Source organism: Taudactylus pleione, unplaced genomic scaffold (assembly GCF_031769625.1).
Source record: "Taudactylus pleione unplaced genomic scaffold, aTauple2 ptg000006l, whole genome shotgun sequence".
Lineage (NCBI taxonomy): Eukaryota > Metazoa > Chordata > Amphibia > Anura > Myobatrachidae > Taudactylus > Taudactylus pleione.
In genome coordinates, this window is record NW_028284409.1 from 20,281,566 (window position 1) to 20,353,654 (window position 72,089).

Consider the following 72,089-nt stretch of genomic DNA (forward strand, 5'->3'; position numbering starts at 1 on the left):
GGACACATCTGTATAGCAGTAGTCTTGTAATTAAATAGCCACACTTATTATGTGGAATGATTTGAAAATTACTATTCACAATATTCCCCATCCGACCTAATGAAACTCAAGCAATATTTTAAATAAAGGTAAAAAGCACAGTAGTGCAAGCTGGGAGAGACTTATCAAACTAAGGACCTCAGTCAGAGTCTCTCGCTAGATGCGATCGCTCGCCCCCAGCGTATGCAAATTTGTCAAAGTGACGCCACGGGAACCGATCGCTCGCCAAGGCATAAGCACGCCCACCATGTCTTAGCGAGCGGCCAGCGTACGCCCAATCGCACAGGCAGAGCCGCCCACCAGCACACGTCATCTCCAGGAAGTGTATTAAAACATTGGTACATCGAGAACAATCGGAAGCGATCGCAGCGGTTGTGGTTGCCTTACCCTACCGCAAGCACTGTAAAAAAATCAGGCATGTGACGTGTACTTTGACGCTGCGTGTTAATTATGCACGCCTCTAAAACGGCGTTGAAACACTCAGGAACGCCTGCGTTCGCACCTCCACTCCCCCGTTATTAGTGTCCTGCCCCTGTTACCAGCCACAAACGGCCTCTCCTGTCACACATTTCACTGGGCTGTCTTTGCTGGGCGAACGAGCAGCCTGCGGTCGCACAGAGTAGTTCGTGCACGCAAACCATTGGGCCGCTTGCGAGCGCACAGTGCTAGCGAGAGACTCTGAATGAGGTCCTATATGCACAACTGTAATTGTAGTTACTGTAAATGTGCTTCTACGGCGCAGTAAAACAAAGGGAGTGAATTTGTTTGCAAACAAATATTTTTTTGATCTGTAACTAGAGTTATGTGACACTCCTGAACATTTTTAATTAATCAGCTATAAAAATGGTTTGAATAAATACCTTTTTATGTGTACTATGTAAGAATGTAGGAAAGTAAGATATGAAACATGTCAGAGGTTGGGGAAACATTTAATAATCACTGTAAGAATGTAATATACAGTTCGGTTCTGGAAAAGAACGCAGGGATGTTGCTTCATATACTGCTACATATACATGCCATTAATGAGATAGTCTGACTCTTCTGAAGCTAATAAATGAGCTTTCTTCATCTTCTGTTTCACAAACTGGAGACGGCAAACTATCATCAAAAGCAGCAGCGCAGTGATTGCCAAACCAAGGGCAAGTGGCAAGACAGCTCCTGTAACCAAACACAAAGAGCATTGCGTTAGATATACACAGGTACACATATAGGAACTTATAGCTCTAGAATTCAGACCTAAAAAAAATATATTTTAATTACATTTTTAGCTCAAAATTTATTTTACAACACAGATTTTATTTTACATAATACTTATTATATTAATGCCAGGGTTGCCGATATTCTGGCTGCCCCTTCCGGGAAGGAGCAGCCAGTTTGGCATAACAAGGGGCGTGGCCAGCACAAGGATGCAGGGCCGGACAGATTACCGGTATTTGTGGGTGGAGCGGAGGGGCATGGCCACACAGTCATGTCATTTTGCCCCCGCTACACAATGCCAAGATTACCAAGGGGAGGGGTTGGCGGCCGCCGGGAGGCTTGCCTACCTTTCCGGGGGGCCATGAGCGTCCCGATTTTTGGGAGGCTCCCGGATGAATCGGGAGGGCAGGCAAGTATGATTAAGGCTATGAAAATTAAAATAATTTTGGTATCTTAATATCATTGCATTTTGTTAGTAACCCGATTCTTAAATTACTTGGTGGCAGGCACAGTTGATTTTATTAAATCTTTCCTGCACTTCTTTACTGGCTGAACAGTAAAACAAAGCAAACACTTAACTAAGGTATATATTAGGCATGTAGAATAGTAGTGTGGTCTATCGCAATACATTTTCCCAGTTTCCATAGCAATATATTAATAATTAAAGTGAACATGTCTATGACGGTAAGACTATTTAATTTCGGATATCACTGCCTTTGAAGTTATTTCAAATATCATGCATTGATATGTCAACATTTTTTTTGCAGTTGTCCTCATACGCAACAATCGCACCAAACAGCCCTTTGCTGTGCGCCAAGTCCCATGTGACAATCTAGCGTCTTTGTCGCTAGATTGTGCATTTTAGTTGTAATCTGAAGCGACAAAACCACTTAATTAGACTACACTGATTAATTTGATATGCAACACTAGTATATCTGTGTGCGAATGAGTCTGAATCTGTATACACAGTGCTACGATGCAGTGGACACGGCTTTTTCATGCTTTTTCAATTCTGTTGTGCTTGATCTGTAACCTTGTACACATTTAAAACTATTTCCTGTGCGGTTAAAGTCGCAGCCTGGTGTCTCTGGTACAGACTGAGTGGTGTTTCGCTGCATTTGCAATGCGAATAAGACAAATTTAAAGAAAAGTCACTGTGCTACACTGGTTGGCGCAGCTCGCTCGCGCTACATGGCGTAGTGAAGCTTGGTGTATGAGGATGCATCTGTAACTTCTGTCTGCCATTAGTGATATGAAAACATCCACATAAATTCATGTGCAAAAAACTAAATATAATTTGTAGTGGAATCTTAAAACTAAAGATTTGTTTCTTAAATAATAATACTGGCCTTTGCCGTGTCTGGCGATAATGTCACATCACACTATCAGGTGAAAGTAATGGTTCAAAAACAGAAGCATTTAACAACATGTTTCAACAGTAATGGTTATCGATTTACATACTGAGCAACAGCAATTACTGCCAAGCTAAACAACTGTGCACAAATAACATTGTCAACCATGACATCTAGAAGAATAGGAACCCAGACTTTGGTGTCTCTGATTTCAGGGATGTAACTATCACTATACAGATGTGTCCACATAAACCATCCTCCAATCGCCACGGACTTTGCGACTTAGCCGTGACAAAACACAAATCCTTAATACCTTGGGCCTAATTCATTACCGATTGCAACTGCGATTCTGCACGCAATTGGCTGATTGTTGCGTTCTGCGCAAACGTATGCATCGCAGGGTGCGTGAGCTATTTACCCACTGCAATCTCAGTGACTACGCCGACCCTTCACAGAGTGATTGACAGGAAGTGCCATTTGTGGGAGGTGACAGGGGGATTGAGCCAGTGCATTTGAACGCCGTTGCATTGGCGTGCATAAATTATCCACTGCGATGCCATACGCAGTTTGAATACTCACAGCGTGCGATGAAGTTAGCAATTCCTGAGTAATGTCAGATCTTGTGCAAGTGTGCGTGAGGCTTCGATTGTACTCTAGGTTACCGATGGTTTTGCAGTCTTGCTAAACATTACGGATGTGTGTAAGGTAAAGTAGACATCCTTATGTTATGCTGCGATGGCATAGCGATAGCAATGGATTAGCATACTATCGCAATGAGACTGCATGCGTAATCGCTATTGCAATCGCAGTTGCGATCCGTAATGAATCAGGCCCCTTGTACACTATAAGTGAGTTAAAATGCAAAAGTAAGGAAAAAGGACACAATCCAGCATAAAAAAGGCAAAAGACAGGTCCGATACAAGCGACCCGTGCCATGTATTGTTATGCTTTATCTAAGCCTTTATACAAATTCTGTTGCTACAGAAATACTAGTCCTATGTATTTAGTAGACTATAAGCAAAGTTGGACACAAAGTTGTTAAAAACGTAGCAAAAACTAAGGGCATTTAGTATGTGTAAAAAGGCAACAACTGGTTCCAAAACAAGTGCCTGTGCCATGCACCATTATGCTTAATCTGCGACTTGACTCTAATTCCTTTGTGACAGAAAAGCTAATCTTAAGTACCTAGTATACCATATGCAAACTTAGATGCAAATTGAGGAAAAAGTGCCAAACTTAAGGACAAAGGCCCTGATTCAGCAGTGATCGCTAATGCTGTGTAAACATCGTTACCATCGACGCACATCAAGCACTAATGCAGCATTTACACTAGGTCAGTGCACGTCTCTTCGTACGCAGTGGGCTCTCAAGCTGCGTATGCAACGCCCGTGAAACGGCATTCAAACGGACAGGCAGGCCTGCTTTTTTCCAAACACTCCCCCTATCACCACCCTCAAACGCTCATAGCCTGTCACTCACTTTACGATGAATTCCTGTGTGTACGTAATCGCAGTGCGAACGCAATGCAGTGTGACTTATACGCATGCGCAATGGCAAACAATCTCTCAATCTGCGTACGTGGTTGCAATTGAGATCGCTGCTAAATCAGGCCCAAAGTGCACAGCACTGGAATTGTGCCAGGCATCTCGCTTCATATGGTGCAAACAGAATAGGTGTATGAGGACACATCTTTTATAGTAACTTAAGTTCTAAGGGTAAAATCTGATGTGGAAAGATATATGGGTCTTGAGGATACTGACTGATATGCCACCGATTAACAGCTAACAGGATTACTTCAACCTAAAATACTAGCAGCCATATACAAATGCTACTTATAACATTCACAAGTATATATGTAAAAGTGCAAAAGCATTATCATTCCGTTTATATTTGTTGTTACTGCAAGATAAGTTTATTTATTAACCGTTTCTTATATAGCGCAGCATATTCCGTTGCGCTTTACAATTTGAAACACTAATAGAACATAACTGGGTTGTAAGAGACAGACAGGACCCTGCTCGCAGGCTTACAATCTATAGGGAAATAGGTGTTAATACACAAAGATAGGGGCTACATATTGCTAATTGGTCCAGCCAGATTGCAGATGTTCTTGGTGAGCTGTATTATCCAGTCACACTGGAAAGTTGGCCTAGGGTTAGGGAGGATGGGAAATTGAAGAAAGAGAAAATGTGATATGTGTATACTATAAGAAGGGAGTTAGATAGGGTTCTCTGTTATCAGCCATTTTACCTTCCCCTGCAGGTTTTGGTTTCAAAACAGCTAAAATCACATAATTTGGGCCTCTTTTTGTTCCTACAGTATTATTAACCTTAATAACAACTTCAGGCATTTCCAGTCAGTTTAAACCACTTCACAATATTGTTTTCACTACTTTTCAGCAATATAGTCCAAAGGCTGCAGCAAGCGGATTGGCTAAAGTAAGCGGGAGAGCAGCGTCACAACTGCACGCCAATTTAAAAAATTATAGAATATCTATGAAGCATTACCACACAGCAGTGGCAGACAGGATGGCAGTTTAATAAACTATAAAAATGTCAGTCAGCAATGCCCCAAACAGCGCATAATGCAAAGAAAAGAGGTGTAAGATGGAATTGTCCTTGGGCCCTCCCACCCACTCTTATGTTGGATATTAAAAATGACATGCAGAGTTTAACAAACCAAGCACTTTAGCGACAAGGACTGACACTTTTGTGGCTGAAGTGATTGGTTTGTTTGGGCCCCCACAAAACAATATTTTGGAAGGACTGCCTCCAATTATTAAGGAGGAGGTTGATGATGAGGGTGTTGGTGGTGGAGATTGCATGTGCTGGTCAAAACTGCTAGTAGCTAACACTGGACTGCTTGTTATTAATTTAGAAATTATTATAATTTTGTTAAATAAATTGCATGAACTTGCTGCAAATGACGTATCAGGGAAGAGGTGCCTAGAGGGTTAACGTCCCTACCGCTACTAACTTGGCTTCACAAATGGTACAGATGCCTTCACAACTGTTGTCAGGATGTGGGTTAAAGTAATTCCACACCCAAGACGTGGTTTTTCTGGTCTTATACCCAGGCACGACAATTGCTTTCTTTTTATCACAAGCAAGAACTGCTGCCACTGGTGGCTGATTTACACAAACAACATCCTCATCATCGTATAGCCTCATTAGCATCAGGTAGGACACAAATATCCCCCTCATCCTCCTTTTGCGCTTTCTCCTTCTGTTATTTTACCATCTAATACTAGCACAGCGTTCATGGCGTCAGTGACCCGCTGTGCAACTGGGTGACAGCTGTCATACTTGCTTCCTCTATCAAAGGATTGTTTAACAGTCAATTGTTTTTTTAAACTACTACTAGTAGTAGTCTTCTTGGTCCCTTTCTGGGATGAAGTTCCCCCCTAGCAGTAGCAACAGGCGTAGCACTCAATGATCCTTCTGAGGAACCACGGATAGGAGAGGAGTCAGTCATGCTTATGAAATTGGATGCAGGACTACTTCCGATCACGAATAAGGATGTTGATGATGATGCAGGTGCTGGTGGTGGAGGTTGTAGGCACTTGGATCCAGATAGAAAGGAGCAGCTAGGTGACACTTGACTGCCCGGGCTATCAGCCGGGCTTGGGGTGCCCTGGAGAGGGGGACCCATTTATTGGGGGGGTCCCCAGCTCCCCAGGGATCCCCCGGCCTGGGCTGACTAGTGGTCAGGGGCGATGCTTCGGCTGAGGGGCCCGGTGAAAGGGCTCCCCTGGCTGTGGTGTCACCCCCCCCCCCCTGCTAGAAAGAGTCCGGTGCTGGTTCTGGTAAATACAGGGGGACCCTACGCATTTTTTCCCCCTGTATTTCCAGAACCAGGGCTGGCTCAGAGCCCAGTGCTGGTTGCGCTGAATACGGGGGACCCTTACGTCACTTGTCCCCCGTATTTTGGCAACCAGGACTGGTTCTGAAAAGCCTGGTGCTGGTTGTGCTTCATACGGGGGAACCCTACGTCATTTGTCCCCTGTATTTAGCACAACCAGTACTGGCTTTCCAAAGCCTGGAGCTGGTTCTTGTTTTTGAGGAGGGGGCCACGCCATTTTATTTATTTATTTTTTTTAACACAGGTTTTTTTTATTTAAACAGAAGCACAGACTGGTCTCACTGACCCGTCCCTGCTTCTGTGTTTATTTAAATACAGGTATCACAGATCATTCAGATCTGAGCCTGAATCAGTCTGCTGCTACCTTCCCCTGGGCCCTGCCACTTGCACCACCGTCGCCGCTAACACCTATGGGTTCCAGCCGCAGCTAACGCCTGCTATCCCCCAGGTCCGGCCGCAGTTTACGGCTGCTTCCTTTCCCCCGAGCCCACCACCACTACCACCCACATTGACCTGCCATCTTGGTGCACCCAAGTGAAGCCACAGTGAGTACACCTGATGGAGGCTCCTACTGAGGCTGCGCATCAAGTTGAAACTTCCTATCTATATAATTAGCAATTTGAGAGGTAATAATTTAAAAACTATAACTTTCTCAATTACTTAAACCCCAAAAGCACCTTCCCTGGAACAATAGCTGCCTAATAAAACAAACCCAAAGTGTAAATTTGCCCCCTACCCTGAGTTATGCCTTCCCAAAAATCCCCCATAGAGGACAGCAGAAAAGTGGTCCTAATTGAGTGTCAGAAAATACTGACAGTTGGAAATTTACATTATTCTCAAGTCCTCATTTTTTTATGTTTTTGCCCTGAAATTTGGCATGCAGCACCGAGCGACAGTTCTACCAGCCCATGCCAAATTTCAGCACTGTACCTTCAATAGCTTTTGAGGTGGAGCCCCTTAAACACCATGCCCCCTCAGGATTTCTCTATGGGAAAATTCATTTTTTTTTCGAGAGGACCCCTACGTCGCTCGTCCCCTGTATTTTGGCAACCAAGACTGGCTCTGATTAGTCTGGTGCTGATTGTGCTTAATACAGGGAACCCCTACGTCATTTGTCCCCTGTGTTTAGCACAACCAGCACTGGGGCTCCAAAGACCGATGCTGGTTGTGCTGTAGAGGCACGTAATTTTTTTTTTTTATATTACACATTCAATTTTCTTAAAACAATACATGGATGGATCTCACTGATACGTCCATGCATCTGTGTATTATTGATTTGATTTTCTCAGATGCATGCCCAGCACCAGTGAGTCCCTCTGTCGCCCGCTGATTTTTCTGTGCACGCCCGTTGCTGTCACTGCTCCGCATTTCCACTGCTGTCACTGCCCCACACACTTGCAGCCTGCCCCTGCAGCCGTCTCTCCCTCTGCACCCTTAAAACACCTCCACCCGTGTTAGTGTACCTATTTGTTGTCCTTCTGTCCTGCAGGTGGCCCGGTTTGCTCGTCAAAACCCTGATGGTTAATAAATTATAAAAAAGCAATACAATTCCATAGACAAAAAACCTTACGGTTTTACATGTCCCATTAAGGTTTTTTAGACATGATCTGAAATTTCACAAAACCTACTGAATTTGTGCCACTCAAACTAAAGAAAAGCAATTAAATTACGATCATTAAGGCTGACGCCTTAATGGACGTGTTCCTTGCGCAATACAGATATGGTATGCCATCACACCCTGTGGTTAACTGCAGATTCAGCATTCTCACAGAATGAGATTGCTGTCACTCACAAAATGGTGGAGCTGCTAATTCACAGAATTGTGTGCTCATTGGAATACACACATGCAGTCTATGCAACTGAGGTTTGAGCAGTTATGTGGCTCCCACAACCCACTCAGTGCCCACAATCTTCCCATTTGATCACCATAACAATCTCACTGGCTTCCAACATCCTTCTCACTCCATACATTTATCTCATTTAGAATACACGTTCAGCTCCCTTATTTTTAAACCTATCATACTCTGTCATAGTGTGCAACCGCTGATGTGGAGGTGTGCACTTGTGTTGTGGAGGAGCTTCTATTTACACACTGTATTTTATATATATATATATATATATATATATAATACACACACACGGCGGGTAAAATAAGTATTGAACACATCAACATTTTTCTCAGTAAATATATTTGTAATGTGGAAATTGTAATGTAATTTTCACCAAATGTCAGCAACAACCCATGCAATCCAAACATGCACAGAAATGAAAACATAGATGTCCATAAATTAAGTTATGTGTAATAATGTGAAATGACACAGGGATAAAGTATTGAACATGCTTACTGAAATGTATTTAATACTTTGTACAAAAGCCTTTGTTGGTAATGACAACTTCAAGATGCTCCTGTATGGAGAAACTAGTCGCATGCATTGCTCAGGTGTGATTTTGGCCCATTTTTCCACACAAAAAGTCTTCAAATCTTGAAGGTTCCATGGGCCTCTTCTATGAACTCCATAGAAATTGGATTCAAGTCAGGTGATTGGCTGGGCCATTCTAGAAGCTTTATTTTCTTTCTCTGAAACCAATTGAGAGGGTACTTGACTGTGTGTTTGGGATAATTGTCTTGCTGAAATGTCCACCCTCGTTTCATTTTCAGCATCCTGGTAGATGGCAGCCATATGAAGTATGCCAGTACCGTATGCTGAAAAACAGCCCCACACCATGATGTTCCCACCTCCAAACTTCACTGTTGGTATGAAGTTTTTGGGGTGATGTGCAGTGCCATTTCTCCTCCGAACATGGTGTGTATTATGGCATCCAAAGAGTTAAATTTTGGTCTCATCTGACCAGACTATATTCTCCAAGGATTTACAGGCTTGTCCAAATGCTGTGCAGCAAACTTTAAACAAGCTTCAAAATGCTTTTTCTTCAGCAATGGAGTCCTGCGTGGTGAGCATGCATACAGGCCATGGCGGTTGAGAGCATTACTTGTTTTTTCTTTGAAACAATTGTACCTGCTATTTCCAGGTCTTTCTGAAGCTCTCCACAAGTGGTCCTTGACTCTTGGACAACTCTTCTGATAATTCTTTTCACTCATCTGTCAGAAATCTTAAGAGGAGCACCTGGTCGTGGCTGGTTTATGGTGAAATGATGATCTTTCCACTTCCGGATTATGGCCCCAACAGTGCTCACTGGAACATTCAGAAGTTTAGAAATCCTTCTGTAACCAATGCCATCAGTATGTTTTGCAACAATAAGGTTGCAAAGTTCTTGAGAGAGCTCTTTGCTTTTACCCATCATGAGATGTTTCTTGTGTGACACCTTGATAATAAGACACCTTTTATAGGCCATCAATTGGGACTGAACCAGTTTACATTAATTTGTAATGACAAGGGGTAGGGTTGCTTTCTAATTACTGATAGATTTCAGCTGGTGTCTTGGCTTTCCATGCCTATTTCCACCTCTCTTTCTTCATGTGTTCAATACATTTTCCCTGTGTTATGCCACATTATTACACGTAACTTAATTTATGGACATCTATTGTTTGATTTCTTTACATGTGTGGATTGCATTGGTTGTTGCTGACATTTGTTGAAAATTTCATTACAATAGCCCCTTACAAGAATATTTACTGAGAAACGCTACTAGACCTGGAGCCGGACCTGCTTATTACAGTATAGTATAGTTATTTTCCTTACAGAGTCTTTCAATTTTAAAGTAATGTATATATTATATGCCTCCATTATTACTTATGTGAGTGTGATATATTAATCAATATACTTTCACGCACATTAGATTGGACCTCTTCTGATCACCTTAGTCACTACATGGCTCTGTCCAATGCATTGCTGATGAGAGCCAGATGCGGGTTATTGACGAGACCCTTCAAACCAGAATTCATAATTCACTTAGAACCTCTTTGTCTGCTCTATCCTGCTACAGAGAGACTTAAGCATCATCAAAAGTAACCATCAGAGATCCCAGCTATACTTAAGAACCCTGAGTAATGCAATCCAAGGAGAGGGACTGTATTATACGGAAGGGAGGAGATTTACTAAAAATGTATTTAAGGTGGAGAACTGCTTTATATAAACTGTTATACAGAATATCCTTCATACTTATGGGGTTATTTTAGAACCCCTCTAGTCTGGTGTCTGCAATCAAATATCCATTTGGGTGGTACTTTCACGGTCTGTTGGAAGATAATGATGTATGTATAGATTCTCAAATCAACATGGGAGTAATATAAGTATTTACTCAATGAGCCGATGGGAGTATGAAGTATGCTGGACCAATCTTAAAGTGCCCTGTATTGTACATAAACACAAAATTACCTGTTGCTGGTGCAGGGTGTCCATTTCCTTTTGGAATATGTTTTAAGATTAAGAAAGTATCAGCATCTTTGTCAATTTGTGATGAAACAGTGCCTATAAAATATAATAGTACATCACATTTGTAATCCTGGTTTGAAAATACAGTATTATATAAATGTGTGTGTGTGTGTGTATATATATATATATATATATATATATATATATAAATGTTAATAAAACACTGAGTGAGGACCAAATTCTGACAAACTCCAAGCATTGATTAGGTAAGAATGAGTGGCCATCAGTCAGTATGTGTCCCAGAAGTTGATTGACAGCATGCCAGGGCGAATTGCAGAGGTCATGAAAAAGAAGGGTCAACACTGCAAATATTAACTCTTTGCATAAACTTAATGTAAATGTCAATAAAAGCCTTTGACTCTTATGAAATGCTTGTAATTTTTTACGTCGGTATACCATAGTAACATCTGACAAAAAGGTCTAAAACACTGAAACAGCAAACTTTGTGAACACCAATACTTGTCATTCTCAAAACTTTTGGCCATCGCTGTATAGATCACTTCGTACTCCTTCAGCATTTTAGGTCTGGAGAGTGTCGGTTTTTATTTACCTATTTTATTGGTTTTATTTATTTATTTAACCATTTACCAGCATACACTTGCTGACTACACTTTTGCACTTTTATCTTTCGATTTTTAAGCCTCGGAATGCTGCGGTGGGTTTCTTCATGCATATCGGCGTAACGCCGGCATGCGTGTGATGGGTGGCAGGATGCATTGTCTCCCAAATGTGATGCATCATGCATCCCGCCCTCAATGTGTTTGATCCTTTATGTGTTTAAGGAACCATTTACTTGATGTGAAATACATTTTCTCTTAAAGTGATTTAGATTCCTCAGATGAACTTAATTGGACTTGTATATGTACTCCTATAACATTTTACATAATGCATAGGTTTTCTTTTGTGTATTCTTCTGTGTTGTAAGCCATGTATTTATATCACAGACACAAGGCTGAGGGAGCAGCTCCTGTATTTGGTTTGCAGGGTGCCTAGAACAGTATCCTAGAGCCAGGACACCACCCAGACCAATACATATGCACTAACGATCTGAGTGTGATCCAGCGCATGCATAATCGCCAATTTCTTATTTTGGCGCATGCACAGTATGATATCTGTATTTCCACTTGCATCTAACTTAGAATCAGGCCCAGGATGTTATCAATTGCATTGTCTGTATGACATTGCCTGTATGACAGGGTTGCCTGGGCAGGAGTTAGGCAAGATAAGTGATATTTTTGCATTTATTTAAACTTATTGAATTTCATCCATTTTTTGTAATACAAAACCGAAAATTACAGAGAATATCATGATAGGTGTTTAGAATTGATGCAGTAGTACTAATACCACATACCTCCCAATGGTTACTATTATAAGGTGGCAGTGGCAATGTCTGGTAGATTGGCGAGTGTTTTTTGTAAAATTAAGATTTGTTTCACAGGGCTTCGGGCAGCAATTACTATGCCAGTTTTGCCTGCCTAAATGTTGGGAGATATGATAAAATGATACAGTATACTATTTATTTGTAATAGTTTAGCATGTTACCTGATGCTATTTCTTTATCTCCTCTGGGATCCAATGTTGGACGTCGTTCCATGGATCCTGCACAAAGACAAAAATCTAAATTTCTTCATATAGACATGTTGTAAATTGTTGTTCTTAGAGACATATGGACTATAGTGATAAACAATTGTTCCATATAAAACCCTAAATAAATTATTATTGATTACAAATAATTACCAGGTATTGTGCTCTGTATTCTATGCTAACTACCAGGCAATGTAATCTCTATTATAAACTAGTAACCAGTCATTGGGCTCTCTATACTAAACCTGTGACCAGTCATTGGGCTCTGTATACTGAACTAGTGACCAGTCATTGGGCTCTGTATACTAAACTAGTGACCAGTCATTGGGCTCTGTATACTAAACTAGTGACCAGTCATTGGGCTCTGTATACTAAACTAGTGACCAGTCATTGGGCTCTGTATACTAGTGACCAGTCATTGGGCTCTGTATACTAAACTAGTGACCAGTCAATGGGCTCTGTATACTAAACTAGCCTACAGTCACTAGGCACTGTATACTAAACTAGCTACCAGGGAATGAGCCTATGTTGCACACTGGCCACCAGAGAATTTGCTTGTATTGTAACTGTACATAAGCAAAGGGTTATGTAATCTAAACTAGTCACCAACTAATGGGATTTGTATCAGACTTTAGCCACAACAGGAAGGGCTATATGTTATATATTAATCACCAAGCCCCAAACATAATGTATACACAACATCAATGGCTTTTGTATTGAATACTAGGCAAAAGGCTTGTATTAGATTTTAATAGCAAGGCTAGAGACTCATTGTATACAGTACTAGTTAACAGGTAATGAGTTCTGTATTGTACAGATGCCACCAGAGACTCGGGCACTTTTGGCAATTTCCACTCGGATGTCAAAACAGTTTGATGCCACTTGGTAGGAGCTTCTCACCTAGAGCTTGCAGCATTATTTTACACTGGCCAATCAAAGTAACAGCCTTAGCATGGTAGCAGTGATTATTGTGACAGTATTGTTTTAGTCAACAGCAATGTCCATAAATGTACCTATTTATTTTCCTTAAGATGCCCACATACACAGCGATATTTTACCCGATCTGGCCGATTCCTACGCATTGGAATGACAGAGCGTGTAAAATATGCCAAAATCTTGAGGAAATCGTGAGTCCCCACTCACAATCACGATGTGATGCGCGTCCCCATTGGTTGCACATCGCATCGTCAGATCTGATGTGCTGTAGGGCAGATCTGATAATCTAGGATACAATACACAGTGAAAAGTCTGCATGCAGGAGAGATCGTATGAAGATTGGACACCAAAGTATGTGCATATCATGTGGAGATCGTGTGCAGAGCTGCCGGGAAGAGTTTCAAAGGAAATCGTACACATCGGCTGATCGTGTGCCCATCGGTATGTGTGTGGGCACCTTTATACGAGCTGCACCGTATGCAAAGGATATAACAATGGAATACTATCTTTGAATATGCTAAATCACTTTATTACCATTGTGCTACTGACTCTGTAAATAAAAAATATGCCAGCTTTATGTAAGCTGACCTGGCCAGTTTTAATAAATTTGTATTATTTTTGTATCTGTTTACTGGCCATTAGTTTTATTCTTCTATACCCGCAGTTTAAAATAAAAATGACTGGAAATGAATACAAATATGGTTGCCTGAACACCTCAAGGTAACAAAGTCGTATATATTTGTTATAGACAAGTATCCAGGATTATACCGCATATTCAATATGTGACCTAACAAGTGGCAATAGCATTGCTATAATCTCCCACCCTACCCCTATACCAACCTCCCAGAAATATTTTTTTCCTGACTATATGACACCACTCTTATTGCAGCTCACTTGCGGTCCAAACCATGGTAGGCCCTTGGCTTCAAGTATCAGAAAATTCTGGTGGAGACTTCGCATTTGCTACACTGGGAGAGGGACTTGGTTACACCACTTATAGACAAACCCTATCATTGCCATTTGCTCGCAATAGGTTACTGCAGTTTTGTATGACAGCAAATAACACTCCAAGTGTTGAAATACAGGAAAAAACTAAGAACGTATAATACCTGTACTGTATTATATGCACGCCCTACTGTACCTTTAGTGAGAATACTATTGTCAGTTAATTCCTGAGGAAGCGTCAGATCCTTTTCTGCATTTGTAACTTCAAGTGTCTTTTGGCCCATAATCTTGGGCTTTTCCACTGCAGAGTTCTGTTGTGTATCAATTACACGTCCTTCCTTTGCACGATTATCCGTGTTCTCAGAGATGTGAACCACAGTCTTCCGGCCAGAATTTACTAAAAGAAATATAAAAAAAGAGTAGCAGCAGCATATTCATTAGTAATAAAAACAAAAGATCAGTTCTAGAAATAAAATTCCTGCTTTATAACTGCATCTCTCTAACATACTTCTCTACAGTGTTTTTTCATATTGATTTCTGCATACTGTAGTCTTCTTAAATCAAACACAAAAAAGGACAAGCAACATACAGCGGGGCGCTACTATATGACGATCAAAAATGTTCTATCAATATACACAGAGTAGTAATACATTCCTTGTATTTGTAGATCTTCTTTCCTGTTCCTCAAAAGCTGTTTTTCTGTTTTTTTCAATGATGTTTATTCCTCATTTTCATGTGGCATGTCATATATGAAAAAAACACTATCAATGGAAAGCAGTCCTAAATAATGAACCACATCCCAAAGTTTTAACGGGAGACACCCTTGATGACAAGATCCGTGTACCCCACTCACTAGAGAAGATGAGTAGATAATCGTCAAAAGATATCTTTCAGATCTAACGTTACACCCCAATGTGTATGGAAGTGGGTGGCAAATCACTGCGTACCGTGACTCAAATAAACAAGGTGTAAACAGAATATATAAAGGTATCTTTATTTTCTCAGAGATAGCATACCCCAACTCACACCATGGAATGTAGATTCTTCTACATCAAGGTTTCTTTACATCGATATATTCGATCACTTGCTCGTAATAAAATGCATTCTCTTCCATAAAAAGATATCACTAAAACCAGGACTGTTAGTGTGCCTTGAGGACAGAGTTTGGGAATTACTGCCATACACTGTAGGATAATTGGCCTGCCTGTCTGACTTTGAGTTTTGTCTTACAGTGAATGGCCAGCATGAGTATCTCCACGCAGCAATTATCGCATCTGTTGGGCATGCTAAAAGATTAATTTTGCCTGACAGAGCAATAATTGGTGCTCGGTCGTGGCCATACACTGTGCAATTATTAGCCAATGGCCACCGTTACATGGGTCGCAGCAGTCCATCTAATTTTATGAGTCCTCAGGTGTCTTCTGCAAGAAAGGAAGCACAGGCTAAACTGGCTGCAAACTCAGGACCCTCATCGCTCACATTGGAGGCCATGCTCTGACAGAGAACCTGCACCTAGCATGGGGCTGATGCAAGTTTTGATGGGGCATCTAAAGACGCATCAAGCGGTATTTCATTGGGCGTCTCCGTCCTTGCACATTCAGATACACAGTTGTACTAGCATTAGCATAAAGTCGCAGATGAGACTATGGCAAAAGACGCTAAAGTACTTGCAGTGGCGTGCTGCTCTGAAACAGCCCATGTCATTTAAAAGTTGTTCACTGAAGGTTGTCATATTTCTGTGAACCTCCATGCCACATCTTAAATACCTGACTAGCATAGAGTTTAAAACAGCTGTTTAATCAGCAATATATACTATAGTATATGTTTTACCTCTTGTTCTAGTTTATAGCTCATGATTTAAAAAATTAGACAGTCCTGTATCAGCTACACAGCACTGAGCTGCCCACTGTGAGAACATCATGTCAGCTAGACTAAAGTACATTTACCATTTTCCTAAAATATTTCATTTGCATAATTCATAAACAGATGAAATCCTGTAGCCCATGACTGTGCTTCTGAATGTAATTCAGGATGACTCACAGTTCTGGCAGAATGCTTCATCAGAGCCATCCGGACACTGCCTTATTCCATCGCAGGCCAGAGTAATATCTATGCAACAGCCGTCATCACAGATAAACTGGTAGCGGGTGCAAACACCAGTACATGCCGAGGAAGCTGTGAGAACGAGAAGAAAATTTGGTTTATTACCTGGCATTAGTTACACAGGAAGGGAGTTCGCTATCCATGCGCATTCAGGGCCTAATTCAGAGGTGGACGCAATGACAATGTAGCATGCAAACACTCATTGTTTTAAGTCTGGGCATGCGTCCAAGTTGCACTGCGCTTGCGTCCCGATGGAACGTCATTAGCATAGAAACCGCATCTGCGGCAAAAACCACTTCTGCGTCCGACTCAGAATCAGACCCTTAGTCAATGTATATAATGAAAATTAAAAGTATATACAGGCAATATAAGGTAATTGAAGATATTCAGTTTAACTGCAGTTCTTCACTTTCTTTCAAGTGAAATCAAATAATTTTCAAAATGCAATTAAACAAAGTGACGGCATGGACAATAAAAAATATCAGCTGTAGGTCTAATGGTTATTTCTAGAGCAGTACCTCTTTAGCAACCACTGCACATGTACTGTACCTACTGTTCTGACCTGCTCCCAATTTTACCTACCAGCCAGTAAAAATGGGACTCAGCCAATGCTACAGAATAACAGAAGTAGAAAGACTGGTTCCAGAATAGATGGTAACCTTACAAGTACCTATCTGACCAATGGTGTTCTGAGAAGTTTCATGTTATTAAATCAATGATAACAGCTGTCAGATGTGCTTTTAATCATTTATATTTTACATCTACTTTCCCATTTCTCATTCTATTTAAATATCAACACAGAGCTATGAGGCTAAAAATGTCACAAGTCCATCAAGTTCAACCTTTGCTAACTTGTAGTGGTACATCTACTACGTCACCATAATGTAAAACACTCCTGGTTTTGCACCTCAATCAATGCGACCCAAAGCATTCCTATGGAGAGTCACCGAGTGCCATTACTGTCACAGTCCCACCAGGGACAGGTTAAGGGTCAAGATATGTTTTTTTTTTATTCTGCCAAGTCCGTGGATGTCTACAGGGAAAGAAGAGGCTTTGTCCCATTGCATTGGGTGATTAATAAATTAAGTTAAAGAGGGATGTGTGGAGCTATATTTTTTTTTATAAAATACTTTCTATGGTATGTATCCTGTCATTATTTTAATATTGTATTTATAGGTGGACTACAGGTGCCAGCAGGCCCTTGTTGCTTGGGTATGCTGGCACTTGTGGTTCTTCAAGTGCCATCATGCCCTAGCAGGCTTTCTAGGACCAGAAATCCATCTGTATAGAACAATATTAATACAGGTTGAGTCTCCCATATCCAAATATTCCGAAATACGGAATATTCCGAATTACGGAATAATTTTGGCATGACTGAGATAATAAAACCTTTGATTTTTGATGGTTCAATGTACACAAACTTTGTCTAAGGCACAAATTATTAAAAATATGGTATAAAATTACCTTCAGGCTGTGTGTATAGGGTGTAAATGAAACATAAATTTATTTCATGTATGTACACAAACTTTGCTTGAGCCACAAAATTATTGAAAATATTGTATAAAATGAGCTACAGGCTGTGTGTATAAGGTGCATATAACACATATATGCATTCTGTGTGTATATTGGGGTCCCATTCCCAAGATATTTCATTATGATATGCAATTATTCCAAAATACGGAATATTCCGTTATCCAAAATACTCCTGGTCCCAAGCATTTTGGATATGGGAGACTCAACCTGTAATAATATTTCATTCATTATTTATAAAGCCCCAAGGGTGCAGATAAGAGCCGTGGTTGTGCTCAGGGAGGGGGAATGCCATTTTTGGTGGGTCTTACTTCCCTAAGGATTTCAGCCCTTGTATGATTGACATTATGGTCTCCCTGCTACAGTGTCACCACCCCTGGCTGTTTCGGCATAGTGTGGGTTAGTTAAAATATGGTTAACAACCTCCTGGAATTGCCTTTTTTATCTCATGGCTGGGTAGGATCACAGCCGTTAAAATTAACCTTATACCTAAGTGGCTTTATCTTTTTCAAACCCTGCCTGCAGCTGTCACCACTTCCTTCCTTAAAAATATTCAAAAAGCCCTTATCCGTTTCATATGGAACCATTGGCCCCACGGATCTCAGCCAATGTTTTGAAGGGGCCGGTCCTTGAAAGGGGTAGAGGTCTCCATAATGTCAGATTTTACTAGTTGGCTTCCCATTCCTCACAAATTTTTCCTTCTTATGCACCACCGGGATCTATCTCTTGGCTTGGTATTGAGTCAGCTTATGGTAACCCTCCCCGACTTGACTCCCCTATAAGCCTGACCTCCGGGCAGCGTCCCGCTGTTGTTAAATTGCCCTCTTCTATCAAATTTGACTCTACCCTTTGAGACCTGAATTCGGTTAAAATTTATCTTTCCACACCGATTTCTCCCTCGACAGCTATTTGGCACAATTCTCTGTTTCCTCCTGGCTCATCTACTGCAAGATCTCGCAGCTGGATCTAGACAGGCCTTAAATTGCCCGTGGGTTTTGCCTATCAAGTTCAATGGTTATCCCTGGCTGAGCTCCAACAGAAGATATTGAATCCTTTTGAATTTTTACAAATTTGCCATTTTTTGCGCTCCTTACCTCCAACTCCTATTCTCCGAGACCTTACCCCTTTTGAAAATCTTTGCAAACATCACCCCTTGACTAAGGGCTTGATTTCCCAACTTTATATTATTTTTCTAGACACTGCCATTCCCTCTTTGAGATCTCATTAGGCTGAGTGGGAGAAGGATCTGAGATCCCCCCAAGATGAGGAAGCGTTGGAGGAAATGAGAATGGGGATAACTAAAAGTTCAATTTCAACCAAAATAAAAGAAACCTCATATAAAATGTATTGCTGATGGTACAAAACCCCATCAAGACTCAACAAAATGTTCCAGTCCTCTTTACCTGATTTTTGGTGGAGATGTGGTTGCAAGGATACTATGTTACATATACTGTATGGTGAACATGCCCGATTATCGACCTCTACTGGGACTCGGCCCATACTCTCTTGAACTCTCTTTTTGAGTCTCCAGTGACAAAATACCCCTGAACATTCTTACTCTGCTATCCCCCCGAAGATCTTAACAAATTCTCCAAAAAGTTGGAATAAAATATTGGCAGCAGCTAATCCCTAATAGCCCTGAACTGGAAAAACTCCTCCCCTCCATCCCTATCAGCAGTTAAACGCCAGATCTGGCATGTGGTGGCTATGGAAGAAATAACCTATTATTTCCATTACAGGGGACATTTTTTCACCCAAGTTTGGCTCCCTGGCTCTTTGAGGAGCACAGACCCTCAACTTCCTTCGTGCCCATGCTCTGACCCCTTAGGAGAACAGTGTGTGGTGAACTCTCTCTCCTCTACCACATCTTTTTTTCTTTCTTATTTTCTTTTGACAATTTCTATGATCCTAAATCTGAAGCTTCCTACATGGTCATCTCGTGTTCCCCCCCTTCCACCCTTTCTCCTATGTTAACCCCTGTCACTACCCCAATCTGAAGAAAATTTGGTCACTTGTGAATGTCTTTCCAAATAATTTTCTTGACATTTTTGGTCATTGTTTATTCTATATGTTGACCTTGTTATACAGTCATTTAGTGTATTAAATCTATGCAACAATGCTATTGTTTTTCTCATGTTGTAATTTTGAGTGACCATTCAAAATAAAGAATTATAAAAAGAAAAATAGGGAAAGCCCCGCACAATTTTTCGCATCTATATTTCACTACCAGTCTAGGTTAAGTAACCCACAGCTTGGGTTTCTATTCTTCTATTGGTAACATCGATTTGATATTGTAATTTATTCTAAAGTGTGGTTTCTAAGTGGTTTTGCGTTGACAGCAGATCTGAGGATCAGCTGTCACCACGTTCCCTATCACTGCTACTTCCAAAGCAGTGAAAATTAGCACTGCAGAATCTGACTCAGCAGTGGTAGTGCGCATATTTGAACTTGGGTTCACGCATGCGCATGTTATGAGCCACCGTCGCGACTTATTACTTCCACGGGTCCCGGCTCTCACTAGGCAGCCAGGACGGTGCATCTTTCCGGCCACATTGGTGTCTAGTCCTGGGGTTGCTAGGCAACTCAGACATCAGGCGGCCGTGGGTAATGCTGGTCCCTGGCTGGGGCTAGCAGCTGGGATGCTGGCTATGTGCAGCACTGCTGCATATTTTCTATTAGGGGCTTGGTACCTTTTGCCTGCATCTCATTGGTGCAGGCTTCGGTTAAGAGGCAATCAGTCCCACACACCTTTGCCAGTGATAGTTTGTACTTCGGTGTGTCTAGCTCATCCTGTTCCTGTCAATCTGTGTCCTGGAATACTGGGCCTGATTCAGAGCTGCTCGTAAGCGGCCGCTCGTTCGCTCCGAGCGTGTTCGCAGATGCGTATGGGTTGTAATGCGCATGCGCCAACCAGTCAGTGCGGTCGGAAATCGTGTGCTCACAAAATAGCGAATGCCTGCTAATTTGAGTGACAGGATGAGGCGTTTGTGGGTGGTAACAGGGGAAAGTACTTGAAAACGGGGAGTGGAGATCCAAACGCAGGCGTGCCAACGGTCAAAACGTGCGTTTTAAGGGTGTGCATAATTAACAAAGCAGCGTCATCGACCACGTCACTTGGTTGTCTTTTAGCCTGAACTGCTCGCATGATTGCGGTAGGAAAATGCTACCACAAGAATAGCGAGCAGTTCATACGCCTTTCGATGTACTCGATTAATCAAATAAATAGCGGAGGAGACGTATGATGCAAGCGGCCAAGGGGCGTCTTTACAAAATAGCGAGCGTATGTTTCGGACGCTCGCTCAGACATAGAGACATCAACAGAACGCAAAGAGCGAGCGCTCAATTTAAATAGCCAGTCCATTTTTCTGAACGAGCGTCCGCAAATAGCGTCCAGCTCTGAATCAGGCCCACTTTTCTACCTGCATTTAGCACTCCTGGTTATTCTAGCCTGCACCTGGTTTTGTCTTTAGTTCGGTGTCCATTTCTATTCATTATAGCCATCAAGGTTTTGAGTAACTTTAACTCCATTCACACCACTGCTTTTATCACCTGCAGGCGACTCCACCATTTGCCTGCTCAGTGAACGTGTATATTAATATTCGATTGTTTGGTTGCCTCTGTCCAGCCCTGTGACTATCTTGTGGTCCTACTTCAGTGATGTTCAATTAATGTCTCAGTCTTGCATATCCTACGATCTTCTGATAATTGTATAAGCCCCTACTGTCCGCATGGTTAAGACCTGGCAGCATCCAAGGTACTGGCGAGTGTGTCCTACTCTAAAGGAACAACCGGTGGTTGTTATAGGCAGAAGCCCTTTCTAGCATGACTCTACAGGTCTTACAGAAATTATTCAGGAGTATCATAACAACACACAAAGATCCTGGTAGCTAACGGAGTGATCCAAACATGGGAGGAGGGATCCCTTTTTGCAACCAGGGACTCCTTCCCATGGGTGATCAAGAACAGACACCATCTAGGGATAAAGTTAAATTCCAAAAATTATGTATATTGGAGTTTGATAAATAGGAAAATAAGATGGTTCCCCATACTAGGGAAAATAAGATGGTTTCCCATACTAATGTAAGGGGACGACAATCCCTAGTATATATTCTAGCACCCTGCACCTGTCAGAACCCGTGCAGTTCCTCTTTCTTGCCTGGGGTGTAGCTCTCTGCTGGAGCTTCTAGCACACTCAGCTGATGCAACAAACTGCTGAGCTACAGACAAGAGTGCACTAAAAGTTCCAAAGCAGAGAGTGACACCCCAGACAGGAAAAATTAACTGCACAGATTGTGACAGGTGCAGGGTGCTAGAATGAACACTACGTTTCACATCAGAGATGACAGGTAAGCAGGAGTGAAATCTCCTAAATTACCTGTTTAATTAACGGGGCAACTACTTACGTTTTACTCCTCCTTTTAAGGATAATGAATAGACACCTAGATGCGATGCTTTACAGATGGTGGTTATTAAAATATTGAGTTTAAAAGGTAACCAAACTGATATCAGGGCTCGTCCCAGAGAGGAATTGGTAAACAAATTTGCTGCCATAGGCAAATGCAGGGGGGGTTTCCAGTTGCCTGGAAACCCCCTTCCTCAGCCCACACCATGACCACAATATAAAATAGTATATAATACAATTTTACTAGAGCTGCAGGTTTTCCTCAGTATCACAAATGAAATAATTATCACCGCCTGTGGCTCTTTTAACATGTGTCAGCCAGTAATGAATACACCTGTGCACCAACTAGGAGATCTGGAAAACATGCACTGTTAGTCTGCAGATATATGTGTTCAATCTGTCTGATGGGAATGGAAATCTGGTCATTTTCTATTGTCATTTGCTCCCATACATTACCAGATTTTCCTTCCCACCAGACAGATTGAACATATATATCTATAGGTGTGTACTCAGCCTTTGGGTTGCACTGCTATCGACCATCTATAGGGTTAACTATTGATACAGTTATCCAGTGCATAATGATACCAATATGTACATATATGTCCAGGGAAGTGGTAGGGTTCTTCTGCTGCCGAAGTGCAAACCTGTCCACCACCACATAACTGAACCTAAAGATGACAGGGCAGCACTATTTACTTCACTTTACTACATTATTTTCTGGATTTCCCAATAACAAACATTTGGCTTAGGGGTGCCGTGAAACCAATGCTAATGCTCTAGGGCGCTGTTATTCAAAAAAGTTTGGTAACCACTGGTCTATTGAATCCCTTTACTGATTTAGCAAATGTATCTATTTTAGTTCTGGAGTTTATTAAAATTTCCACCCTGTGCCTCTAGATGGCACCAGTTTCCAACTGAAAGAATAAAAATTAGAAATGTAAAATACATAATTAAACCTATATAGATCATCAGCTTTCTAGACTACGTTTATCTCCTCATGAAACAGCATAGATACATATGCCTATTCATTTTCCTTCTGCAGAATTTCTCTTTAGTTTTACATGTTAAATTTAAATTGTCATGTGATAGAGTTCTTATTTTTAACAACTATCACTGTGCTTTTCATCTGGCCCACACAGCTGATAAATTATATGTACAGCTAAAATATGCCTTGGTAAAGGATCTTTTATTTAACTTCTTGCTCCTCAGTGTAGTACTTTTCGAGGGATGTAGTCGGCATACCAGGCACACAATGCCAGCGGTCAGAATCCCGGCGGCTGTGATTACGATGGTGAGTATTAGAGTTAGGTTTAAGGTTAGGGGTTAGGCACTAGGGGGAGGGTTAGGGTTAGGCTGCAGGAAAGGTGGGTTAGGGGAAGGGTTAGATTACTTAATTGAATGAGTTGGGATTTCCACCGTTGGGATTCCAGCTCCCGGATTCTGACCACCAGCATTGTGTGTGCCGGGAACGCATACCAAACCCCTTTTGGACAGATGTTATTTGTATCTGTAAGTTTACTACTGGCAGTTTTCAAGTTTAAAGGAAAATCAATTTAAGTTTATTTTAGGGCAGGACGAGCTAATGGCCATTTCATGCGGCACACAAATCAAGAGAAGTAGTATTGTACAGTAGTAATACTGTGAATTACAGGGCTGTAACTGGGGTAGTGCGAGCAGTGCCATGGCACAGGGCACCGCAGGGCAGGGGGTGCTGTTTGGGCCTGCCAATTTTCCTGTTTATTATCATTCTCATTTGTAGCTTCCTCTTCTTTTATCCCCAGTATCTCCTGGCCTCCCCTATCTCTTCCCTGGCCCTTCCCCATGATGTCATGGCCCCTTTTTCAGGTGCACTTTCTTATGTCCCTGTTTAAAAAATGGGGGGTGCCAATGCTCTCCCTGGCACAGGGCACCAATGTCTAGTTATGGCTCTGGTGAATTATATCCAGCACACATAGTAGTAGAGTAGTAGTACTGTGCATTTGGCCACGGAACTTTGTGACATCACATGACATCACTAGCTGTGTAGCATTGGGAATTGTTGTGCTTTGTAATTTTTGTCTGAAGAAAGCAGAGTTTTCCAAGTCCAGTAGTGTAAAGCTGTATTACTACATAGGCAACCGCAGGGTGGGGGGGGGGGGATTCCGGTTGCCTGGAAAAAACCCTCCCTAGCCCACACCATGATGACAACAATAGAAATAGCATATAATACTAAAGTTGCATGCTTTTAAGATCCCTTCAATGTCACAAATGAAATAATTAGCAACGCCTGTTGATCTTTTAAAGTGTGTCAGCCTGTAAGGAATATACTTGTGCACCAACTAGGAGATCTGGAAAGCATGTTCTGTTAGAGGTGCACTGAGACCATCTATAGAGTCAATTATTAATACTGTATAATAATACACTATCCAGAACATAAGGAGACCAATCTGTACACCTATCTCTAGGGTAGTGCAAAGCTCTTTTTCTGCCCCCCCCTTCTTCCGCATATAATGGCATACTGTGATTGCTGGTCCTGTGTATGTCAGAATTATTACATACACTATGCTTCGTTTGATCTATATTGTAGCTGATTATGCCCTCTTCATGAATTGGTCAAACTTACTTTAAAATCAAGCATTTGGAAACCCCCCTCTAGAAATCCTGCGTTTGCCACTGTACTACTTATTGTTTACAAATCTGCTCGGTTCCAGTAGCAGCTGTTTTTCCCAGGGCTCCAAGTTTCACCTACAGTACCAGCATGTCTGAAAACAGAGACTGGGGAAGATGTATGAAGCCCAGAAACGGTATCAGCGCACGTTATGTGCGCTGATACCGCTTCTCCCCGATGTATGATCGGGGGTCTGGGCGGTAAATGACAGAGGCGCTATGCGCCCCTGTCATTATCGGCGCTGCTATCTACAAGATAGCAGCGCCGATAGCCTGGGCTATGTATGAACGGTCAGATCGTCTGACCGTTCGGCCGGCTGTAGCTGTCGTTATCGACAGCTACGGCCTAGCGCTAGCCCATCCCCACAGCAGGGACAGCGCTGTCCCGGCTGCAGCGGCTGCCGGCTCCAGGGCTCCACGCAGGGATCTCGCGATACTTGCGAGATCCCGCGCATGCTCAGTGGAGCCGGCCGGGACAGAGACACAGCGCATAAGCACTAGGCTGATGCGCTGCTGTCTCTAACGGGTAGCGCCGGAGGGGGGAGTTAACGCTCCCCCGCTCTGGCCGATGAGATGTTTATACATCTCATCGGTAGTGCTTCCTGCTTCACCTCGGTAAAGAGGCGAAGCGGGAAGCATTATAGCGGCACGTTAAGTGCCGCTATAATACATCTACCCCACTGTGTGATGCAGTGGAAGGGGTTGTGTGAGCAGCAGGACCAATCAAAAATTCCTGTCAGAAGCTCCCCAGTCATTTTACAATGGTAAGCAAATTAAATGTATTGCTGGCTAGGTGGTAATGCAGGTTTATTAAGAAAAGAAGTGCTTTCATCTAGAGTCTTTCAGTCCTGAAATAATAATAGTTACATAGACTGACCAAATAATTAAACAGAAATGAAGCACATTGTAATTAAACAGAAAAGCTTTAAGTCTTGTTTCCATAAAATTAGGAAAAGCTGTCAGCAGTAAAATACATTCTTTTTGGGTGAGATTACAGTTGATGCCATGTACAGCATACTACTTGCTTACTTTCAGGAAATGAAAAGGAGACACACAAATGTCATATTTTAGATAGTAGACCAGACTCCTGAATTACACAATCTGTGGTAAATCAGGCAATTGTACCCCCCACTGCTTGATAGCACAAATAGCGGCACTGAGCAGAGGGTGGGCAGGACCACAATGATGCCACTTCCCAGATGGGCCCACCTTCCGTTGAATACGATGTCAGCACTTATGATTTTATAGCAGAATATCAATGCACCAGTAAGTGTAAATTAATGAATAACATTGTGTAAACAATGTAATGTTTCAGATTGTGGTGAGACTGTTGCTGTGATTAATGATTTAATAAAAAAAATGTTATACTATGAAAATAAGTATTTTTGTTTGACCCACCTGACTTGTGATGTTCTGCAGGGAGGACACTGACAGAGATATTGTCTGAGTCTATCTGACCAGAGGTGTCAGTCACCGTCAGTTGCAGAGTATAAAATCCTTCTTGCAAATGAGACAGCTTCAAAGTACCTGGCTGAGGAACCTAATAAATGTGAGACAATATTTTAGTTATATCAATCAAATATGACAATTTCTAATTGGTACTAAAAAATATCATTGGTTCAAAGATAGACCTGTTTGTAAAAGGTCCTCCTTCATCACCCCTGCTATATCTCACATAACCAATTAACATCACAGTGCATTAACTTTTCCACAAGATCTACAGATGTATCAGAAGCAATACTTAACCTAATTTGCCACCTAAAAGAGGTGTTTTGTGCCATTTGCGTTAAGAAACCCCCTGGAAGTCCCTTCCAGATCTTCACCATCAATAAGGAGAAAGCAAGGTGTGAATGAAAGAGGTGGTATTTTGGAAAGGGCAATTAGAAGAATAACTTCTTAATATCGCCTTCACTATATATTAATGAAAAGCTTAGGATTCTCTTTAATTCATCTATACAGATGCTCCTCACTTATCAACCTACCTGTTTAGTGACTGTTTGGACTTACAACCCACGCTACGACCAGCTAACTGTGGCTTGCACTGATACAAAAAAATAAGACAGACTCTGCCACGAGAGAGTGCCGTGGATGTGGCACGGGACACATGAGACCTTGCCTCCCATGAGGAAAAGAAAGGACGGGGATGCGGCATGCTCTCGGAGGAGGTGGGGCACACACAGGCACATGTTACCCCCTGCCCGGGACCTGCTGCTTCCCGGCCACTATACATCCTCGCTTAATGACCAAGCCATAGAAACGGAACTCGGTCGTTAAGTGAGGAATATCAAATTATATATATATATATATATATATATATATATATAAAGAACCACAGCTGATCCGGCACTCCCATTAGGGATATGGATATACCTGCTCAAGGTGCCTTCCTTACAGGGAACAATGCCCCCGATCTATATGGCACATAGAGGCGGCACTCAGAGACTTGCAAATGAAGTATGCAGAAGTGAAAAGTTTAATCCATCAACGTTTCGGGACCTCCTGTCCCTTCCTCAGGATGTACAGTACAAGATTACAAACATACACGCAAACAATGACTTTAAATAGCTTACCAATCCTCTAGACGCGTGGTGTTCCTCCCGCTCTGCACGCCGGGGACCAGACCGGAACAAGCGCAGCAATGTCAGCCGGAAGTTCTGTGCGTGTCACGCACCGGAAGTTCTCCGCATGTCATGTGCCCTTGTGGTCACCCCTGACGTGGCGGCTATTGGAGGCAGCCCACAGCCCACTAGTAACCATGGCAATATGCTAAAAATAACAAAAACAAACAAACACCAAGGTGTAAATGACAGTGATCACAGGGGCTTAAAACTAACGGACAAACAAGGTCTGTGGGTGAACTTAAAAAGTATACAATATATGGAAAATTAATATTAATAATCATAATGAAAATAAACAATAAAAAATGACCTGACACAGTGTTAAAATGTAACACGCAATCGTGTATGGCAGCATGAGTGCAAAATTAAGAAATATGAAAGAATATTAGTGAAAAAAATTTTGATGCTAAGTGAAAAAACATTACGTGAAAAAACGTGAAAAAATAAATGTGTGTGTATGTATGAAGTGACAAAAAAATCAAAAAATGTAAAAAATTAAAGTGCAAAGCTCAATATATCGGTATGAATGTGACCTGGTATATCGGAAACCAGTAAAGTGAAAAAAACTTAAGAAAAACCGAATCAATCAATAAAAAATGCTTGACTGCCACAAATGTGCCATGTGACAAACAGTGTAAATGGCACTCATACCTACATACATTTGGAAACGTAATCACATTAGTAAATAAAGTCAATATGCGAACCTATCAGTACATGTATTAAATACAATGCAACATATAATACAAAACTAACTTGCCTTACAATTATAATATTCTATATATATGGCGCCATCAGGTGACTATAAATAATATCTCAGCTGTGTGCCTATAATGAACTAGGCAATCAGAACTGAGTCTGAATTAAATCTATATCTAAATTTTGCAAAAACATATATCAAAATCTATAAAAAACAATTGAGTCCCAGGGATTCATTAAGCCCTCGTGGTGATAGAGTATCCAACCTATAAATCCATGCCGACTCAAGCTGCAGAAGTTTTCTAGAGCGATTGCCACCCCTCAACGAGGCTGGCACATGATCAATGGCCTTCTAGCGAACAGTGGCAATACTGTGTCTCATTAAGGCAAAATGCCTCGCCACCGGCTGTTCGCTATGGCCAGATATGAGAGCTGCCCTGATGGCCGCACGGTGTTGCGCCATCCGTTCTTTAAATTGGCGTTCCGTCTTGCCCACGTAGTGTAACCCACATGGGCAAGACAGAATATACACCACGAACCGGGAATGACAAGATAACGACCAATTGATGAAAAATTTTTTACCTGAATAAGGATGTACTATGTAAGGGCCCTCCTGCATATAACTGCAGGTGATACAACCCAAACATTTGTAACAACCCTTTTTTTTGCTAAGAAAATTGGAAACAGATGTCTTAAATGTTGAAATGTCTGATTTAACGACAATGTCCCTGATATTGGCGGTACGGGTATAGCTAGGCATCAGATTAGTATCTCGAAGTAAAGCTACGTCTGGATCTAAGGCAACCATAGGCCACAATCTCTTCGCTCTTGGAGCCAAAGCTTTACTCTTTGCGTTGAATTGGTTAATCCAAGGAATCTTATGCGCAAGATGTTTCTTGCTTTTAGGCTTTAATAAATCATCCCTATTAACTGCAAGGGCCTTGGCTTTTGCCCTCATGAGTATCTTTAAAGGAGAGCCCCGATCCAAAAATTTGTTGGTCATGATGTCTAACTGTTTGCAAGTCTCAGTTGCATCACTGGTGATCCTGCATACTCGCAAATATTGGGAGTATGGTAACCCATAAATGGTACTACGAGGGTGAAAACTGTCATATCTCAGCAGATTATTCCTATCTGTGGGTTTTACATATAATGAGGTAAAGATCTTAGCATTTTCGATTTTGATGGAAATGTCAAGAAAATGAATCTCATTATCACTGTATTGAACTGTCAATTTAACAGGACTAGATGACCTATTGTGGCTCTCAATGTTACTTAACAATACCGTAATGTCGCCCTGCCAAAAAATTAACAGATCATCGATGTATCGATAATATAAAAATATGTGTTCCGATATCTTTGGATCAGAAAAAAACAAATTATTTTCTACCTCTCCCATGAAGGCGTTGGCAAAGGACGGGGCTGCCGCAGAGCCCATGGCGCATCCCGCCCTTTGCCTGTAAAACGCACCATCAAACAAGAAATAGTTGTAATTTAACGTAAATTCCAACAAAGATAGGAAAAATTTTAAATCTGGCCCGGTATACTTGTTGTTATTCACCAATAATCTTTCCACAGCTCGTATGCCTGCCTCATGTGGAATGCAGGTGTATAGGCTGGTCACATCACATGTGACCAGCACTAAGTCGGGCAGGAGTGACTCAATCAGAGCAAAGTGTCTCAATAAAGTTGTAGAATCTTTTAAATACGAAGGCATATTTTGGATACATGGCTGTAAATATGAGTCAACATAAACAGCAATGGACTCACACAGAGACCCCCTGGCAGAAATGATGGGTCTGCCAGGAGGTCTCTGTGGATCCTTGTGGATCTTGGGGATGACATAAAATAAAGGCACCACAGGAAACTCCGTTACTAATTTTTTGCACAAAACATTAGAAATGATTCCCTCCAATTCGGCTTGTGACAACAAAGCATCAATATGCCCTTTATATTCCACCGTGGGATCACCAGGCAAAACACAATAAGTATTCACATCTCCCAACAATCTACATTACGGTATTGTTAAGTAACATTGAGAGCCACAATAGGTCATCTAGTCCTGTTAAATTGACAGTTCAATACAGTGATAATGAGATTCATTTTCTTGACATTTCCATCAAAATCGAAAATGCTAAGATCTTTACCTCATTATATGTAAAACCCACAGATAGGAATAATCTGCTGAGATATGACAGTTTTCACCCTCGTAGTACCATTTATGGGTTACCATACTCCCAATATTTGCGAGTATGCAGGATCACCAGTGATGCAACTGAGACTTGCAAACAGTTAGACATCATGACCAACAAATTTTTGGATCGGGGCTCTCCTTTAAAGATACTCATGAGGGCAAAAGCCAAGGCCCTTGCAGTTAATAGGGATGATTTATTAAAGCCTAAAAGCAAGAAACATCTTGCGCATAAGATTCCTTGGATTAACCAATTCAACGCAAAGAGTAAAGCTTTGGCTCCAAGAGCGAAGAGATTGTGGCCTATGGTTGCCTTAGATCCAGACGTAGCTTTACTTCGAGATACTAATCTGATGCCTAGCTATACCCGTAGCGCCAATATCAGGGACATTGTCGTTAAATCAGACATTTCAACATTTAAGACATCTGTTTCCAATTTTCTTAGCAAAAAAAAGGGTTGTTACAAATGTTTGGGTTGCACCACCTGCAGTTATATGCAGGAGGGCCCTTACATAGTACATCCTTATTCAGGTAAAAAAATTTTCATCAATTGGTCGTTATCTTGTCATTCCCGGTTCGTGGTGTATATTCTGTCTTGCCCATGTGGGTTACACTACGTGGGCAAGACGGAACGCCAATTTAAAGAACGGATGGCGCAACACCGTGCGGCCATCAGGGCAGCTCTCATATCTGGCCATAGCGAACAGCCGGTGGCGAGGCATTTTGCCTTAATGAGACACAGTATTGCCACTGTTCGCTAGAAGGCCATTGATCATGTGCCAGCCTCGTTGAGGGGTGGCAATCGCTCTAGAAAACTTCTGAAGCTTGAGTCGGCATGGATTTATAGGTTGGATACTCAATCACCACGAGGGCTTAATGAATCCCTGGGACTCAATTGTTTTTTATAGATTTTGATATATGTTTTTGCAAAATTTAGATATAGATTTAATTCAGACTCAGTTCTGATTGCCTAGTTCATTATAGGCACACAGCTGAGATATTATTTATAGTCACCTGATGGCGCCATATATATAGAATATTATAATTGTAAGGCAAGTTAGTTTTGTATTATATGTTGCATTGTATTTAATACATGTACTGATAGGTTCGCATATTGACTTTATTTACTAATGTGATTACGTTTCCAAATGTATGTAGGTATGAGTGCCATTTACACTGTTTGTCACATGGCACATTTGTGGCAGTCAAGCATTTTTTATTGATTGATTCGGTTTTTCTTAAGTTTTTTTCACTTTACTGGTTTCCGATATACCAGGTCACATTCATACCGATATATTGAGCTTTGCACTTTAATTTTTTAAATTTTTTGATTTTTTTGTCACTTCATACATACACACACATTTATTTTTTCACGTTTTTTCACGTAATGTTTTTTCACTTAGCATCAAAATTTTTTTCACTAATATTCTTTCATATTTCTTAATTTTGCACTCATGCTGCCATACACGATTGCGTGTTACATTTTAACACTCTGTCAGGTCATTTTTTATTGTTTATTTTCATTATGATTATTAATATTAATTTTCCATATATTGTATACTTTTTAAGTTCACCCACACTCACCATTAACAGACCTTGTTTGTCCGTTAGTTTTAAGCCCCTGTGATCACTGTCATTTATACCTTGGTGTTTGTTTGTTTTTGTTATTTTTAGCATATTGCCATGGTTACTAGTGGGCTGTGGGCTGCCTCCAATAGCCGCCACGTCAGGGGTGACCACAAGGGCACATGACATGCGGAGAACTTCCGGTGCGTGACACGCACAGAACTTCCGGCTGACATTGCTGCGCTTGTTCCGGTCTGGTCCCCGGCGTGCAGAGCGGGAGGAACACCACGCGTCTAGAGGATTGGTAAGCTATTTAAAGTCATTGTTTGCGTGTATGTTTGTAATCTTGTACTGTACATCCTGAGGAAGGGACAGGAGGTCCCGAAACGTTGATGGATTAAACTTTTCACTTCTGCATACTTCATTTGCAAGTCTCTGAGTGCCGCCTCTATGTGCCATATATATATATAGCAGAGGTCTGGCACTCCAACTCGAACGAATGCAGCTGCCCTGGTGCAAGTGTAACTAGAAATATATGTAGCTCACTGGTGCAGGTGCTAGACAGTGAGCCAAACACCACACTGCACTCCGGGTCTTAATGAATGGTTAATTTATTAATTCAACATTTCAGAGTGGCCAGCGCCCCATTGCATTAATAAATTAACCTTTCATTAAGACAAGGAGTGCAGTGTGGTGTTTGGCTGCCTGTCTAGCACCTGCAGGTGCTAAATAGATAGATAGATAGATAGATAGATAGATAGATAGATAGATAGATACGGTTGATAACGCTGCTCCTCATCTCTACGGGGGGAATACAGGTGTGTTGTGTGCCAGCGGCCACTAGATGGCGCCCGAGGGAGCTATTCAATTGTTGCTCTGGGCGCGCACAGTCGCCGGCACCAACTTTGCTACTTTGCTACATCCAACGCGTTTCATCTGCCAATCAGACTTCTTCTTCCTTGAAGAAGTCTGATTGGCAGATGAAACACGTTGGATGCTCCACTTACCTCTCATGAACTTTACTACCATCCTTATCAGATAAGCCGCAGAATCCTTTTTTAAACTATATTTATTGTTATGTCTTTTTTATAATATTTATCTATCTGTGCATACCCCCATATACTGGTCAGTGACAACTTTGTGTTTGCTGTGTATAGCACATCTATTTCTGCATAAAACTTATATTTTTTATTGTTTTATTTTTATACTATGTTTCTTGTCTTAAAATAAATTTTGTGTGTTTTACGTATATTATAGTCAGAGTACTATTTTATTCTCACTCGCACTTTCCTAGATGGTACCACTGTTTTATTTGTGTTATTAAGGAAATTGTTTCACATTTGCACTCTGCACTTTATTGGTTAAAAGAACACAGATATCTAAAAAATAAATAATAATTAATAAATATTATTAATAAACTTCAAGAAGATCAGTATTGAAGTTTATTAATAATATTTATGCACGCACAGCACTTTGTTTAGCAAGTAGGCGCTTTTAAACAGATTCAATGTTTTCATAAATCTAATAACAGCAGATCACCAATGCTGTACTTCTTCTGTTTGAGCTGACACCCATACTATAGGGGAGTGCTATACACTATACCTTTTATATTTGAAAAGCTATATATAACTTGAATACGACTGGTTTTAAAGAGTAGGACTTCTTCCTATTTTACTGAAATGGGGTGTTTATTATCTTTTGGCGCCGTGTTCTCCCATTGCTACATATATATATATATATATATATATATATATTACACATATATATATATATATATATATATATATGTGTGTGTTTCCCAAAGCACTTTTTTTTTTTTTATTAATATACTTAAAATATCTACAGTAGACAAAGTCCACAGGTACAGCACAAAGATTCATTGTTGCAAATCCTGCTGTGACTAGCCTCAGAGAAAACTCTGCCTTTCATGCTTCATTGGCTCAAGTATGTGATCATCTGTTCATATTCTATTAACTTGTGTAATTCAATACTAACTGGATACTTGGCTGGCAAACAAACAGATGTCTCTTGTTTAAAAACAGCAGCAGACCTGCACACTAACATACTGTCAATTACATTTGAAAAGTAAAAATATATTATGGGCTCTGTTTCCAACAATTCAGAAAGTAAATTATTTGAAACATGATTAATATGTTGTGGGAACTTCTACCACAAAGAAAGGTTTCTTGTTGACGGTTACAGGGTTTTGTTTGGTTGGTTGGTTTGGTTGGTTTATTTCTTTATGTGGGCACCATTTATAGTGACATGAAATAATAAGTGTTGCCCCCATCATAGATAAATGATTACTATCACCCCCATAATTGAATTATTAAATAATATTGCACCTTTGAAATAATGTAAAAATCATATCACTCTCTTAATATAATCACAGTAATTATTTTTTTAATCAGTACATACTCATGTGTATTGTGCCTCCTCTCAAGTTCCAATTAACATTTGTAAAGCATTACGGTGGTTTGAGGAGGAAAATCTCAGAGACCATATCTTGGTATATGACATTATTTTAGAAACGCAGTTATAATTAACTTATTTTCTTCTTTTCATAATCTTCTGGTATGAGAGTTTCCAAATAAGACATTCCACACCTGTAACATCTCTATATTGGTGTAAAGCAAAGCTCATACAGCTCCACCTGCAAAGCATGCGGTGTTTGTAGTAACATACGTATTGTCATATACTATATGCACTACAGTTTGTTAATTTCAATACACCCCCAAATTCGTTGATTTCTCTGTAAAGGATGAACTTGATACGTGTGTTTTGCACAGAAATGAAGCCACCTGCTGTGACTCGCAGGATCGGCATTCCCAGCGAAGCCACGCACCTAATATGAGACCACGCTCCCTAATTTCATGCATGCGGCTGCACCATGCGCAAAGGTCCCTCTTCCTGAGGTAAAGAAGTTGGGAAGTATGCTAACAGCTGGATAATGTCTGATCCCTGGGTAAAAAAAATGACGCCCGCAAGGTCATGAGGCGCTCGTGGTATCAGATACACGCTCAATGATGTTTTGAAACCGATTTGTCAACACATACACAGTGGAAGAATTCCTGTGTTCGCCTTTTATTGTGATACTGCGAACACTTGTGAAAACGTGTAAAGTGGTTTTGTAGATGGCTCCTAGGAAGGAGTTATCAATCCAAAAGCGATCTGCCATAGTCGTTTTGAGAAATGCAGGGCATAGTTTGTGTGAAATTGCTCGTCTGGAGAAGGTTTCTCTTGGTGGCATGCAGTGTACCCTCAAGAGATACGCTATAAACAAGAGTGTATGTGATCGCTCACGACCTGGACAACCTTGAGTGACCACAAAATAGGAGGACAAATTTATCAGAGTGTGTTCCAAACGGGACAGATTCCAAACAACTTGTCAGATCCCTGCTGCTCTGATGGTAATGTGGAAGAAAGGCGTGTCAATCGCGACCGTCAAACTCCGCCTTGTTGCCAGTGGCTTGAAGGGATGTGTTGCAGCCCGAAAACCATTGCTTAGGCCCATCACTAAAAAGAAGAGGCTATTGTGGGAAAAAAGCACAGTATCTGGATCACTAGTCAGTGGAAGGTTATTTTCACAGATTAATCAAAGTTTGAGGTGGTTGGGTCCAAGAGGCACAAGTTCAATCATTGTGCGACAGGCGAGCGCATTCTTCCAGCTTACATTCAGCCCACAGTCAAGCATTGAGGTGCTTCCATTACGGTTTGGGGATGTTTCAAAGGTGGTGTAGTTGGTGACTTCGTAAACGTAAAAGGAATCATGGACTCCAAATGCTACCACAACATCCTGGTGCGCCATGCCATCCTTCCCTGCTCCCACCATATTGGCCATGGTTTCAAACTACAGCAAGATAACGACCCAAAACATACCTCCAGTCTTTGCAAAAAGTATGTTCAGTCAAACAACGACAACAGGTGATGAAAACATAGTTTGGCCACCCCAGAGTCCTCATAGCAATCCACTTGAACACCTTTGGGATCATCTAGACAGGTGTGTTCGAGATGTGCAAGTAACAAGATAATATCACCTTTGGGAGTTGCTACAAGACAAGTGGGCTGCATTCAGAGCTGGAACATTAGACTAGTTGACCAACAGAATGCCCCGAATTTGCACTGCTGTGGTCGCTGCTACGGGTGGATACTTTGATGAGAGAAAAATATAAGGAAATCAAAACTCTATTTATTTGTAAACAATGTGTAGGAGTACAAAATATGTTTATATGCCAAAAAATATATATATTCATCACAAACTAGCTTCTTTTGTTCATTATTTTATGAAAAATCAATGATTTGAGTGGTGTATTGATATTAATGAGCTGTAATGTATGTATATGACATCGTAAGCTATAAACTTCCTGGGTTTGCGGCCTTGTACAGTCAGCAAGACATACTGTACTGTAGGTGCACATTTATCTCTCTACTGCAAACACAGGGTCTGTAGAGTTGAATGCAAATAATGTTAAAAATGCAAATGTAAATTAGTCTATCCCCCGACTCCTACTTTATTTCCTTGTCCTTCTTTATCCCCAAATACTTGTGCCAGACTTTCCACTATATATTCATTGAATTGCCTGTATGTGGAAAGGTGTCCGTATAAGGGCGCTCCTAATAGCACATTTTCTTTCCTATCCATTTTGTTAGGAGCATTAATTCCTTCAGTTTTGTATATTTTTATTAGAAGCAGCCCATATGTATATCTTTTGAAAAAGCAAATTTTCAGCTGTTTCTCAAGTGTGTGTATGCACAATTGGCAATAAGACAAGGACTACAGTTATCATAAATACAGGGCAGTAGCAGGGTCCTTTCGTGCCATGAGCTAGCCCTCACCGTCCCCAACCCCCAGAACATGTGATGTCACACACAGGGGGGTGGGTCAGGAGCAGCCAGGTAGCTTGAGGGCTTCTCCTGGCTGAGGATGCTATTCCAGGCACTCCAAAAGCTTGGGAAAGGTGTCTTTGGGGAAGTTACGGTGCAGCCACTTTGGTTTTGTTGGCCATACGGTGGCACCGGTCACACACCCCTGCCTGAATCTGAGGTGAGAGTGGTCACTCCCGCAGGCCCCTCTCACATACTTCCCTACATTCTGTAGTCCAACAGTAAAGGCAATAAGCTCTATTCAACTCTGGGGGTGATTCAGCTTTGGACGGAATTTAAAAGCTGCACGCCGAGAATGCCTGCCATCCCCGCAGCACCCCTTAAATGCCTCTGCGTACAAATCTGGCAGAGGCATAGGAGGGTCTGCGTGTGATCACACAGGACCCGTTCTGCACATTTGCAGAACGGGTCCTGTGCACATGCAGATTCCTGATAATCTGGAATCTGCGTTCAGCATTGCACATATACATGTAATGCTGAATCAGGCCCTCTGTTAGCACACATTGATAATTGGATACAACTATAACCTTTGGATACAAGTCTGTATTCTGGAACTTAATGTACATATATTGCCATACAGAGTCTATGGGAGCATGATGTGGTACACAGGGCTTCAGGATTGTATCACTGCACAAAGCACAATTATGGGTATGTAGTCAGGATCCCGGCGGCCGGTATTCCGATGGTCACAACACCAGCAGCAGAATCCCAATGGGTCAAAATATCGATGAAATTCGATGCTGAGTATTAGGGTTATGGTTAGGTTTAGGAATAGGCACTACGGGGAGGGTTAGGGTTAGGCTGCAGTAGAGGAGTGTTAGGGTTAGGCTGCCGAAGGGGACAGTTATGGTTAGGCTGTTGAAGAGAACGGTTAGGGATAGGCTGCGAGAAGGGTGGGTTAGGGTTAGAATACTTATCAACATTCATCAAGATTTTGACCGTCATGATTCCACTGCCGGTATTGTGACCACCGGGATGGTCACTGCCAGGATTCCGTATCTAACCCCAATTATGTACTCATGCTACAAGAATAACTGCACACAGAAATGCAACTCACTCACAGTTAGACCCATGCAAGACAAGGGAGGAGTGGTATCAAACCCTGGAGAGAGATACAGTGGAGAGGTAAAGTACCAACCAATCAGCTCCTAATTGTCATGTTTCAATCACAGCCTGTAAAATGACAACACTGATTGGTTGGTACAGGTTGAGTCTCCCATATCCAAATATTCCGAAATACGGAATATTCCGAAATACGGAATAATTTTGGCATGACTCAGATAATAAAACCTTTGATTTTCGATGGTTCAATGTACACAAACTTTGTCTAAGGCACAAATTATTAAAAATATTGTATAAAATTACCTTCAGGCTGTGTGTATAAGGTGTATATGAAACATAAATGAATTTCATTTCTGAACACAAACTTTGCTTGAGCCACAAAATTATTAAAAATATTGTATAAAATGACCTGCAGGCTGTGTGTATAAGGTGTATACAAAACATAAATGCATTCTGTGTGTATATTGGGGTCCCATTCCCAAGATATTTCATTATGATATGCAATTATTCCAAAATACGGAATATTCCGTTATCCAAAATACCCCTGGTCCCAAGCATTTTGGATATGGGAGACTCAACCTGTACTTTATCTCTCTCCACTTTCTCTCCAATGTTTAATACATCTCCCCCAATGTCTTCTGGGTGTGTAGGGAACACCGGCTGTGGGATATTTAGAGCTAACTTGTTATACATATCTTAGATATATAGCCCATAAAGATTTAAAAGGAATTTTACGGAAAATACCTTCATATCAACAAATCGGTCTCCGCGAAGCAGAGTCCATTCATAAAGAATGATGCCATGGTCATCATTACTTTCACGTCCATCCAATATAACCCAGTCATCAGGCAACTGGAGTACCACATCCTGCCCCGCATTGCTGTGTGGTAGCTTGTCAGTCTCTGCAGAGGAAATAATCACAATAATAATTTTGTATGTTTATTATATTCTTTACTAGACAAAAATTTACTAAATAAAAAACATTACAAACTGCATTATTGTAAAACTTTCTCCTTTCTGAGAATGTCACACAATTTTGTACATTTTCAATAACAAGCAGAGTTAATTACTAGAAACATATTGAAAACATATTTTGTACTGTGTGTATATATATATATATATATATATATATATATTTATATATATTACACTACACTGTACTGTGTATTGGTATATTACCATCTGCTATGCCATCTGGTGAATTCTGGCAAACAGATGTTATGCTATACATGTTAATGAATTACTTAGGGCTGGAGATATTACTGTTCTTTCAAAACCACATACGGTATTTTGGAAGTGGTGAAGTACAGTAGTTGACATGTTCTTTGAAATATAGATGGTGTTGAATGTTCTTTTTAAACAGAAACAGTACCAATAAAAAAACCATATGGTAAGAATAATTAGCTACCCTTTTCATTTAAAGAAGGCAAAACATTCTGTCTGATGGTACTAAATGGTATGCAGTAACGGAAACATTTTTTGGCATACTTTTTAATTTAAAACATGTTCTAGAAACAAGATCAGTTAAATTATTTCAGAATTGAATAAAAAAAAGCATCTGAAGACTTCTCCAGAGTGTGGCAGCTGCTATAATCATTGTATCAACTTGTAACATCTGATGAGTATAGGCACCTTTTTTCTCATATATTTCCTTCATAGGATAAAATGTACTGAAATTAACATCTCATTGCTTAAGATGAAGCAAAGGCGACAACAAAGACTTTTGTATCGTATTGCAACTACAGATGTGTACACATTCACCTTTTCTGAAATCATGTCAAATAGCCCGGTTTGGTGCACCACAGATGATGTAACTGAGCCACGCCATGTGTCTGCCACATTTGTACTGAACATGCGTCTTCACTAAAGCAACAAATGGAAAATGCACGAATACTCTAGACACTGACACTGAATTGCATGTAGCAGTGGAATGCGACTTGGACCCTAACCTGGGTAAAAAGTCAAAAGACTGAGGACCGATACGAGTTAGCGCAGTGTTCTTCTTAATCTGTACACTGTAAGTGAGTTTGGATGCAACTATGATGCAACAATGACACTAAATTAAGAAATGGGTAAGAAAGTGCAGGATTAGCTACATGTGGCAGTACATCTAAGTTGCCACATGCATCTCACCCCCAGGGCCGTAACTAGGGGTGTGCGACCGGTGCCATCGCTAGCCCACGGCCTTTGCTTCTGGCTAGCAAGCCAGGATCGCTGCTGCTATGACACCAGAGCATACTTTGGATGCTCTAGGCAGGCACCCTGCAGTCTATGCAGCCGCTCTGAGCTTCCTCAGGATACTCCGGGTATTCTGCACTTCCCAATCCTGGCGGCACTGTCCTCTCTGCGTGACATCATGCGCTTAAGGGGCGGCACAGGGCGCTCTGGAGCCTTGCAAAGCCTCTGCTCCCGCCATATAGCACAAAATGGATGGGTGAATGAGGACACACCTGTAATAAGACGGGGGATCAAGATAGTCTACCATAAAAAATTATATAGACTAGACATGGGGTTCAACAAGACAACTGCATCAAAATGCAATAGTTAGTAGAATGTAGATGTGAACATTAATTCAATATTCAAGAACAAACATGATGGGTAAACTAAGTTGCATATCAATCCCGATTCATCGGAAATTCAAAAATAATGTCAATCACTCAGTGAATGTAAAAGAAACACTCAGCAAGCAACAACAAGAAGGAACTTATAGCTCTCAGAAACTTATTCACCATAGGAAAAAGCACCTGGTGATGCTCTCCATTAGTGATTGTTAGTAACTCCTGTGCACACCATAATTGCTAAATATCTTTGTACAAAGTTGTTCATCAATGTCTGCCTTGTTACCTTTTTCTTCCTGCAAGACACCTTAAATAGAAAGCAATGACCGCTGCAAGACAAGTTTTTATACTTGTGATTAGCTACCTTCACTATCTAGATTTAAGCTGGGTACACACCTGAACGACAGTGCGACACGATATAATGATATATCACATCGCCTTACACATGACAACGCGATATATTGTTACATACTTAGTTTAACAACACCACGTTGTTCATGGAATCATCCCATTGTACATGCAGAACATCCAATGGGACAATGCAATGAACGATAAGTGAAAACGATGTATTGGGGGTACACACTATACAATGGTCATGCAGATTGGTTGAAAGTACCAAGGTTGCACAATCGTGTTTAGTGTGTACCCAGCCTTAGAAATACACAAGTAATTAATTGTGATCTGAACTAGTTTAGGTGCTCTTTGGCCAATGTAATAAAAAGTCTACTACACTAGTTACATGTAATAAAGACCATCCAGTCACTGTCATGACTAACTAAAAGTAAATATTAGGCTTAAAAGTACATTAGGAGAAAACAGAAAAGGTTTTAATACAGATAACACACCTTTATAAAGCGATATATGAACTGAGGCAGAGTTGGTAGCAAAGTGGATGTAAATTACTTAAAGGAAAATTAGATGGATAAAGCATTTTTCAGCACATGCAGAGTTGCATGCATCTTGAGATGTGTACGCTTCTGCATTGGCAGAATATGTGACTAGCTTACTACAAGTCATCATCATCATCATTACACCTGCTCTATAGCAGATGCAAAAAACACGCCTAAAAACAGGCATGCGAGTTTGGGCTTGTCTGCATGGCATTTGCATGAAAACACTCTTACTGTACTGTATAATGCATCTTGTCAACCCCGTTCAGCGTCTGTAGTAGTGAGGGTTGTTATGTGGACAACGCGCAGGTTCAGTTAGCTGCACATGCATGTATTCCAGTGCAAAATCACACAAGAACGCTACGCAAACTGACGTGCTACTCACTATGCATCAATCCCATACTGCAAAGAATTATGACAGAGCTCAATCCAATTAACTGCAATGGGTGTGAGTTGCCGTTGCCACAGCGTTAAAACGCAAGCAAGGGCAACTCATCTCACACCCCTCGCTGTCTGCTCCGAGCCTGAATTCGCACAACTTTGCTCGGAGCCCTATGGGGCTCATATGCGCATGCAGAGGGGGTTTCTGAGTACCCAGTAACCCCCCCCTGCCTGCCGTTCAGTAAGTGTAGTGCGAGCCGCAGTCAGTGCGGTCTGCACTACACGGTAACAAGCACACCGCTGCTGGCGACGGGTAGTAGACTTGTACTATACGGTGGTGGTGTGTGTCTTTTAGCAGCCAATGAGTGTCAGGCAGACTCTCATTGGCTGCTGCGCACACTGCCATAGCCAGCCTAGAGCTCGCTCATAAGCTCCACCTACCGGCTCCCGCAGTGGGTGATGGGAGAGACGTCATGACATCTCTCCCATAGTTCCAGAGCGGGACAGCAGGAGGGAGGAGCGGACAGCGGCAGGCGCGGGGATTCGGGTGTTTTTTTCTTTGTCCTATATATGTAAGCGGCACTGCATAGGGGGACTACTACTGGGGGTACTATATAAGGAGCACTATTGGGGGCACTGTATAAGGGACACTACTGGGGGTACTGCGTAGGGGGACTATTACTGGGGGCAGTGTATTAGGGCCACTGCATAGGGGGGACCACTACTGGGGGCACTGTATAAGGGGCACTACTAAGGGCACTGTATAAGGGGTACTACTGGGGGCACTACATAGGGGGCACTGTATATGAGGCACTCCTGGGGGAACTGCATAAGGGGCACTACTGGGGGGAGGGGGGTCATTAATAAATCATGCTGGCTGTACTTATTTGCCGGCTGTACTTATTTGCCTGCTGCATTCATGTATTTTAGTGATAGAGATGTGTGTGTATGGCTGTCTGTGTGTGTATGTGTCAGTCAGTGTGTGTGTACCCCGTCATGGGCTGAGTGGTATATTTTACTGTAGTGGTCCTAAATCCTGTGTAAGCTGTATCTATCTCTATATATATATATTTATTTATTTGTGGCTAGAAGTTTTTTTATTGGTTCGGTAACCAAAGATTTGGAAACCACTCTTATGGTGCATACACACGATCAGATTTTTCCTTCAGATATGAACGATAACGATTTAAAAATCGTTCAGTCGTTCATATCTGAAGGAAAATCGTTCATATCTGACATGCCTGAACGATGGACGATCAACGATGCGCGTTCCCGTTTGTCAGATAACGATATCTGACATCTGATGGGTTTGCAGTCAGACTTGGACGATTCCATTCATTTTAATGCAGTCAAAAATCGTTCAATCGTTCAAATCGTTCAAATCGTTCAAAACTTTGGTCAAATCGTCCAAATCGTTCAAATCGTTTAATCGTTCAGTCGTTCATCTGACAAATCTGACAAGTCTGACAAATCTGACCGTGTGTACGCTCCATTATGGTGCATACACACGATCAGATTTTTCCTTCAGATATGAACGATAACGATTTAAAAATCGTTCAGTCGTTCATATCTGAAGGAAAATCGTTCATATCTGACATGCCTGAACGATGGACGATCAACGATGCGCGTTCCCATTTGTCAGATAACGATATCTGACATCTCATGGGTTTGCAGTCAGACTTGGACGATTCCATTCATTTTAATGCAGTCAAAAATCGTTCAATCGTTCAAAACTTTGGTAAAATCGTTCAAATTGTTCAATCGTTCATCTGACAAATCTGACAAGTCTGACAAATCTGACCGTGTGTACGCTCCATTACAAAATCCTGTGTTTGCCACTGGGGCTGTGAGCACTTTTCTGCGAGCTCGGGCTGCCATAAAGTGCGGCTCTTGCTGCGAAGACTTACACCTGCGACATCACAGTGGCTAATTGGATTGACCCCTAGGGGTATATTTGACATTTTAAGATGACAGAACATGAGAGATCTATATCTATCACAGTATTCTGCCTGGTTACTTCCCTATCCTGTCCCTGGTCCTATTAATGAAAGAATGCTTGAAGCATGACTCCTAACCTATTTCAGATTTTTATGAAGTATGTAATTATCCATTTAGTTTGTATTTAGGCTTTGAAACATAGATAGTACTCTAGTCTACATTATTTGGAAAGTCAGGCATGTGAAACAAAATAAGAAAATAAGTAATGAAGTTATGGATAAATAAAGACTGCAGACTGGCTGTTATAATACCCAAGTTGCTGGTGACAGTGCGCAGGGCAGCCCATCCGGAGGAGGCATTGCGCCCGGCCAGGGTGTAGCTGCTGTAGTCTCTATGCGGGGAGAACTGGCAGACACTGCGCCCCCGGTGAGCACAAGCAAACAGGAAGCAACTGAGACCCCGGCTTGATTTCTCCACCACGGCCGCAGAGCAGCCGGGCTGCGAGCAGCACACCTCCAGGCACTGTTTCATGCTGTACACCTCAGCCGGCGCCTTCAGGAAGGTGGCTCCGGCCTCCAGTGAGTCCTTAGTGCGGATGATGTAATCCTCCATCTGGCTAAAGTTACACAGGTCCTCTCCCACATCCCCAGCAGGCCGGACACCCACTTCTTGCAGCTCTTTCTGCATGGTCTCCTCCTCTGCACCTTGCTGAGCATCCCTTCCATCCCCATGCTGCTGCCTGTTCGCACCCTGCCATCCCTCCCGCTGCCCAGGCAGTGTGCGCTCTCCCTGCTGAGGCTCCTGCTGTTGTCGTTGCTGCTGTAGCTGTTTGCGGAATTCTTCCAGCAGTTCCTCCACACCGGTAATCTGCGATCTTAAATCTGTCAGCTGTGGGGCAGGGGAGCCGGGGGACGCCCTTCTGCAGCTCCCGCTATCAAAATACAGTAGCAGAGACAGGAGGCTGATGCATGAGATGACAGGCCTGATACCCAGGACCGGGTGATGGGATGCTGGGAAGGGATAGATCATGCTGGCCAGAAAAGAAAGTGTTTTCCAAGAGCGAGTCGCAAATCACTGAGTCGCCTCTAACAGAAGAACATTGCTGCAAATATCATTGTCCTGTCGGGTGGCTGGGAGCCTGCGATCCCATACACAAGATGGTAGTGTTGGCTGTGGCTGGTAGCAAGAAGCAGCCAAAGGCCAGAGCATGGCGCTCCTGTGTCAGCCTCCCCCACCTCCTCTTAGCTCTCAGACAGTTTGTATCCTTCCATTCCCCTGATATCAGAGGCTGCTAATGATGAGGATTCGTGGGTGTGAGGGTGATTCAACAAGGCCAGGTGTATATTCTATCTCCCAACTAATCAGCACCATGGAGGAGTGACAGCTCCCATCTCATCCTTCCCCCAGCCCCTCCACATCGGTGACATCACATCCATTCTCCTCTCTGATAAAGAGGGGAATTCAGCATACATCTTCTGGTGCATGTTTCCTGCCGTACATCCAACATAGTAATAAATGGTATGCATTTCCGCTATGATGTTAACATCCCTGTGAGTGTAATGATAACTTGTTCCTTGCATTGGTCTTGGTAGACTAGATGCAATAAAACAGTACATAAAAATGATTTACATATTTATATCAACACACATACATATAATAGTCACTTTGAAAAGTAACATATTTATGCAATTTTTAAACTACCATGTATAGTTTTATAGGGTACCTAGGACAAATTAGCCATTTTTAGTTATTCTTGCTTTTTATTTGTTCTGGGTTAACTCAAGATCTAGTTATTATATATTTTCCCGCGATTTCCTCACTGCGCATGTGGCCATTCTCCGGTGTTTTCAGCAGCGCTGAGACACCCGACACGGGCCCTCGGAGAGGTACGTTTTAGATAATATGGGTGCAGGGTGTGCGGTGTGGGGGGAAGGTGCGGCTGTGCGTTAATTTGTAACATAGTCTGCAAAGTATTACGAAAAAAATGAAAATGAAAAACTCCTACATATATTATTAAACTATTTCCAGAGGAGCTTAATTATTATGTAGAAATGTACCATGAACACGTTATTTGTTTCTAAAAAAAAAAAAAACTGCCGTATATATATGATTAGGCATTCAATAATACTAAAAAAACTCAATTAAAAAAAATTTGGCATAAGAGACTCCAACTCTTACATCATCTAGTACAGTATAGAGTTTAGAGTTTCTAGAATCAGTCTTGTACATCTCACTGAACTATCTTGAGAAATGTCCTCTAATCCATCACAAAACTAGAGAGATTCTTGTAGCAACTAAAATGATTGCTAACCTTTTGCAAATCTGCACAGAATAGCACTCCTGCAGTATGGACATCCCAACAGGAATTTATATGCATCATTCACTGTATATCTCACATTCTCATTAACACATACAGAAAAAAACATTCAGCACATAAATCATACCTAACTGCAGTATCTGCACTTAACTTCATGCACAATAGAGGATGTAAAATCAGAAACAATAACTATTCTGACCAAGACATCAATATTTAATTACAGCATATGGGGGAACTGAAGCTGCCACTTGAACGGAATTGGTATGATTTACCGCCGGACCCATGCCTGGCAGTTGGAATCCCGACAGTCTAACCTATTCTACCCCCTAACCCTCCCTTAGGGGTGCCTAACCCTAATCCCCCCACTAAGTGCCTAAACCTAACCCCCCCTTCCCCGCTGCCTAAACCTAAGTCCCCCGGGGGGGGTGCCTAACCCTAAGTCCCCCCCCCGGGGGTGCCTAACGCTAACCCCCCCTTCCCCTAGCCTAAACCTAACCTCCCAGGGGGGTGCCTAACCCTAAGTCCCCTCCGGGAACCCTAAACCTAACCCCCCCCTACGGCTATACGCGCACGGCGACCCTTTGATCATTATGCCGGGCATCGGGCTCCCGGCGTATGTCTAATGACAGGCATAGGCATATCGACGCCTGTCTTTAGACCCTTGCTGGGATATGACAGTCGGGAAGCCGGCTGTCGGGATTAGGTCCGCCGGCTTCCCGACTGCATACCACTTGAACAATTGATCCAAATGATTAATTAACTTGCATCATAGTAGACAGCCACACTGCCTGGTATGATGAAAGCTAATTAACTTTTAGCATAACATTTTTATACAGTGGACATAGACCCTTAACTTGGCCAGAAGTGGTCTTCATGGAAGAATTGCAGCCAAAAAGCCATACCTTCGACATGGAAACAAGGACAAGCGTCTCAACTATGCACGAAAACAAAGGAACTAGGGTGCAGAAAAATGGCAGCAGGTGCTCTGGACTGATGAGTCATAATTTTAAATATTTGGCTGTTACACAAGGTAGTTTGTTCTCCGAAGGGCTTGAGAGTGGCATTATAATAAATGTCTGCAGGCAACAGTGAAGCATAGTGGAGGTTCCTTGCAAGTTTGGGGCTGCATTTCAGCAAATGGCGTTGAGGATTGGTCAGGAGTAATGGTGTCCTCAATGCTGAGAAATACAGGCAGGTACTTATCCATCATACAATACCATCATGGAGTCATCGGATTGGCTCCAAATTTATTCTGCAGTAGGACAACGACCCCAAACATACAGCCAATGTCATTAAGAACTATCTTTTGCATAAAGAAGAACAAGGAGTCCTGGAAGTGATGAAATGGCCCCCACAGAGCCCCACTGATCTCAACATCATTGAGTCTGCCTGGGATTACATGAAGATTGAGTCTGCCTGGGATTACATGAAGATACAGAAGGATTTGAGTAAGCCTACATCCACAGAAGATCTGTGGTTAGTTCTCCAAAATGTCTAGAACAACCTCCCTGCTGAGTTTTGAAGGCAAAGGGTGGTCACACCAAATATTGACTTGACTAAGATTTCTCTTCTGTTCATTCACTTTGCATCTTGTTAATTGTTAAAAATAAACTATTAACACTCCTATTTTTTAAATCATTCTTGATTTGCAGCAGTTTTTCCACACCTGCCTAAAACTTTTGCACAGTACTATATATATATATTTATTTTCCTGCTTACAGGAATACAGGTAAACAAGCACTAGAGTTGCTGGAAGGTAAAAATAGTAAACTAAATTTTAAATCCACCGTATCAAATTATAATTCAGTTGTATGGGTGTGGACACATTCACACCTAACATCAGAGAATTATAGTAAAGGTGAAGTATTCCCGGAGTGTAATTAACAGATTAGTGCCACAGGAAGAGAACTCCATACAAATTAGCACACTAAAATGTAACTTTTCATCATATGCAATAAAAAAATTCAAAAACTAAAAGACATTTACACAAATCACACATAAACACATATGGGCCAATTCAATTATGAGCGAGGGGGCGAGTTGCCATTGCAACAGCATAAAAAAACAGCAGCAACAGAAGCTGAACTTGCCCTCCCCATGGTCCGATCTCTCCCCAGACTTGTAGACTTTTATACACATCCCTGTGAGTCCGGCGGTACCTAAAGTGCGGCATATAGCTGCACTTACGGCCACGACTTATACCCCTTTTACATCGGAGCTAAAACCCGGGTTATTGCAGGGTTAACCCGGGTAGCCCCTTGGTGTAAAAGGTAGCCAGGGTTGGATTCCCGATGAGTAACCCGGCAATCCAACCCAGGTAACTTGCAGGGTTTTACATGGGATCAACCCGTGAAATCCTGCAGTGTAGACGGGTTCCCCGGATCATTCGACCCGGCTCCCGTTTACAGCATGGGGACTTCCGAGCTTCTCGGTGCCTGGAGATGATGTCATCTCCAAGTGCCAGGAGAAGTGATCCACTGCACCCGTGTGCAGTGTGAACGGCGCCGATCCGGAAATACTCAGGATCGGCGCCACAGAAGAAAAAGTATGTCCTGGGTCTGACCCATTTTGGAACTGAGTTTCAAAACTCGGGTCAGTCCCAGGATTTCTGTCTAAAAGAAGTAGTAGTCATGACTGATTAAATTGAAGCCATAAAGCAGTATAAAACCGCCCACCTCAGGATACATTCCTGAATGATTGAGAATGGAGAGGCCTACTGACCAGTCTATGGACATAGGAACATGGACTAGACAAGTGTTTGTTAAAGTAGGTAAAGTTGTGGCAAAATACGTAGTAAGGAATAGGGTGCGCATACAATTCACACATATTAAAAATCAAAGTAACACAATACAAATTTGTCCTATAACAATTCAATACAGTCAACAATGATTGTGTATACATACTACTCATGTTGTCATGTATAGATGGGATGTGCTTAGCATCCCGGCAGTCGGGATGCCGGTGCTTAGAATGCCAGCTCCAGAATCCTGACACCAGTCAGAATCCCGGCGTCAGCTTACCAACCTCTGACATCCCGATGGCAAGTATTGAGGTTAGAGGAAGGATTAGGGTTAGGCACTAGCGGGAGGGTTAGGGTTTGGCTGCAGGGGGAGGGGAAGGGGGTTAGGGTTTGGCTGCGGGGGGAAAGTTTAGGGTTTGGCTGTGGGGAGGAAGATTAGTTTTAAGCTGTAGGGACCGAGGATTTGGTTAAAGGGTAGGATTAGAGTACTTACCAGCATTCTGACCCAGTCGGGGATGCCGGCATCGGGATTGTGAGCGCCGGCATCCCGTACCCAACACGTATAGATTATTTGAGCCAGTTATTTGCAGCACATGTATGAATAAGAGAATGCAATAGAAGTACACCTGTAGCATAAATGGTGGTGTTGCTGCTGCCCACTGTGTGCAGTGAACAGAAGGTTAGCAAGCCATTACAAAATACTGCCAGATAAAAACGAAAGTAAATCGGTATCTACTTTCAGGCCACTCTCTCATATATGTAAACTTGATGGGGGGAATTCAATTAGGTGAGAGTTTTCAAAAGGTGGAATACTCACACACTTCGCCTTGTAATTCGCACATTCAAGATACGCTCAATTCAATTAGAAATGCAATTCGCACTACTCGCAGTGAGAGTGTGCGGATTTTGTCTAAAAAGTGAACAGCGAAAATAGCAAGAAACAGTGAGCAGACTATCTTGGATCCCCACAAAAGTGAAAATTTAATGTAGAAGACGGTTAGCAGCCATAATGAAAGTACTGTATGATTTTAAAAGGTGTAAAATGGCTGATTTGTGCATTTTTTTAAAAAAAGCAAAATAAATGTAAAAAGCTGTAGAATTTCATTTAATTACAAAGGAATTAAACAGAAAATGCAAAAAAGTTGAAAAAAAAAAGATGCTTTTGGGGTCCATTTGAAGCAACTTTATAAAATGTAAAAAAAACGATAGAAAGCAATTATTTTTCGTTGAAATAAATACTTTCATTAAATTTAGGGTGTATTTTACAGCTAAAAAAGCTTATGTTGGGGTAATTTGAGGCCATTTATTTTTCCCACCCCGAAATGATAATTATTGGCCATATTAAGCTAATTGAAAAATTCCAAATGCCTAAATAGTCATTAGGGGGGGTTTGGAATTGAATTGCAAATGTAAGACGCAAGGCGAATTTACAGTGATTTCACCTTACCGGACTAAGGACCTGATGCAGACCCAGTCGCTAAGTTGCGCTCGCTCGCTCTGATCGATTTTCATCCGTCTGCGCATGGGTATAATTCGCAGTGCGAGAATTTAAAAATGGAGCCCATCCCCCACCCCCCCTATGTGCGTGCACTGAAAAATGGGTGTGGTCACTGAAAAATGGGGCATGTCAACATGACACACCCCTTTCTTGTCACTCTGGGAACAGTCCTTTCCATTCCATATGCACCTTAATGCAGTCCTCCCTATGCAGGCCAGTGATGCGGCTTTGGGAGCCGATGGTGTGGCTAAAGCCTATAATACAATTTGAAGAGTTTATGCAGTGGCTTGGAGGCCAGTGATGTGGCTTTGAGAGCTGGTAGCAGCTTGGAGGCTGACGGAGCAGCTAAAAAGCCGGTGGAGCAGCTTGAGAGCCGGTAACAGCTTGGAGGCTGACAGAGCGACTAGAGAGCCAGTGGAACAGCTTGAACTACAATCAGGAGAGATGAGAACGCTGACCATGCAGCAGAGCCAAGAAATCCACAAGGAATGCTATAGTCGGCGAGGCGGCAAAAGGCCAGCATGTACCAAAAGGGGAAGGAACCAATCATGCCGTGCTATGGACAGCACATGACATCCTGCAGCGTCCAGATTGCATAGCAAATAATGGAACTGGAGCCAGACTGCCAGATGGAGGTAAATTGCTAGAGAGAAGCAAGTCATGACCGTGACTTGTAACAGTACCCTCCCCTTGATGCATGGTTGAAGAACCCACAGAACCTGGTTTGTCAGGAAAATCTCAGAAGAAAAATCTCTTCAGCCTAGGAGCATGTAGGGCACTCTCAGGATCCCAGAAGCATTCCTCTGGGCCACTGCCCTTCCAGTGGACCAAAAACTGCAAACGACCACTAGAAATCCTAGAATCCAAGATCTTCTCAATGACAAATTCATGTTGACCGTGGAAGCAGGTCCAAATGGAAACTTGGGTTTCAATTTGACGGAGCTGAAGACTGGTTTGAATAAGGAACAGTGAAAGGTGTTGTTGATGCGGAGAGACTTGGGTAATTGAAGCTTGAAGCCACCAGATTCACCTAAGCAATGATGCGAAATGGGCTAATAAACCTAGGACCTAATTTCTGAGTAGGTTGACGAAGCTTGATGTTTTTCATAAAAAGCCAAACCAAATTGCCCTTCTTAAACACACATGACCTCTGATGCCTATCAGAAGACTCCTTGGACTGGAGAGAGACCTTCTGAAGGCTTTGATGAACCTTGCTCCAAATGTGATGGAGCCAAGAGACAGAAGGTGAAACAGTCAAACTGGAGTCAAAAGAATTCACTCAGTGATGTTGACCAGTGACACAAAAGAAAGGAGAAACTGAGTACACTCAGTGACATGAGTTGTTAAAAGCAAATTCAGCAAGCGGTAGATGAGAAACCCAGTCGTTATGACATTTGGAAACATAACAGCATAAATATTGCTCCAGAGACTGGTTAACATGCTCAGTTTGTCCATAGGATTGAGAATGGTTCCCCGAAGAGAGGCAGATGCCAAGGAAGAACAGAAGGCTCTCCAAAACTTTGCCACAAACTGTGTTCCTCAATCCAACACAATATCCACAGGTAACCCATGCAAGTGAAAGATATGTTGGAGGAACAAGCCGGAGAGTTAGTTTGCAGAGGATAATTAGGTCAAAGGAACGAAATGTGCCATCTTGCTAAATATGTCCACCATATCCCAGATAACAGAGCATCTAGCAGAAACTGGGAGATCGACAATAAAGTCCATGGCTATGTGTGTCCAGGGTCTCTAATGTATGGAGAGAGGAAGCAACAGGCCGGAAGGAGCTGTTCAAGATGTTTTATTTCGGGCACATACCTCACAGGACAAATTCACGAACATCTTTGGTCAGAGATGGCCACCAGACCGAGCGGGAGAGAAACTCTAGAGTATTACTAATGCCCAGATGACCGAAAGCTTGTCGAGAGTGGAAATCCAGTAGAACTGACTTCCTGAGGTTTATTTGGAAGTGATTCCAACTGACAGGCCTGAATGAGCTCAGCCAAATTACGGGTGATAGCACGGAGAATGCGAGAATCTGGAATAATAGGCTCATCTGCGATAATGACAAAATAACCTTGGTGGCTGATGGGGACCTGTTCGTGAATAAACTCAGAAGGTACAGCTGCCAATTTGCAGAATTGGAGATTGCCTGTTTCCAATACAAAAAGAGAGCTAAACAGGGGAATACTGCAAAGACGCTTATACCATCATAAAAAACACCAAATTAGTGCAAAATGTATAAAATTGAATGTAATATTAATACATATAAACAAAAACAAAACTAGTTGCTCCCGGGAGACACCTGTCAGACACCTGCTTCTTGAAAAATCCGTGTACCACGGGGAAATGCGCTTTGAAGTCACAGGTGCCATTTCATTTGGAGCACTCATCTGCCACTTGTTCCACACCAGAGCGCTTTGTTTCACTGGCTTGCCGGAGCAAGCAGATACAGTCGAACAGAGACCCTGCTTATAGAGGGCCCAGCGTGGCCCAGGACTCACTTGAGAGACCGGAGGTCAGCTGACCATGGACCATCTGGAGCTGACTTCCAGGACCCTCCACTTACAACTTGGCAGTTACATCGCATCCTTTAGCCATTGGAACCACCACATTTAAACACTCAGACTGGAGTCTGTTAAAGAGGACTATACTGGAGTGAGTATTTCTCCTATACATCATTACATCAGTTTTACTCCCAAAAAGGAGTACCATCTCAATGCATTTGCACTCTGTTTAAACAGCTGTGGAACTCATAGTATATCTCTTCTGTTACCATTAACACTGGAGACTTTGATTCAGAGCCGGATGCTCTTTCAGAGTGCTCGCTCTGAATCAGTGCCCTCCCTCTCTTTTTTTAGAGCGGCCTCCTTGCCGCTCGTATAGCTGTGGGTGACCACCCACAGCTATAGCGAACGGCCAAAAAGATGGTCGCGATGGTCAAGACCATCACGACCATCGGGCTTGCGACGAGACCCTTGTGGTAGGGTCTTGTCTACCGCAAGCCCTGGAGTGCTTTTGGCTCTATCAGAGTCAAAAGCACTCCCACTGACATCATTTGTGATGTCAGTGGGGCCGGCCCCAGACAATAGGCGTTCCCATGGGAACGCCTCCGTCTGGGCAGCAATGCCCCCGGCATGCCCACCAAAGGGGACGTGCTGTCACTCAACATCGACAGCATGCCCCCTTTGTAGCAAGACCCATAGCGATGGCTTGCCCGTCGCTATGCGAGTCTCGCACATGCGCACAACGGAGCTGGCTCCCTCATGCGCATGCGCACTTGGCCAACATCGACCCACTTGCGAGGGTCTGAATCAGGCCCTTTGTTTCTATTTGAGACTATCATTTACCATCTAGTTTTGCCATCAGCATTATTGAGGTTTCAATACAAGTTTTTTTGCTATTAACTATTACCATTTATGAAGCTCTCATACAACTGCTTTTATTATTGATTGTTATGTTATTATTTATTTACTCCTGTGAGCAACTAGTTTTGTTTTTGGTTATATGTATTAATATTACATAAAATTTGATACATTTTGCACTAATTTGTTTTTTATGACGATATAAGCACTTTTGCAGCATTCCCCTGTTTAGTCATCTGCGATAATGGCCTGTTGCACTGGTACAAAGCTCCTGGAAAGAGCTTAAGCTTTGATGTTTTTGACCCAGGACGAAGAGAAATGAGGATATTGAACCGGGTAAAAAACAACGCCCATCGTGCTTGTCTGGAATGCAGTCTTTTGGCAGACTGAATGTACGATAAGTTCTTATTGTCAGTAAGAACTGTGACTTAATGTTTGGCCCCTTCTAGCCAGTGCCTCCAGTCCTTGAAGGCACACTTAATAGTGAGCAGCTCCTGATTACCCACATCATAGTTGTGTTCTGTCATGGTGAACTTGCGGAGAAGAAAGCACAGGGGTGCAGTTTGTTGTCCACAGAATCTCTCTGGGACAAGATGGCTCCAGTTCCTATCTTGGAGGCATCAACTTCCAGGACAAACTGGAGATCTGGATTAGGATGGCGAAGCACTGGAGCCCATGTGAATGCAGCCTTAAGAGCCTCGAAAGCTTGAATAGGTTTGGATGTCCAATTGAAGGTGTAAGCTCCTTTTTTGGTCAGTTCTACAATGGATGCCACAATAGCAGAGAATGACTTAACAAACCTTCGATAATAATTAGCGAAGTCGAGGAAGCGCTGAATAGCTTTAAGGGTAGTTGGTTGGACCCACTCCAGTATGGCTTCGACTTTGCTTGGATCCATAGAAAATCCCTGGGAAGAAATGATGTAGCCTAGGAAAGTGACTTGAGTGACATCGAAGTCACACTTCTCCAACTTGGCAAAGATGATTCTCTCGCAACTTCTGCATAACTTGGCGGACATGCTGATGATGTTGATTCACTGACTGAGTAAATGAGAATATCATCAAGATACACGACCACAAAAACTCCCAGGAATTCATGGAGGACATAGTTTATTAGATTTTGGAAGACTGCCGGAGCGTTCGCTAGCCCAAATGGCATGACCAGGTATTCATAGTGTCCTGAATGAGTACTAAAGTCATCTTCCACTCATCACCACTCCAAGTTCGGATCAGATTGTAAGCTCCCGGAGGTCGATCTTACAAAATATAGTGGCTTGATGTAATTGATCAAAAAAAGACCGAAATGAGAGGCATCAGGTAGGAGTTTTTTACAGTGATATTGTTGAGACCCCTGTAATCAATATAAGAATGGAGGGAACCTTCCTTCTTCTCAACAAAGAAAAATCCAACCCCAACTGGAGACTTAGAGGGGCGGATAAATCCTCGATGTACTCTTTCATAGCCTTATCCTCAGGAACAGACAAAGAAAACAACCGGCCTTTAGGTAACTTGGCTCCAGGGACTAAATTGATGGCACAGTCATATGGGCAATGAGGAGGTAGGGCATCTGCCTTCTGTTTAGAGAAGACATCTGCGTATTCTCGGTACTGGACAGGAATAGTAGGAGAAGTTTCAACACCAGCAGGCTGAACCACCTGAACAGGTATAGCAAGACAACGAGACTGGCAGACATGACTCCATTTCATTATTTCCCCAGAGGACCAGTCAATCACGGGATTATGATCCCTAAACCAAGGGAGACCAATGGGTGCTAACGGACACTGGAGAAGTAAAAACAAGATAATCTCAGAATGTAGAACTCCTACGAACATCCGGAGAGGAGGTGTTTTGAACTTGATAAGACCATTAGAGACCAGTCCTCCATGTGGTCCACAGATAGGAATCTCCTGTTCCAAAGGGACAGTGGGTACACCCAGAGACTCAAAGAAAAAGTAATCCATAAAATTGCCAGTTGCACCTCTATCCAAAAATGCAGAAGTGGTCAGAGTAGAATTGGAGAGTTGGATAACTGCAGAAACTAGTACAGAGTTATCTGAGGAAAATGGGAGCTAGGCCTAAATGCAATTCCTCCCGAACAACTAGGCCTTGCCTTTTATTGGTTTGAGTGGACAATTACTCAAGGAATGTCCCCGCAATACATACAGAGACCCTGGGAATGTCTCCTGCGTCTCTCTTCTGGAGATAACCAAAAGGCACAAATTTGCATAGACTCCTCGGATCAGAGGACGGAACCCAGATAGGAGACCGAGGCAATCTTGTAGGAAGATTCTGCTCCTGTCTACGTTCACAGTCATTTCTGATTGCCTTTATGCATGAGATCATCCAAAGATTCAGATAAGGGATGCTGGACGAGGATATCTTTGATGGCCTCAGAGAGTCCAAGATGAAATTGGCTGTGCAAGGCTGGGTCATTCCAACCAAAATCCACCGCCCATCTATGGAATTCTGAAGAAGTACCCTCTGCTGCCTTTTGTCCCTGCCAGAAGGAGCGTAATTTCGACTCAAAGCAATTCTGTCAGGGTCGTCATCCCATAGCAGAAAAGAAGTCTATGACAGATTGTAGAGCTGCAGTTGTTAAGGGTAACCCAAAGGCCCAAGTCTGAGGATCTCCCTGGAGAAGAGAAATTACCAGACCTACTCATTGTGACTTTGACCCAGAGGAGACACAATGTAACCTGAAGTAAAGTTTACAACTTTCTCAGAAGTTGAGGAATTGTTTGCGATCCCCAGCAAAACGATCTGGCAAGTTCATCTTAGGTTCATTTAAAGCAACTGGAGCTGCTGTAGACCAAACCTCCTCAACACAAAGGGAAATCTCTTGAACCTTTTGTGTGATAACTTGGATTTGTACAGCAAGCACCTGGGAAGGAGTCTGTGCCTGTTCCATATTATCTTTTTAAGGCTGACTATAATGTTACAGATTTCTAGGCTGTTCCGTGTAAACCCCTCGAACCCAGGCTAGCAAGGTCTTCTGTCGTTAACATCCACCCGCTGTTCCCTTAGAACTAGAAGATGTTCACCGGTATTTAAGTGGCCCCCTGAACTTAATAATTGAAGTAGTAGAGGTGTACATGGATTACCTTCGGAAACCAGAGAATTGCGGGAAATACTGGAAACTGGGAGAAAAGTCAGTAGTATAGCTAAGAAGCCGATGGTGCGGCTGTAGCCGATAGTACAAATTGAAGAGTTGATGCAGTGGCTTGGAGGCCAGTGATACGGCTTTGTACATCAATGGTGTGGCTAAAGCCAGTAATACAATTGAAGACTTGATGCAGTGGCTTAGAGGCCAGTGATTCAGCTTTCAGAGCCAGTAGCAGCTTGGAGGCTAATGGAGCTGCTTGGAACCTGGAAGCAGCTTGGAGCGGCTAGAGAGCCAGTGGAGCAGCTTGAGAGTTGGTAGCAGTTTGGAGGCTGACAGAGTGGCTGGAGAGAATGATGCGGCTTGGAAGCTGGAAGCAGCTTGGAGGCTGACAGAGTGGCTAGAGAGCTGGTGGAGCAGCTTAAACTACAATCAAGAGAGATGAGAACACTGACCATGCAGCAGAGCTGAGAAATCCACAAGGAACGCTATAGTCGGCGAGGCGGCAAAAGGACAGCGTGTACAAAAAGGGGAAGGAACCAATCATGCCATGCTAGGACAGCACGTGACATCCTGCGGCATCCAGATTGCCTAGCAACTGACGGAACTGGAAACAGCCTTCCAGAAGGAGGTAAACTGCTAGAGGGAAGCAAGTCGTGACCGCGACTTGTAACAAAGTGCAGGCGAAATGCATCGATCTTCATGTGGATCCCGTTGTGCATAAATAGTGATACCACCAGCGCCACACACATGGCCTGATTCAGGGGTGGACACAGTGTCGATGTTTGTGCAGTTGGGCAATTATTTGCTGCACATGCCCAAAAGGTCAGAGACCCTACGGCACATACGTACCACTGAGTGTATGCAGAGACTGCTGTTGCAAATGGAGACACTTGTAATAGAGCTGGCAGTGGACAGCCATGGGTGTTCCTAGGAGGTGATTGGGAGGCAAGCTTGAAGCGAATGCAAAAAAAAGACCATATCATGGGCATGTTATTGGAGTGTCATGGGCGTGTCACTGAATGCAGCTGCCTTCTCGAGCGCAGAGTCACAGCTACAGAGGCCATGAGTAGAGAAAGTTCTCTACTCATGGCCATATGCGTCTGCCATAGGGTGTCCTAAGTGTTGATGGTGATTGCAATTTTGCACAGATGGTGGTGTTTTTTTGTGCACTGGCAGATTTGCACTGTTCACGGACATTGTAAGTGGGCATCTCAGGGCTTGCAATCTCCAGCACCTGCAAGTACACAAGGGGAAGGCTGAGAGCAGCATTTGCACATTTCCACAGCAGTGAATCCGAAAGAAATTGCAGCTCTTCATTCAATAGCATCCACCTCTGCTTCAGGCCCACAGTGCATAAAATACAGTGGCCCCTGCCTAAAGAGAAGTAAATAGCAGGGCACGCTCTGAACATTGTCATAAAGCTTTGCACACACAAAAGTGGAGCATATAATAAAGGCAGTTCTGACTTTCCCTCACTCATTATCTATTCAAATTATAAACAAGCAATATTTTAGAAGAAAACCTGAAAACTCAGTTGAAAAGTGAGAGTTGTGCAGGGACAGGAGGTTGTACATTGATGTGCAGCAGGAAACAAAGGCCCTCATTCAGACCCGGACGCAAGTGGCCGTTCGTACGTTCGCCGTACGTACAAACATATGTAAAATCAAGCACTCGCTCGTATTTTCGAACGCAGCTAAACATCCTCCCCAAACTCTACCGAACCCTCCTCTAACTAACGAGCGTGCCAAATAGCGAGCGTACATCCCCAAAGTGGCTTGAAGGGAACGCACGCACAAGTACAAACCGGAAGTGGGACTGTCAGATTCCGATTACCTGCTCCTTTATTCTGCCTACCTCCCTCAATCGTATCATGCCAATCAATATATCAATTAGCTTAATTGTTTTTTTTTTTTATTTTGGACAATGCAATAAACTTTAACCTTGTCCGTGTTTGTGTTTACCCGCAGAATACGTACGGCTTAAACATTCGCTTTTCTTTGTCAAAATACATGTTAGAGCCAATTAAACATTTGTTTTATTTGTTTTTAACCACGCATATTTTCCTTGGTTAATTTCTTTATTTAAATTTGCTTACGCATGTCACTGCATCAAGCCTATCATAACTCTCAAGAGATTTGGGGCCCTGTCGAACACATGACTCATACACTAACCAATAGAATTGGTCCTGTTAATTACCCAAATACATTAGCTAATCAAATTTATTTTCGTGTCTTTATTAAAAATGATTTTTACCAAATACACCATTGCCATCATGAGAGCCTCGGCATTCACCAGGCGCGAGCTGCTGGTGTTAACCACCCATCACAAATAGAGAAAAGCATTCCGTATATGCGGAGGTACGTGGCCGCCTGCGTTCCTTCGGCTCACGCCGCCAGATCGGCCAGCTGGAGCACAGGTGGTCCGACCTGCAACCGCGGACGCCCCGCTTGCTGGCATGCTTTCGCATGCAGATCGCGGAAAGTAAGTTTTTGGGACTGTGGTTTTCATGTTTATCTTTGTGGCCCTAACTGCGTGTGCATGTTTTCATGTATGTCCTATTTATTCTTTGTACTCATATGTGCATGGCCATGTTTTCATGTATGTCCTATTTATTCAATGTACTCATATGTGCATGCCCATGTTTTCATGTATGGCCTATTTATTCATTGTACTCATATGTGCATGGCCATGTTTTCATGTATGTCCTATTTATTCATTGTACTCATATGTGCATGGCCATGTTTTCATGTATGGCCTATTTATTCTTTGTATTCATATCTGCATGGCCATGTTTACATATTTGTGTTGTCATAAATTAGTGTTTAACTAGGTTTTGGTTGAAACTAACCACAATTTGTTTCACATCTTTTAGGGGCAGAGCAAAGACTACGGCGTCATCGGCGTCAAAGACGGCGCTCTCGGCCACTCTCCCCAACCCCAAGCCAAACCTCAACACCCCCAAATTCCCGTATTTCCCCCTCCTCCCCAGCCTGCACAGACCCTGTGGAGGATGTTTCGGGGCTCCTTCCCCTCCATCCCAATTCCCCCTCTCCTCCAACCACCCCTCTTGTAACTACCCCCTCCCCTGAATCCCAAATCACCCCGCCAACCTCGTTGGGGAATGGAGGCACCTCCGAGGAGGACGAGGGAGTGGCTTCTGGAGCGGCCGTTAGTTTGAACGGTATGTTTTTTTTTGTTGTTTTTTTTTTGCAAAAACTGTATGTAATCATGTGTCTGTGCCTTTTTTTGTGTTGTTTCGGAGAATTTGTTAGAGTTTTCGGTTTGTCTTTACCTTTTACTGCTGATTTCCCCATAGACATATCACACCTGTCTGAATCAGATTTTTTGACTTGTAATTTTTTGGGGGATCATTTTTGGGTGCTTGGTATTTTTGGTGTAATTCTGCTTTGGGTCACAATATTGACATTTTTGGTTAGCTTGGTTTGGCTTGTTTTTTAATGTGGTTTCATTATTGATGTATTAATCCCCACACTTTTCTAACCCACAGAGGAACAGAGGCGTATGGCGGAATTAGCCGGATGTGTTGGATGGATGCGTGCCCACGTCATCGGGCTGCTGGTGGTCCTTGACCATTTGTCGGTCATCCTTCGTAAATAATTTTAGGATTTCATTTTAAAAAAGTTTTATAAATTAAAAAATTAATCTTAACGTTCTGTCTCATTCCTTGTTTCCAAATCAGAGATTGTTTACACTGACATAAGTAGACTCTTCCAGCAAGGATTTGCAATTATTGTCACTAAGATTGTGTGTTGTATTTTTTAGGAAAACAGGCACAAGAAACACCTAACAGTAACAATCTTATTGGCCTTTTTTGGTGTTTGACAAATTATATATTACTACATTTTACAGGTTCCAATTTGGGGGGCAACCTGCTTAGGCCGATATTACAAAGCCAACTGATTGTACAGGATTCCTTTTGGTGTTGGTTTTGACCCCGAAAACATCTTACATTTTAGCTCAACTTGCGTCATTACAGGATTACCCCTTAGGAAATTTTAACGTGGGTGAACCTGGTTACACTTGCTTGTAATGGGCAATAAAATGTACAAAATTACACTCTCAAAACATTTATTCACAACATAACTAAAATAACAAAGTGTTCACTCACAAACAATACACACAGTGATAATCATAAATACAACCCATACAACAACATTTTAAAATAAAAAATAAAAATCAAGAACTGGTTGACGAAGGACCATGCCAACATGATTCCACAAATGTGGCGTTGCAATATGGGTTCCAGAATATATTTCCAATGTGTCCCCATGAAGGTTTTTTTAGGGTAGCAGGAAGTAGTCATCGTTGGAGTCCCAAAGATTCTGAAATCAAATAGAAGATGGAGAAAAAAACACAAAATAATTAGATGTTCTCAAACAATCCTTACCACATTGTGTCTAAACACTGTTGTGTTGCCAATAATTACCTAAAATATCTGGCCACCACATCATCGCGTATGGCCCCCCCACATACTGACCTCCGACCAACCTCGGGGGGGCCATCCTCAGGTAAGGCATCCTCTGGCTGCATTGGGACACCACTCCTTATGGCGATGTTGTGAAATATCCCACACAGGACCACAATTTTAGAAACCATATCCGGCAAATACATGAGCTCGCCACCAGAGCGGTGGAGGCATCTGAATCGGCCTTTTAAAAGGCCGATACAGCGCTCCACCACTTGCCTGGTGGCTGTAAGTGCGGCATTAAAATTACTTTGTGGCCCTGGTGTGGGAGCCAAATAAGGAGTGAGCAGCCAGGGCGTGCAAGGGTAGCCACTGTCTCCTGTGAAAAAGAAGTGACAACATCAGGATCACTGTGCATCAAGCTTAACATTGTTATGTACTAAAGGTCTCCACTTACCCAGAAGCCACGCATCACCAGCTTGTAGGTTGTTTAATTTGTGCCATATCCCTGATTGCCGGATGACGAATGAGTCATGTGCACTTCCTGGTAATTTTGCATTCAGGGACAGGATCTGGAGGGAGGCATCACATACCACCATTACATTCAGGGAGTGATAGTGTTTACGGTTGCGAAATATGGCCTCCAGACGTGCTGGAGGCTGAAGTGGTATGTGAGTACCATCCACAACCCCTATGATGTGTGGGAAGCCCGCTATTTGGTAAAAATTGGCCTTGGCCACACTAAGGGCACCCATATCCAAAGGCATTTTAATAAAATGATGGAGGTGCTTGAAAAGTACCTCCATCACTGCCCTCAGGATCCGGGAAAAGGAGGATTGGGAGATGCCCGCCACTATTCCCACCGTTGTTTGAAACGATCCTGAGGCACAGAAATGTAACACCGCCATAAATTGCGTAAGTGGTGGTATTGCTGTAGGACTGTCAATTTGCCGCTCAAGATCATTCTCTATTAATGAGAGAGTGTCTATGATGATTTTGGGCGGAAGACGGTAGCGTCTTAACACCTCATCATCGGGCATTCCAAAAAGGGTGACACGTGTTTGATATATCTGGGGCCTTGCACGCCTACGATGCCTACGCCTGGGATGAGATTGAGGTTGGTCGGCTTCCAGGAGCATGGCCAGAACAATCGACCAAGATCAACCTGAAATGGCAAGATTTTAATGTTAGGCTTTTTTCCCCCCCAAAAAAAGGAATTTTACTTATCTTGATGATACAATCCATTGATGCTTACATGCCGTGGTATTGTCATGATTGGCCCAAACTATAAATAATCAAAATATAAAAATGCAACAATTCAGGGTGGGCATTTTGGATTCTAAATTGGGTGCAAGACAAAACATAAATGGGGAGAAACACACATTTGGGCAAATAGCAAAACGACAGTGCGCAGACTACCTCAATTTGGGCCCAAATGTATTAAACAAATGCTAAAGGGAAAACACAACCAATTTAACGGGTCTAAATAAGCAGATGAAAATGCGCTAATTAGTTTGCAAATACAAGTCACAATACAAACAGATAAAAATGCGCTAATTAGTTCGCAAATAAAAGTCCCAATACAAACAGATAAAAATGCGCTAGTTCGCAAATACAAGTCACAATACAAACAGATAAAAATGCGCTAATTAGATCGCAAATACAAGTCACAATACAAACAGATAAAAATGCGCTACTTAGATCGAACATACAAGTCCAAATATACGCAGATAGAAAAACACGAATTATTTGAAACATTTCTGACTAATAAAACCAAAGGTTAAAAGTGTAAGGTCAAACAAAGTTGCGTAAATACAAACATGAACATTTAATAACCAAGTGTAAAAAAAAACTTACCAATAGATAATATATAAGTCTCTGGATCAAAAGGTCGTTGGGGCAGAGCCAAAAGAAACCTAACAAACATTAACGAGCCAAAATTCAGGAAAAGAATAAAAGTTAGTACAAAAGTTAGACGGCCAAAAACTTACCAAATAAATACACGTCAAAAAAATAAACGCAAGAAAAAAAGCGAACGGAAAAAAAAAACAGAAAAAGACAAACCAAAAACAACTCCCACCAACGCCAAATCCAAAACCCGCCAACAATCAACTCCGACCAACGTAACCTCCAACAATCAACAACCGCCACCTCGACCCGAGTCGCCCCAAGCCATAATAGTGTTTAGTTTCCCGCACAAATTAAGGAGGGATCATAGGAACGCACAATCAATGATGCGGACGAAAAATAAGGACGCATGTATAAATACGTCACGAGCCAACAAAAAAGTTCTGGTGTATTTCTTGTTTGTAGATAAGACATGGCTACAGACCAGGGAAACAATGGGCAACAGTCTGGCGGTAAGTATTTCAGGCATTTGTAAACAATTATTATTTTGAAACATAATATAGTGCAAGTTGTGAAGCTTACAATTCTCAACATTTAAACAAATAGGTGAGGAGGATGACATGGAAGAGGCTGCTGGGCCCAGTATTCCGGCCAAAGCTGGCAAAAAGAAAAGGCACTAACTTCAAAAAATATAAGATCTGCACAGAATGGGTGATATATAACCTATCCCTGTACTTGATGAATATATATATTTCTCAAATTATTTAATGCTATTTATTCTATCTATACATTAGGGATATGGTGCTACCGAACTCATGGACTGTTACAAACAAAAGGAAAAAAGAGAAAGAATGAGTTATTCTGGTGCACTCTAGGAAATACTTCACCGTAATAATAATATGGTAATTCCAAAATGTCCTATATAATAAAATATAACCTTTATTTGTGATATTCTAAAATATGCTTAAAATAGATAGGCGAAATATTAAGAAAATATTACAAGTGAATAAAGTATAGAAAAGTGAAATAAAATAAATTGCTATAACCACGTGTGTGTGTGTGTATAATCCTTAATCAAAACCTGTTATTGGTCATAAATAAGGAAAAGCCTGGATCTTATATGTTAATAATAATAGGGTTGGTATCTGAGTTATTGCCAATATAATACGATAGACAACAACTCAAGAAAACAAAATGATTGCCCTTAGTGTAGTATATTCCTAGATGTTAAATACCTGAATATATATAATATAGATTCAAAGAAGACCGCTGTTAGGGAACTTGTTAATAAGAAAGCATAATCTGATATTTAGACACAGGTAAGAGTATCAGTCACCGCTGAGAATCAGCAACAGTGTAAGGTATTAGAACATTCAAGAATGTTGCAACATCGATTGTTACATAGATTGTAACATTATTAAGTGATTAGTACTGAACAGGCAGTCTCAGTATTGTAACTTCTCTATCCATCTGAGACGCTGATATATTTTTAAATATTAGGAGAACTATTTCACATGAATCAATATTATACCATGTAAAATATCATATATCCGGTTAAAGTTATTGGGGCTAATGGCTGCCCGATATTAACATCAGCTTTACTCAGATAGTAGTGTCTATAATCAAAACATATCAGTTGGTCTCATATATTGGGCCAAGAGTGTATTGATATTTTATTTAGTAGTCAATATACAGACACTGCAATGTGGAGAGTACCCTAAAAACATATGTTATCCCAAATGAGAGACTGGTTTCACAGCTATATGATGGAAGTTAGCGATGGCATTAAATGCCTAACAAATGAAGTAATAAGGTGGTTGTCTCTAAGTTTGTCCCTATAATAATGCGGCTCTATTATTTATTCAGTCACACAATGCGACACAGGGTGGGTTCAAACGTACGAATACAAAAGGGGTAGATTCTGATGGATATTATAAATCATGTTAGTAATGTAAAGGAATCCCCTAAGAACACCGCTAAGATGTTGCGATTCTAATGAATGTATCAATACCCCTGCTCAGAAATGCTGTCTAGAAAAGCCACACTGTTGAGCATTCACTGTCTTTAATAAACGCTGGTGAATTATTGCTGTTCTATTATGTAATTAAGAGTACTGCATGATAGACTGTCACGGTATAGCTTATACACGTGGCACGCTATGACCCCTGTTCAAAGATGTTATTATAGCGTAATTAGATCTCACGGCTCTAATAGCTAGTACAGTATTATATTTGTCGTATATTATTCGGAGATGCTTTCTGATAATACAGCACTGTTGGATATTTATTGTCCTTTATAAATGCCACTATACTCAAGAGTACTATACAACTGACTGTTGCGGTATAGCATATAAACATAGCACGCTGTGTCCCCTGTACGGAGATATTTATACAGCGTGGTTAGGTCTCGCGGCTCTGATAACTGTTACAATGTTATATTAGTCATAATTTACTCGGAAATGCTTTCTGATGGTACAACACTGTTCAACATTAATTGTCCTTTGCAGACGCCACTTGGTAGTTACTTTTCTATTATATATACGACAAATATAATACTGTACTAGCTATTAGAGCCGTGAGATCTAATTACGCTATAATAACATCTTTGAACAGGGGTCATAGCGTGCCACGTGTATAAGCTATACCGTGACAGTCTATCATGCAGTACTCTTAATTACATAATAGAACAGCAATAATTCACCAGCGTTTATTAAAGACAGTGAATGCTCAACAGTGTGGCTTTTCTAGACAGCATTTCTGAGCAGGGGTATTGATACATTCATTAGAACCGCAACATCTTAGCGGTGTTCTTAGGGGATTCCTTTACATTACTAACATGATTTATAATATCCATCAGAATCTACCCCTTTTGTATTCGTACGTTTGAACCCACCCTGTGTCGCATTGTGTGACTGAATAAATAATAGAGCCGCATTATTATAGGGACAAACTTAGAGACAACCACCTTATTACTTCATTTGTTAGGCATTTAATGCCATCGCTAACTTCCATCATATAGCTGTGAAACCAGTCTCTCAGTTGGGATAACATATGTTTTTAGGGTACTCTCCACATTGCAGTGTCTGTATATTGACTACTAAATAAAATATCAATACACTCTTGGCCCAATATATGAGACCAACTGATATTTTTTGATTATAGACACTACTATCTGAGTAAAGCTGATGTTAATATCGGGCAGCCATTAGCCCCAATAACTTTAACCGGATATATGATATTTTACATGGTATAATATTGATTCATGTGAAATAGTTCTCCTAATATTTAAAAATATATCAGCGTCTCAGATGGATAGAGAAGTTACAATACTGAGACTGCCTGTTCAGTACTAATCACTTAATAATGTTACAATCTATGTAACAATCGATGTTGCAACATTCTTGAATGTTCTAATACCTTACACTGTTGCTGATTCTCAGCGGTGGCTGATACTCTTACCTGTGTCTGAATATCAGATTATGCTTTCTTATTAACAAGTTCCCTAACAGCGGTCTTCTTTGAATCTATATTATATATATTCAGGTATTTAACATCTAGGAATATACTACACTAAGGGCAATCATTTTGTTTTCTTGAGTTGTTGTCTATCGTATTATATTGGCAATAACTCAGATACCAACCCTATTATTATTAACATATAAGATCCAGGCTTTTCCTTATTTATGACCAATAACAGGTTTTGATTAAGGATTATACACACACACACGTGGTTATAGCAATTTATTTTATTTCACTTTTCTATACTTTATTCACTTGTAATATTTTCTTAATATTTCGCCTATCTATTTTAAGCATATTTTAGAATATCACAAATAAAGGTTATATTTTATTATATAGGACATTTTGGAATTACAATATTATTATTACGGTGAAGTATTTCCTAGAGTGCACCAGAATAACTCAATCTTTCTCTTTTTTCCTTTTGTTTGAAAAAGAAAAGGCAGCCGCAATTCACAAGAAAGGAGATGGAGGTTTTGGTTCAGAAGTGTGTGGACATCCTGCCACAGGCAGACAGGAATATGAGTGCAAGCCAGAAGTGGAGAATGTGGGAGGAGGTAGCCGTTGCTGTCAATAGGGTGGGTGATTATGTCCGTCTAGCCCGGGATGTCAAACGGCGGTAAGTAAAAACTTGACCCCCCCTAAAATCAAAACCCATTTAAAACAAAAGGATAATGGTTCCAATTTCACCCACAGATGGGCCGACTTCAAATATCGCCTGAAGCAAAAACTGGCGGACAGGGCTAGGCATGCAAGGGGGACAGTTGGGGGTCATTGGAGTTGAATGATTTAGAAGAGCTGGCACAGGGGTGTGTGCAGGCTGTGGAGGTGTTTGGCGTGTCCAACATGGATACGGACATGCCAGACTTTGCGGCTCCTCATGTCCAAGGTAAATATTGTGATCTCACCAACTCTGAAATGTTATTGTGCCAATATGTAGATTCTAATGTGACTCTTTTCTCATTTTTTCAACAGAGACACAGGCGGATGAGTCTGCTCCAGAGGGGAGCCTTGGCCGCAGAATTTCTGCTGGCTCTGCAGGGGAGGAACCAGTACATCCGGCTGAGGACCCTGCAGAAGCCAGTCCAGGGCAATCCCCCTCGCAGGCAGTGTCCCTCCTCACAGAACTCAATTTTAAATCGGATTTCCATACGGAGATTCTGCAGAGGATGGACGCCAGTCTGGTACGGGTGGCTGAGGCCCTGGAGCAAAATGCTGCGGCCAACGTGACCATTGGTCAGGCCCTGGCGGGAAATACCAGGGCCAACATCCGCATCGCCAATGCCCTGGAGCAGCTCGTTCGCCAGCACATGGTGGAGCCGACCTCCCTTCCTGCCGGAACATCTGGATCCTCCACCGCTGGCACAACATCAGCCAATCCTCCAAATGTGCCTAGCCCTGTGCCTAGTCCAGAGGCCACAACATCTGCCTCTAGACGGGCCAGCCCGATGACTTCCCGGACCCGGTCTGGCGCCCTCCCTCCCCCTGCCAAACGGGGGAAAAAACATTGACAGCACTGACTACTTTTCCCACACTCCTTCTGTGCTTGCCCCATATTCCTTTCTGGACAAAACTTCCCTCTCCTTTCTTGTGAATTATTTTTAATTTTTAGCTTTACGTTTCCATACCTTTTATGTTTGCACAATTTGAAAAATTTGGGGGAAGGACAATGCAAAAAATGTTTGGCCCAAAAATGTGCATGATGTTTTTATTTTCCAATAAATTTGACCAAAATGTACGACATTGTATTCTGACATTATTGTAGAAATGGTTTACATTTAATCCTGGCCCACAAGGCAAAAACGAGCTCCCCCCAAATTTTAACTGAAAAAAAAAAGGGCTCTTTAAGGAACGTTTTAACATTTACATAAGGATGCAAATTCTCCAGGCAAAAGCAAAATGGAAAAAAACACACAAACATGATGACATTATTGTTACAATAGGCCAAAAACAAAATATCAATCCAAAACAAAACCCACACAAATGTACGCTAATTGATTGTGTAATCATGACATTAGCAGCTATGATTTCCACCTGCGTACGGTTTTGTGCTAACCCAAAAAACTGATTTCAAAACACATTCCAAGCCGGTTTTCAATACAACACTAATTGTTTTTCTGACAAGCCGTGATTAATCGATGCAACATCGTGGAGTGGCGGGACGGAGGAGAAGGCCATCGCCAATGTGGTCGAGTAATCCAGACCCTAAGCTGTGCGAGCATTTTGAACGGAAAGAGGATCATCCAGCGACGTATGAGTTGGTACGAACACATTTGACGTAAGCATCTGTTAATGTATGTACGCCCCAAAAACGCCTTGCCACGCCTGCGTTTTTCCATCTCCACCCCGTCAATGCCCAAAAACGCCCTGTTCTGTCAATCACATTTGACATGTCACTTCCTGTACGCTATTTGACGAACGAGACAAAAAAGCTTGCAATATGCCGTACGCACATGCGCAGTGTTACACCGACGCATGTGCGGTTTCTCAAAATCGGAACGCAACGAGCGTACTGCTGTTAATGAACGGCTCTGAATCAGGCCCAAAGCTCTGAAGTGCTCTAGTTAGTAAGCTCCAGCCTCCACAAGGTTTATCAAAAATGTTAATGGGCCTATTTATGTACCAGAGAAAAGTCTTAAATCCATCAAAACTAGTGTTTTCATCAGAATTACAGCTACTCTCTATTTAAAGAGCGCTGCAGACAGTGACAGCTACAGTATCGTTGGTTATCACAATGGTATCTGTACCTGTATCGCTGCAATCCTCTTATTGCTGTTGCCATCCCCGAAAGATATGTACATTAAGGGCCATATCCAATTAGCCGCAGTAAATTACAGCGGCTAATTAGCTCACCCGGGGCTATCCAATTAGCCCCGAAGTCGGCCTGACAACGGCACTTATCAGGATTTTTTTTTCGGGACCTGATGTGTCCCGAAAAATAATCCACAATAAGTGCCATTTTTTTCACCCAAAAAAGGGCGAGAACACATAGGAGCCACGATAAGCTCGCGGACCTATGTGTTAATGGGCGAACTATGCTATTATTTCGCCCGAAATGATAGGATAGGGAGAAAAAATATATTTGGTTGAAAATTCCCCATTTTTCGCCGATTGCGGGGATCAATTAGCGCACGAACAGTGTTCGGGGCTAATTGGATATGGCCCTAAGTATTTTTTCCTTTGAAATGCATAATATAATGCACGCACATAGGGAACTTAGAGGTCTATTCAGCATCAGTGTCGATGTTGGCCTAAATATTTTCAGACAACATTAACAATGTTGTTTTTTTTCCCTGCTATTTAGCAGTAATCTTCACAGGGACAGCGGTTGCATTAACATGCTGTCCCTACGAAGTCCCAGCAGTTAGTCTTTTGAGTTGTCCAAAAAGATAGTCCTGCGCTGCACATGCCCCATGTATGTACAATATATATATATATATTTTTTTTTTATATGTACATTATACATAAATCCTTCCCGGTGCTTGTCTACTTCTATATTGCTCCCTCCCCCACACGCTCCTCCATCTCCAAGGTGGAGTAAGCCGTGGAGAGAACAATTAGAATGCAAGGTAGACAAATGCAGGGAAGAGCTATATTATATATTATATACATATATATATACATATATACACACACATACACATATATATATATATATATTACATACACAAATATATATATATATATATTTATACATATATATGGTCAGAGTGGTCCGAAACGCTGACATACATGCTGACATAAAAGCCTATGTGGTGGTGATGATGTACACAGTGGTATAAATAACAAAAGCCCGCTATTTTTGTGACTTATTGAGATATTTTCAGAAGTGAAACTTATTAAAATGATTATATTTCATGTGGATTGGGAGTTCCCTGTGAAACGGACAATAATTGTGTTATCTTCTCTGTTAAACCAATCCTGCATAGTTGGGATACTTAAATCAAGCAGAAACGTTAGTTTTAGCATGATTTAAGTAAAATTTAGCTTTTTCAATAGACCCCTTGGATTGGTCTGCAATGAGGAAAGTCTCTTCTCACTGCTGCCAGCCAGTCACACAAGTGGAAACCTTCATTGGAAGACTATATAGGGCAGCACAGATGGTGTAATGGTTAGTATTACTGCCTCACAGCACTGAGGTCATGGGTTAGATTCCCACTACGGCCCTAACTGTGCGGCGTTTGTATATTTTCCCTGTGCTTGCATGGGTTTCCTCCGGGTGCTCCAGTTTCCTCCCACACAGAGGAGCAGCGGGAAACCATGGTGCCCAGAGACAGTGCATGTCATTAGCCCCCCCCCCTCTCCCCTCCCTGTACTGAACTGTTCCAGTGGGATATGGCCAGCCTGCAGGGGGAATACTGAAGTGAAGAGAAAAAGAGCAAACAGTTGCAGTATGACACTTAGCATTGAGGTACCATGGGGGGAATGGAATGGTTTGGTGATGCACTATCTGACATTAAGGGTAGCTCCTTTGGCACTGCTTTATTTATGTATAGCACCAGACTTTTATCTCCTTTGAATCATTGTTATTAGTCAGTAGAAGAGATTGTATTATATATTCTGATCATTTAACTTAAATTGACAGAATAAAAGTACTAGAGTGAAATTCTACAGGCTACACAGCTTATTACTGCAATTACTGCCCCAAGCAGCTGTCACTGGAGTGGGAACACCTATGGGAAGCTCTCAGCTATGCTCCTACTTTGCAAATATACATTGCACCTATATTAATGTGAGTACTACTAATCATGTTCTGTCTACCACCATTATTATTATTTCAGGCCTCATAATATTTATTAAAAGACCTTTCAAATAACACTGTATGGTCATGCCTGGGAACACCTCATTACTTTAAATAGCAAAGCAGTGACTTTGTTTAATATAATACCTTGTAATTGAAGTTTAGGATTTAACCTCAGATGTGTCACTTTTAAGTCAATTGAAGCACAATGAATGAATGAGAAGAGGGGAGGGGATCAAAGAGGAGATGGGAGAAGAAAGTGCTGATCAGAGAGGGGAGGTGACAGAAGCCAAAAAGAAAAGGAGAGGGGTGGTGACAGAAGCCAATAAGATAGGAGTGGACAGGGGCAAAGAGCCGATCCCATGGTAAATAGGGGAGGGAAATAAAGAGGTGAGAAGTGAATGTAATCACTCTGACAGGAAAGGGGAGGTGACAGAAGATGATCACAGAGGAGGGAGGGCCAGAGGGAAGACAATCTGGGCTGTTTGAGGGAGCATGAAATGTAGAAATGGATCTCAGATCCATGACATATTTAGGATATAGAGCACTCAAAACGAGATAAAACCAACAGGCGGCCATCATACTGAGTAGCGCCCATAAATTCCAGAACCCTGGATGGTGCCCTTTGTCCATGTTGGCGCCCGGAGCTCATACTCCACTGGAACCACCCTCGCTACTCCCCTGCTCCCACACTCCAAAAATATTCTGGTAGGTTAATTGGCTCCCAACAAAAAATTAAGTCTAGTGTGTGTGTGTGTGTG

At 42.0% G+C, this 72,089-nt stretch overlaps 1 protein-coding gene across 1 annotated transcript; it reads right to left on the minus strand.

Annotated features, from left to right (window-relative positions):
• Positions 1–949: 949 nt before the first annotated feature.
• On the minus strand, positions 950–45,168 carry LRP11 (LDL receptor related protein 11). Its single transcript, XM_088451745.1, has 8 exons — positions 44,085–45,168; positions 38,751–38,908; positions 26,388–26,529; positions 16,349–16,483; positions 14,505–14,705; positions 12,386–12,442; positions 10,787–10,879; positions 950–1,197 (listed from the first exon to the last, which is right to left on the minus strand). The coding sequence occupies exons 1-8, from the start codon at positions 44,800–44,802 to the stop codon at positions 1,043–1,045; spliced, it is 1,659 nt and encodes a 552-aa protein (XP_088307871.1). The 5' UTR covers positions 44,803–45,168; the 3' UTR covers positions 950–1,042.
• Positions 45,169–72,089: the final 26,921 nt, after the last annotated feature.

What these genes read in the sequence shown, in the direction of transcription:
- LRP11 (XM_088451745.1), bottom strand. Translation starts at nt 44,802, where the DNA reads ATGATCTATCCCTTCCCAGCATCCCATCACCCGGTCCTGGGTATCAGG. An exon ending in TGCAGAACATCACAAGTCAG is followed by an intron (nt 16,484 to 26,387) that starts GTGGGTCAAACA and finishes TCGTTCTCACAG; the next exon opens with CTTCCTCGGCATGTACTGGT. An exon ending in TGAAGCATTCTGCCAGAACT is followed by an intron (nt 14,706 to 16,348) that starts GTGAGTCATCCT and finishes TATTTCTTTTAG; the next exon opens with TAAATTCTGGCCGGAAGACT.